The sequence below is a fragment of the Lissotriton vulgaris genome, chromosome 7, assembly GCF_964263255.1.
Source record: "Lissotriton vulgaris chromosome 7, aLisVul1.2, whole genome shotgun sequence".
Classification (NCBI taxonomy): Eukaryota; Metazoa; Chordata; class Amphibia; order Caudata; family Salamandridae; genus Lissotriton; species Lissotriton vulgaris.
In genome coordinates this window covers 1,481,509,189-1,481,581,277 of record NC_141695.1, presented here as the reverse complement: position 1 = coordinate 1,481,581,277, position 72,089 = coordinate 1,481,509,189, and positions in this window count along the sequence as shown.

Here is a 72,089-nt window from a genome sequence, read left to right as displayed (position 1 = left end):
ACATCCAATTAGGCATTCTGCAGGTGAGGAGGCAGCGTTTTACTTCAGGCGGCAACACAACGCAGCGGCCGAGTTCCGGTTAAAGACATTCAAATCCTTTCATTGTTACACCGCAAGTACAGCATTAATAATGTCTACTAATCTTGATGAAGAGAGGGAGGCAGCAGCGGCGATACTTTACAGCAATCTGCCCCGAGGCGCATTAAATAAACAAGCGCCCGCAACGGTCGCCAACTCAGTAAATCAAGACATAAAACAGTTACTGAAATGTTTGGAGAAAAAATCCAGGTCCGAAGTAAGAACGTGGTGGGAGCATAAGTCCCTGACGAAGTATGAAGAAGCAGGGAGAGTGCCCAGGGGCTTACGCATATTACTTGCCCCCAGTTTTGTGGACCCCAATCCTGTAATGTTAAGAGAGTGGGGAGAATGCAACCTCATTGCGTCTATGAACTTGATCAGAATTTTAATCAAGTATGCAATACTTGACAGAACAACTCTGTTGGATGAAATTAAAAAAATAAATGAGGATTTGGACAAACAGGACGATGCTCACATTAAAATATTGATCGACAAAGGTCGCAAAGAAATTGCGGAAAGACTCAAAAAACATGAAGAGAAAATAAAACTGCGCAAAATCAATAAATTTCAACGAGACCTTGAAGATTATGAAATGGGTCGCATCTACACTTTCTCTCGAAAATTCGATCAAGTGAGAAAACAGCGCCAACAAGTCAATCAAGCAAAATCTGCGCCACAACCCAGTACCAGCAATGAGCAAGGAGTCTCCAGTGTTTCAGACCCGGATACTATCTCTCTATCAAGCTCATGCAGCACTACGGGTTCAGTTGGAAGCTCTAATCAAGACAACGAGAGGCCTGCAGTTTTGGATCTAGGCGAGGAAATTGATTTTTTAGTCGAGGACCGCCTCAGGACACTACAACCCAGAATTCTCAACAATGGCGGAGAAAGCGGCGCAATCTCAGGCGCAAAGCAAGGAGGCAATGCGCCAAATCAGCCTCAAAACAAAAAGAAGCCTTGGTACAGAAAGAGAAACAACAACAAAAAGTAGTAGATATGGCGAGTACTATCACCAATTTGTCCAACCTCACTTTAAGAACGGCGGAAGAACAGCTGTTGTCTCTGGGCCTAAATTACTGCCCGGAGAGTTCTTTTAATTACACGGGGACGAGAGCTGATGTATTCCTCTTCATTAGGAAACTCAAGCTTAAAAAATTATTTGCAATTAAACCCAGTGTTCAAGAGCCAACTCGCACTGAACAGAATATTTTGCTAGGCGAGTCTCCACTGGCAACAGCAAGTGACGCAAGAACTCTTTTAACTCTATGCGACTTGGGATCTGGTTCTACCTCCAATACTGATGATGACAACATTGTACCCAACACCCAGGATCAGCTCCGTGCTATTAGCGTCACACAAAGGGGAGCTGGGGAAAGTCCCTTCAAAGCAAAAAGTAAATTTGTCCCAGTCATGCCTAAAGATGCAGTGGATATATTCCACGAATGTGTGGTGGAAGATCTAAAGACACTTAACAAACAAATACAAAGACAGAAATCTGCCAAGAAAAGAAATTTTCAATCTGTCCAATATAATAAACTGATGGAGAAACTCAGCAAAAATCAGGACATAGTGATTAACTCCTCGGACAAAGGAGAAAACATTGTGCTTTGACAAAGAAAAGAATATGTAACAGAGGCGCTAAGACAATGAAGTGATAACAACTGCTATTTTGCAAGTAGCGGCATGGAATATAAACGAGCCTGTGACACGTTAAAACGCATGTTATTGTCTTATAAAAGGGAACATCTAATCTCATGGGAAGAGTATACATTCCTACATGTGGAAAACCCGGTGATGCCTCATTTGTACTTAATCCCAAAAGTACATAAAATGCGCCACCCAACTCCAGGCAGACCAATCATCTCTGCAATCAAAAGTATGGGTGAGAATGTTTCTTGTTATATTGAATATTTTTTGCAGAGTCATGTCCGTAGTCTAGCCAGTTACATTAAAGACACCAGCGATTTTCTGTCCAAGCTCAACACAATACAAAGGCAAACCAACTGGTGCATGATTACATTGGACATTGAATCGTTGTACACGTGCATTGAACATTGCAAGGGCATTGAAGCCATTAAACATTATTTAAGACAGAGATCCTGTGAGTACTACGGTCATAATCAAATGTTGTGTGATCTGGTAAATTGGTGTCTCAACAACAATTTCTTTATGCAAGGCAAAGACATTTGGAAGCAGATCAGAGGTGTCGCCATGGGTTCCTGCTTCTCCCCCAGCTACGCGTGTTTACACGTGGGCTGGTGGGAGGAGCGGGATCTTATGGCGACACCAGGCTACAACAATGTCATATACTGGATGAGATTTATTGATGATGTCTTTTGTATCTATCAAGGTGACATTACAAGTGCACAAAGATTTGTCGAAGCTCTTAACACAAATAACAGCAATCTGTTTTTTACTTCCAACATAAGCAGACAATCGGCCCAGTTTTTAGATGTTCAAATTGACATTATTGGGAATAACATCATAACCTCTTTATATCGCAAACCCACTGCTGGAAACAGCATACTACACACCAGCAGTGGACACCCCCGACATGTGATTGAGAGTATTCCGTTGGGGGAACTTTTGAGGTTAAAACGTATCTGCAACAGTGAGGAGAAATTCAATGAGGGGGCAAAAGCTATGATGGAACGTTTAAGGGTCAGGGGCTACAGTGAAACTACCCTTTCCAGGGCATTAACAAAAACTCAGGAAAGATCTAGATCATCACTCTTGACTCCAAAATCTCCAGAGGTGGTAGATCTTGATCAGTCACCTAGGCTCATTATCACCTATAGCCGTCAGCAAAGGAAAATGAAGTCCATCATTAACAGGCATTGGCCCAGTTTAAAAACAGATGGTGTACTAAATTCAAGAGTATCAGACAGACCTATTGCCACCTTCAAAAAAGCCTATAGCATGCACAGCAAACTAGTTAAATCAAGCCCGGAGCTAGTCAGTGGCAGTGACTGGCTCGTCAGGAAAGGTTTTTTCAAATGTACTTCATGCCGCGCATGCAAGTTTGGGCAAAACACCACACATTATGATGATCCATTCTCTGGCACTAAAACAGCAATAAGGGGCAATTTCAATTGCCGCACGGAGTTTGCTGTATATGTCCTGACCTGCACCTGCGGCCTGAGCTATGTGGGTAGCTCCAGGTCGCAGGTGCCCGTGAGGATATTGCAGCATCTCCGTGCCATTGTGAATCATGATTCAGCATACCCCGTGGCACGGCATTTTGACACAGTACACGCCAGGGATCTGGCGTGTTTGAGTTATTTTGTTATCGATGCTGTGCCCCCATTGAGACGGGGAGGCAACAGGGACAAAATCCTTAGAAAATTGGAAACCCAGTATATTGTGGTACTTGACAGCAAACAGCCGTACGGGCTAAACGCCACAGAGGATTTACATATTTTCATATAAATATCTCCCCCAGTTTCGTTTTAGCGGGTGTGGCTGTTCCGGGTGTTGGATTTTGTAAGTCTTAACTACCTTGGTATTGGGTTTTGGATACAGGTTGTATTCCTATTCCAACATTAAACAACCCACTGAGTTAAAAACTCTATTCCACACGATTAAGATATATCAGTTTGAACACCTTTTGGTGTCATTCAGACTACAAGTGGGTTTATAGAGTTTGAAACTTCTCGCTCTTTTAGGATTGTACATATCGCTTTATTCCTACAAAATTAATTGTTTAATTAGTCTTACTCACATTTTCTTTTCACACTTATAAATAGGAGCACAAATCAGTGGTGGTTATTTTACACTAGATTGTTTTGTACATAGAAGAACATAGGTCTGGATATTTATGATATGTGTAAATTCATGAATTTTGAATTTTAAATAAATATTTTAGATATTAGCTCGTGGGTATCACAATGTGAGTTGACATTAGTATATTTACATTACATGACCAAGGAAATCAAGGCTTTATCGTGACATACTATTCTGGTGATCAGTTCATATGAATTTGCACTATGCACTTTACATCTCTCGGGACAACTGCATTTAAGCAGTAAGAACCAGGCACTAGTCACTTTAATAACCCCTAATTTGGGTATCTGCTTTCAAGCAGTCATGATATGTGTTTAAGCCAGGTATAAGATGTGTGCAATGCCTTAGGGCAGGAAATGATAATTTTATAAATGTCTTATATTCCATTTTTAAAATTGCGGACGCAATACAATTTACATGAACAAAATTGAATTGTTATATATATTGTATTATTTCTTGAGGAAAGTTGTAATTCAATAATTACACCAAGAAAAGTCGTCTGTTGTCGTTGGTCATGTGATGCACAACAGGAGGTGTGGCCCTTAGGAAGGGTCAGGGAAAAGCATATAAAAAACAGGTTGACTGTTCTAACGGTGTGTGAACAAGAGTACATCGTACTCGAAACGCGTCATTGAAAGGTCCAAATAAAATTTTACATCTTGCCTGAAACGTGGGGTCTGCTTCTTCTTTCGCCACGCTGTCGGCGTGGAGGTTCGAGGATTTGCTGCATATATATATATATATATATATATATATATATATATATATATATTATATATACCTGTGACTGCCAACCTTGTTGTGGTGTCAGGTAAGATGTAATGGTTAAACAGTAACTTTATTGGAAAAATGTGTATTATGAAGTGCAATTGTGACTATGAAAGTCACTTTAAGTTTGTGCAAATATTCATGGTGAATTCTAATCTCCCATGTTTCATTTTGGCTGTCACAATATAGGATCTGCTTTCATGGTTACCCCACAATTTGCTGGTGTCAGTATGTTTTTGACTAGCCTGACTGTTATCCCGCTAATCAGGATCCCAGTCACTGTGCTTTCTCCCTTAATTGACCATGGTAAGTACTTCTGTACATTCACAATTGACTACTGGTAGACCTTTGTAAGTCCCTAGTATATGGTACTAATGTACCCAGGGCATAGGTGCACCAAGGATCTCCCATGAGCTACAGAATGTATTAAGTCTCCCATGGAAGTCTATTTAAACTGTGACTACAGGCTGCCAGTACAGCCTTTGTGAGTTGGTGCTTGCACCTCTCACAACAGATATACATTTCCTTATATCTGGGATCACTACACTTAAAACCTCTACACCACCCCTATGGTGGGCTCTTCAGTCCTGAGGGCAGGGTGTTTGGTTATGAGTGTGATGTTGCCCTCTGCACTGAACGTGGTCATGTTTGGTATCAAACATGTTGGAATCAAACCCCAACACAGATTCCAGTGTTGGAAGTATGATCCCATGTACTGACCAGCAGTAAGCTGATTATAGACAGGTTCTGAATCAGATTCCCAACCTCTTTTATCTGGCTCCCAGTCACCCCACCTGATGTTCCCATGACGTGGACACAGGTGACAGTCTGCCTGTGACGAGTAAAATCTACAGACAGCTGGACCATGTCAGAGAATGCATCAGGACAGAAGTCCAAAAGAGGCTGGAGTTAGAGGTCATTAAGTCTTCGGATAGCATTTGGGCTAGTCCTGTAGTCCTTGTGCCAAAACCTCACACCCAAGACAGGAAGAGGGAGAAGAGGTTTTGTGTAAACTATAGAGGTCTCAATGCTGCCACTAGAACTGATGCCCAACCAATTCCAATGTGCACCATATACTAAGCCAGCCTCCTGCACATTACACGTCCCGAAATCTTAAGGACTGCAAATGTTAGCTTCCAATGTCTTCTTCAGAAACAGTTGACCATCTCTGATGGTCATTTCAGTGATGTTTTGTAACTTGCAACTAAAATTGTGCATGAATTTATAAAATCATAGTTGCATTGTAAAAGTAATTAATAGCTATAGTAGTACACAATCATAATTTTTTATATTGGTCTGTTAACTTCTTCATTTAATTTCCTCATGCAGCAGAGTAAATTCAGCCACTGAAGCAGAGGTTTCTGCACTTGCAGGAAGCGAACATCATGGGGCAGGCCAACCACTACCACCTGCACTAACTAGTACGTAAAATGCCCAGAATTGGGTTCCGTGTTCTACCTTATTATCAGATAACCTATAGATATTTTCTCTTAAACTCTATTATTTGTTTCACACATGTAATCTTAACTAGTAAATGTTGACTTTAACATGTGTCAACTAGAATGATAATGAAATTATAACCCTATCCTCTTAGGCCTTGTGACATTGGTCAGGACAACACATACTATATTGTCCTCTGCTCCACATACGGTGGCACAAATGGTCAGGTACCACACACTGGGCGGATGGTAGACCCTGGTAAGGTCACTTACATATATCTTTATATAACATTCATAGTGTAATATTCTAATTAGCAGTATGTGGTGTGAGTCAAATATCTCTGTTGTCACGCATATTTATGTGGTCAGATATGGTTCATAAGAGTTTAATACTACTTCCTAACATGTTCGCTAATGAAAGTATGACTCAACACTTAAATTGAAATAATAAAGTATGTACCTAATTGCTTATATTGTCTCATCTAAGGAGGAGTAGCACTAACTGTTGACAGTTTATTCTAATCACACATACATATAAAATAATACATATCATCTTTTGTATTGAAATATGTATATGTATGTTTCATTACATGTGCTGTCAGGAGTACCTCAGTAATAACATTTATTATCAAGACCTCATCTGGGGATTCTGGAGACCTTCTGTCAGCAGCATTCAGAACCACTAACATCCGTCCATCAGGTAAGTGTGCCATGTAGTGTTGCAAACTATTTTTTCCCGAAGTGGTCATAATTACCAATTCATTGTGAAAGTAATTATGCAGATATAACCACTTTTTCTAAGCATCTAAGGGTGATGTATGATATGTTACCAACATAATCAGTGAGGTCTGTGTTTATTTTGCTTGCTGTACAATAATTAAGGTGTCACTTTCTTCTAATGCTGCTGGATCGAGTATCATGTCTTTCACAATACACTCCATCAGTCCGGTTCAGAAGTTGACGTCACAGGGGATATGAATGCACAGAGATCTATGACTGGAGTTGGTGAGTGAGATTTTGCATTTCACATCTTCATTGAACACCTCCATGCTACAGTCTGAGCTGTTACATGTAGGTTTACACAAACCATATTCTGTGGAACTTCAAATAAATGCAAAGAAGAATTGTTCAAGCTGTTGTGTTGTAGCACATGATATACTATTGTAGAAATAGAAACCTTGTTTAACGGTTTACTGATACTCCTGGTCCTTAAACCAACAAAAGAAGAGATTGGCAAGGAAGCTGTAATATAAAAAAAAAATGCATTTATTAACTTCACATGAGGGAGACTGTGTCACACAGTACCCTCAGGCCACTGTATGAGACATCTAAGGAGTACAGAGAACAGGAGCCTTATATATGTATTTGTTACATAGTCAGCATAAAACCAAGGGGAGGTCCTGGCACATACAAGCATGGTTATTGACAAATATGGGTATACGAAATTTGCTTGCTCAACAAAGTGGGAAGGGAGACTAAACTGCTTACATCAGTAAGAATAGCCTGACAGTTCTACACTAGGAGCAGGTGCATTCTGGCAGCTACAGGTCTTATTGATCATGTGCAAGGCCCTGGAAGAAGGAGAAAGCACATGGTAAGAACATGGCTAACTAAAATGGCTGCCAGGAACAAAATGGCTTTTAGCTCATGCTAACAGCAATTCCTGCAATCTTTAACACTATGGCAAATACTTAGTATATTGCAACCTCTGTCTTTCAGGTGTTATGGACAATGAGTCACTTGATGAAGCTAAACCATCCACCAGCAGACGGAGATGGGCAATTTGAGGCGAGAACCTGTTCCTCCTAGCAGCATTGTCAGTGATCAGCACTGCTCAACAAGATGAGGAAATGGAGGAAGATGATGAGAGGTGCTGATCGCAGATGAGGACATGAATGAGGGGCAGGGTATTGTTGGCCCACTGGCCATAAGACTGAAGGTATATAACAGGTCTAGCCAGCATTGTAGCTCCTACGTCCCTTCTGAAAATTGCCCATTCCCAGCTGTTAGCCAACCAGTCACAGAGTCACACATCCCCATCACAATCATCACTTCCTCAGATCCCTCATGTTTGAGGTTGATATGTTAAATCTCCAACACACTTCTCAGATGACAGTGTATCACAGGCCTACTCTCAATCATTTGAAGGGCAGAACACCCATGGTGAGGAGCAGATATCCCCCATGTATGAAACTTCTCCCCACAGATGTCCACGTGCCACCCCTTTCCATGCTGTAGGACCTGACGGGTATATCAGACGGCATCCCAAGTGGAGAGGGATGGCAGACGCTCATATTGGCCAGTGAGAAGAAGATTCCTTCCAACATCAGTCAGGAAAACATTTGTGCAATAGGGGCTGCTCTGTCTGATATTTCAGACTCACTACAGGAAACCCCTCAGATGATTGGCAGGCTGACCCGTGCCTCGGACAGTATCATGAAATGTTGCTAAGACATGGCAAAGATGCACGTGACCAAATAATAATGTATAGGGAAGAGAGTGCAAGACACCATCCCTTGGCCATGAAGATGATGGAGGGCCTTTGAAAAGGTTTCAAAGTCTTCCTTCATGGTCAGTACATTGAGGGGAATTAACACACTAATTCACACTCCACTCAGCTCAGCCACCTGTACCCCTGCCTACATAGTCACACTCCACCTGTACAAGCACCCTTTTACCTATACTGGCACCCCTCAAACTGTACGGGCAACCCCCAACTGTATAGGCACACTCACTAACTGTACAGGCCCCACCCTTGTCAGCTGAGGAAACCTGAACAGGCAGATGGCAAACACTACCCACACATTTGCACCAAAAGAGAATGTGCATTATCTCATTTAGATCCTCACCAGATTCTTCTAGCAGAATGAGCAAGGGACCATTGAGAAGGTTGACCAATATAGCAAAATATGTCAGGAAGCATTGGGGGAACCAGTCTATGTACAAGGGTTAAATAATCCACATGAAGTTTTCCCACAAGTGTCCTGGTTTGGGGGGAAACAGTCGATGGCCATCCTCACTGTCCTCTTTGATGGCAATATTGAGATCATACCCACATATTGACTCACTGTGGCTGGTCGATGCATGACCTGCCTCACACAGGAGGATAATGCACAAGGGGCAGCAGGGGAAACAGAGTGGGAAGGCATATTTGGGACACAACAACAGTGGTCAAGGTGGGTCCTTGGGGCAATGCATACAATATGGCTGCACCCAAGGAAGTTATGGAGACATTTATGTTCGCAAAAAGCCTGGTCTGTGATTATTGGAACAAAGGGATCTAATCTCTGAAAGCCCGAGTCAACACCGTCAGGACATCATCTTCTGCCCCCATCTCCCCCTGGGGTGCAGTCATTGGAGCAAACCCACATGGAGGGGTTCAGGTTGAACATGAGGGGTGCGATGTGTCGGGGTAGATGTGTACCTCAGCTCCTCATGGCAGGAACTTGGAGGGGGAGAGGTGGCAGGGTGTGCAGCTGGAGGCCCAGATGGAATGGGGGCCTCAGGAGTTAGGGAGGGGTCTGTGGCCGGCCCAGATGACATTTTGGTCTGCTCAGGGGACACCATCTTCATTTCCAGTTCTTGTGGGCTAGGCGAAGACCCACATTCATCATACTCTTGGTTGATGCTGTCCCTCTCAATGTCCCGCCATTAAGCCTCTTCAGCTTCCAACTGGGATGTTAAAGTAAATGGTAATGTCTCTCTCAGGTGGGTGCAATACCCATGCCTGGTGCTTGGTCTCTCTTCTCGTCTTCCTCGCTGCTGATATCGAGAGGACTTGCCCGCTGACGAGCTGGGGATATCCTGGTCTGCCCCTGGTCCTGTCCACATGTTTCTTGGCCAGTCTGGTTCCCTAAAAATGAAAAATAATAATTATGTAGATGGTGTACACTTTCTAATAAAGGTAGAGATAACATAAACTAAGTGCTAACCTTGTAGTTCTTTGATCTCACTAACCAATAATATGTGGTTTGAATTAAAAAGTAGGTGTAATGTCGCTGTAATGGCAAGAAATATATTTGAAAACAAATACTCACATTTGGTCGGTATAATATCAGTATTTATTAACCTCACCTTCAGCTTTAGTGTGATGTGAAGTTTCTAATATTTTCACATAGTACTCTTCCAATGTTATTTTACAAGTGGAGATAGTGCACAGTCAGGATAGAGATCTCCACACCTAAAAGTGAATCAAGGTTTATCCTTTTATTTGTAGAGTTCTCAGCTCAAATTGTACAATTTCAACAGTCTTACTCTTACTATCAACCGTCATCTGTTGTGTAACATAACGGAACACATCATACATGCAAATGTTTTTGTACCCATGCAAACATGTCCATGGAGAGAACCTTTGCAAAGATGTGCTCAACATATTTTTGGGTATTCCTTGAAAACATTAGAAACTTTATATGGCAAGGGCCACATTTTGCAATAGAAGCTTGCTTCATTTGTGCTGTACTGTGCAAATCATATGGGCTTACTCAGTAAAGCTACATATGCACTGGACATGACATACATGCCACTTTGAGATTATGTGTGCATGTAGTACACATTGGATATTTATGCGTCAATTTGAGTGAAACAAGTGACCCAATGTCAGCCTTCACTTTGTTTTACAACAATTATCAGTAGTTATGACAAACAACACACAAAAAGCATGCATGATACAACATACAACACACAAATACTAACAAACCAACAATCTACATTGTCAAAGCCATTCACCCACAATAGTATACAACAATAATAAGGTCCTTAGGGGCACATGCATCAAACCATTTTGAGATCACAAACAGTGCGAATCACAAAATTCAGTTGTTTGCGTCCGCCAAATGGCCTTTTCAGATGCATGTACCCTTTTTGCAATTCGCAATTAAGGAAATCACAATTTTTTGACGATTCCCTTAATTGCAAATGCAGTTAGGAATCTCAAATTGCGATTCCCTAAATGCAATGCATCATGCATTTGCAAATTGTGTTTTCACAATTTAGAATTGCAAATTACCATCATCTTCAAATTGCTGGTAATTTGCAATTCCTTTAAAAAATGCAAAAAAAGCATTTTTTAAAGTGCACCCAAATGCCTTTAGGGCATGTGTGTGCACCACAAGTGCATACCTACCTTTTTTTGGAGGTATGGGTGCTGTACCCAGGGCCGGTGGCCACCATGAGTCATCCCAGGCAGAGGGGGATGATCCTAAGATGAGGAATTCCGTTTTGTCCGAGTTTAGTTTTAAACGGCTGTTCTTCATTCATTCGGCTACTTCTTTCATTCCTTTGTGTAGATTAGTTTTGGTGGTGTTTGGGTCTTTGGTGAGGGAGAGGTTCAGCTGGGTTTCGTCTGCGTAGGAGATGATGTTGAGGTTATGTTGTCGCGCGATGGATGCTAGGGGACTCATGTAAACGTTGAAGAGGGTGGGACTGAGTGATGATCCTTGGGGTACGCCGCAGATGATTTGAATGGGGGGAGGCGGACTCTCTGGGTTCTTCCGGCGAGGAACGAGATGATCCAGTCCAAAGCTTTTCCTTGTATTCCGACGTTGCTGAGGCGTTGTATGAGGGTGCTATGACAGACTGTGTTGAAGGCGGCGGAGAGGTCAAGTAGGATGAGGGCAACTGTTTCTCCGTTGTCCAGTAGCATTCGGATGTCGTCTGTAGCAGCGATGAGGGTGGTTTCAGTGCTGTGTTTGGCTCGGAAGCCGGACTGTGAGGGGTCGAGGAAATTGTTGGATTCAAGGAAGGCGGCGAGCTGACTAAATTGTAATTCTGTAAAAATCGCAATTTAGGAATCGCTATTCCTTAGTTTTATGCATGTGGCCCTTAGTTTACTAGTCCTAATTATGCAATTGTGTTTTATCTTAAAAATTAAATTGGAATGAGAATCTATCCATTTTTGTTCTAAAAACTACAAATTTCAGAGATCCTTCAGAAAACAGCATTCCAATTGCTCCACTAATGCATAGACCTTATATTTTTTGCAGTCATTACTCACTTACAGCTAAAATTGATAACCAACACATGTTGGTACATCTCTTTCACCAAACATATCATACTTCAAGACATATAATGCAGTTCATGCACTTACCAGCTGTCTGCTGCTCAAAGGACTCCAGATGAGCATGGAGGGCGGACCAGGCTGTCTTCAGAACCCTCTTGTACAGTGGTCTCATGTGGGACATTGTGAATGTGGCTGGCAGGACATGCCCACAATGTCCTGGGTTTTGATGTGGGCCCGGAGTAACAGGTCCTCCCAGCAATTGTGGCACATCTTGCCCCACCACAGGTGCACACCCACTGCACTGCAGCGCAAAGCAAAATCACACCAGATTTCTATATACACTGCATAAGATAAAATGGTTAAGTGCTATTTACAAGTAGGTTATAAAGGAAAAAAAAGAGTCCCTCAAAGATGATGTCTGGGAAAAGTTCATGAAAAACAGTGGTCTTAATGACAGCGCTACCTTCTAAAGAGTCCTTAACCCTCCTTTCCTAGTTGTTGAGGCTGCCCCATCCTTTGTCTCAGTGATAGTCGAAGTTAAGTGGCATGATTTCTTTCCCAAATTTATTCATCTATGGTTGGGACAGAGCCTGCAATTCAAGGCACTGGGAAAAAGTAACTGGGCAACTTCAGCCTTTATTTTTCAATTGTAGAAGTTAGGCGGGTCATTAGGTGCTTAGCTTGTAATAAGGCTACTGGTCCTGATGGTGTCCCGGCAGACCATTTTAGAAGTAATATGGTCATCTGGACCATATATTAAATGCTGCTGAGGTCCCATTCCATCACTGTACCAGTTTTTTAAAATGGTGACTGCGCTGACTCAAGATGTAATAGGTCCATATCTCTGATTGAAACTACTGTCAAATGTCTTTGCAGGGTGGACCACAGACTCACAGCATAGGTACAGGCCTTGCCGAGTACTATTAATCAGATTTCGAATCTGCATTTACTAACCCAGAAGTATATGGTAAGCAAAAAGGGTTCTCTTTTCTTGGGTTGTATGGACCTTACATCAGCATTTGACCATGTGGACCGTTACTAAGCTCTGGTAAATGTTACTGTCTCTAGATATTAAAGCAGCTCTGGAATCCTGTTTGGGGGACATTCACATTAAAATGTCGGCATCAGTAAGATTCAGGGAGGAGGGTTCATGCACCAAACGCTTTCCCATTACTCAAGGTGTTAGGAAGAGGTACATTCTGACCCCCTTTTTAGGTATCAATAATAATAATGGTCCGATCGACCAGCCTCGCCCTTGCCGCCGTCCCCCGTATCCGTAGAGCCACCACAGGGGGGCGGTCCTTCTCCTACCTCGCCGCCAAGACATGGAACTCCCTCCCCACCCACCTCCGCCTGACCCAGGACCACCTCGCCTTCAGGAAGCAACTCAGTACCTGGTTGTTCGAGCAGTAGCAGATCCCCCCCCCCCCCAGCGCCTTGAGACCCTCTGGGTAAGTAGTGCGCTATATAAATTCGATGATTGATTGATTTATTGGCTAGTAATAATGCTACGTTGGTAGATTTCCTGTTACTCCTCGAGATTTTGACCGTATAGCCCAATAAAAACAGAAGAGGCTCCAACTCTATTGCGTCCTCAATCATTAGCTTCAGTGCCTTGTGGACCTGACCCCAGTATAGCCTCACCTGCGGACACTCCCATGCTAAATGCATAAAACCAGCATCAGGTTGTTTACATCGTTCACAACAATCAGAGTCTGTGAGGTAAAACCGAAATTGTCGGGCCGGGGTGTAGTACATTCTATGTAAAAATTTATAGTGGATTATTTTAAAACGGCAACTTGACATCAATGTCCCGGCAAGCCCACAGCAGTACTCCCACTGTTCATCTGTCACCTCTCTACCGAGATCTTCAGCCCAGTGCACCCTGGCCGTACCCACAACCGCAGTTATATTGCCTCATATGTTGCTGTATATGCTGGAAACCAAATGAGTGCCATCTGCGCTATTCAGGACCACGTTAAGGGAAACTGTGCAAGGGGGTTAACTGGGGTAATCCGGGAGCACTTTTTTCAATCGTTCTCGAAGACTGATATAATAAAACACCTCCAAAGGGCTAGGGGGTGTTCACCAAAGAATTGCTCCCGGGAGCGGAAGACTCCTCCAGGGAATAGGTCGCCCCATGTACCTATATCGAGTCGACGACACATATTGCGGAAGCCCACTTCCTGAAATAACGCTATCTGAGGGTGGTAGGAAATAGGCATTTGGGGTGCGTATAGCATCTGTGCCCGCAGTCGCTGCCCTATTCTCCTCCACGCCTCTACTGCGCACGTCACTGTGGTTGGCGGGGTATCCAGAACACTAGCAGGACCGTACACAATACCAGTCAAAGGCAACGGGTGGGCAATCCAATCCTCCACCGCTATCTGCGGCATATAGCTGGTGGGTTTCATCCAGTGATACAAATAATGCGCCTGTGCACGCAGATAATAAATCTCAAAGTCAGGTATATCAAAACCTCCCATATCATAAGGCTGTGCCATAACAGCCCATTTGAGTCGTGCCTGTCTACCCCCCCCATACCAACCGAATCAATTCAGACTTCAATGTCTTAAAGAAAAAAGACCATGGATAGTATGGTATATTGAGAAAATAATAAAGAAATCAAGGTAAAATTACCATTTTAATCGGAGAGACCCTGGCAGCCATCGACAACGGAAGTCTGATCCAACGCGAGACCAAGTCTGACAGTTTGGTAATGGCCGTTCCATAGTTTGGCCGCAGTGTCTCATCCCTATCTCTGGATAGTTGGATACCTGAATATCATAGATCAGTATGGCACCATTCCAATGGGTAATCCAGTGGAAATTCCGACACAGCAGCAGTTAATGGGAACAGCTGTGACTTCCCCCAGTTTATTGTTACGCCAGACAGCCCACCAAAGGCAACAAATTCCCTCAATAGTGCATTTAGGTCATTTCGAGGGTCTTTGACATATAGTGTTACGTCGTCTGCGTATAGCGAAATCAAGAGCTGTCTCTGAAAACAACAAAAGGAGCTATCTTTGTGCAATTGTCGGACACGGCAGGCTAAGGGCTCAATTGCTATAGCGAACAAGATAGGGGATAGTGGGCATCCCTGGTGTGTGCCTTTAGTAATTGCGAAGGCCTCCGACAAGTGACGATTGGCTAGCACCTTGGCCGTGGGAGCAGTGTATAATAAACGTATCCACTCAACAAAGATCATAGGGAAGCCCATCTTATGCAGGACAGTAAACAGATATCGCCATTCCACAGAATCAAACGCCTTGGGAGCGTCTAGAAAGATCGCAGCCAAGGGAAGTTCCGGGGCCACTGTTTGTATGAGTGAAAAGACGGTTCATAGGTTATGGGAGGTCGCTCTTGTTGGAACAAATCCTGACTGATCGGGTAAGATAATGCTGGTCATGAGCAAGGAAAGTCTCGTAGCCAACACTTTTGCAAGTATCTTTGCATCACAATTAAGTAACGATAGGGGTTGATAAGAGTCACACTGTGTGGGGTCTTTACTTGGTTTGAGGAGAGAGGTAATCACGACTTCTCTCATGGATCGGATTAACACCCCAACCTCCAATGAGTCTTCAAACACTTCTTTCAACACTGGAGCCATTATATTGATATAGCATTTATAAAACTCAGCTGGGAGTTCGTCTAATCCAGGCGCTTTCCCATTACTGAGGGACATTATGGCCTCCCGGATCTCATCCAATTCAAGTGGGGCGCCAAGGAACATTCTATCAACGTCTCTCAGCCAGCAGAGCGCAAGTTCTCCCAGAAATCCCTCAACATCAATGTCATCGGAGGAGCGGGAGGTGTATAACCTCTTATAGTGTGTCTGGAGTGCGGCTAAAATACCATCATGTCCCTATAGGCCTCTCCCGAGTTATCCACTAGTACTAATATGGTGTTGGTATCCCGTGCATCCCGCACTGCCATTGAAAACGCTCTACCCTGCCTATCTCCCTCATTATATTGGCGAGCTTTCCAATATTTGTCCCTGAAATGTACTTCATGCTGCACCTCAGCCTCATATTCCGAAAGTTTGGTTAGAAAGTGTTGTTGCAATAGTCCCGTATTTTCTTCCAGCATCTGTCGCTCCAGCCCTCGTAACTCCCCTTCCAGTTTCCACATTGTGCGCTGTATGTCCCGTAGTACACCAAAGCTCTTAGCTATGCACCAGCCCCGGACCGTAACCTTAAAGGCCTCCCAGACAGTCTCCACACTATCCACAGTATCCTTATTGCGGGGAAAAAATTCCTCTATGTCTGTCTTCAGTTCTTCACGAAAGACAGTGTCCAACAGGGCAGTAAGCTGTAGCCGCCAAGGACGCCGGGGGCGAACATAACCTGGTATAGCTAGTGTAACCAACACCGGGCAGTGATCTGACTGAGTCCTGGCCAAATGCCTTGCAGCTATTATATAGGGAGCCAGTTCTCTGGACAGAAGGCAGTAGTCTATTCTTGCCCATGTTCCTGTATAGGAAGTAAAATGTGTCCCCTCTCTAAGTCCAGGGTGTGTATGTCTCCAGCTATCCACAAGTCCTCCCTCTTCCACAATGCCTCTCAGTGTCTTCCTTGCTCTGGGATGATATAGTGTCTGTCCATCTGCCCTATCCAATCCAGGAGTAATGGCTACATTGAAGTCCCCCCCCCATACGAGGTGGCGCGATCCAATATCTGATATCTCTCCCCACAGCACTGTAAAAAATTCAGGTTTGTCCACATTGGGGGCATAGCAATTAGCGAAGGTGATAGTGTCTCCACCCAATCTCCCCCATAGCACAACATATCTCCCCGCTTTATCTATCCGTTGACCAAGCAGTGGGAAGGGAACAGTGCGATGAATAAGGATAGCAGTGCCTCTGGCATATGACGAGTAGTTTGAAAACGCTCTGATTCCAGTCCACCTGCCAGCGAAAGTAGGGGTAACCTGAGGGGGGATATGTGTTTCCTGCAGCATCACCACTTCTATTTTCTGCCTATCAAAATAAGATAATATTTGTCTGCATTTACGAGCATCCTTTAGACCCGCACATTCCATGACAATATAGTACATGCATTTGAGTCTATATCACCCATTGAAGATGATTAGCATTTATCTAACAAGTGCCCATAACAGCCGCATTCATCACATCCCACCTTATCGGCCCGATCCACCACCTGTCTCTTTAACGCCGTCCTTTTGTATACCATTGTGTACATATCTCTGGTTGCTTTGTAGTCACCCAGCACTTCTCACCTGAAGGCCATGCAAGTAGTCCTGAAGCACACCCGTGCACTGTGTCCACATTCAAACTGTGCAAACGTTTCCCCCCACACCCCCCCACCCACTGAAGCAACCCCAACCTGCCAGTATCAATACCCCCCCATCCCACCCAAAAATCTCCAGATAACAGGGGCCAAAATATGCCCTAATCAGAAAGCAACAATAAGGGCATTTCCCATCAATGATACAGCCCAACATCAAACAGACGCCAAACATGACCATTGGGGTACACCCTATCGGGGTCATCTGGGGAACACACGTAGCCACCCCCTACACCTTGCCCTTCGCTCTGTATGGCCTATTGGGGGCATAGTCTAAGGGAAGGGGGTGGTGCCTGGAATACTTTACCACCAGCAGACCAATACCCGTCCATGGTATTCGCGACCAGCAACGGCGGTCCCATACGGTAGCGGCATCTCTGTAGACGTCTTTGGTGAACTCCATCAGGACACAACAACACCTCTATATTCAATACAAACTCCGGGTTAAATGTCTACGTTCATCTACTGCTCTTCCTCTAGTCCCTCTTCATCTTCATCTCGACGTCGACTCCCGGCCCTGTCCGTCGGAGAGTTTTCAAAAAATCCTCCACTTGCGGGTTTGTGAAATAGTGTTGTTTAGCTTGATGGGTCACTCTTAGTTTTGCAGGGTACAGGAGTGCATAGTCTATCTGTAGTGCCCGGAGTTTTTTCTTGACATCAAGGAACTTACGTCTCTGCTCCTGCACAATGGGCTTAAAGTCCGGATAGATGGAGAACTGGACACCATCGCATGCCAGTTTTTGGTTGGTACGTGCCGCCCAGAACGCCGTATCCCGGTCCCGGTAATTTAGGAGCCGTGCGAAGATAAGTCTTGGCAGAGCTCCGGGTTTAGGCCGCGGTCCTAGCGATCGGTGCGCCCGCTTGACTATAAATTGTTTGGAGAACGCATCAGGCCCAACCGCAGCGAGGAGAATCTTTTCCACGTACTCTTCCATACGTCCTGTATTTGTGGACTCCGGTACGCCTGTGACGCGGATGTTGTTGTGTCTGCTGCTAGCCTCCAACTCCTCATTTTTCGCTGCAATGACTCTAAGGATATTGTCCATTCTTGAAAGTTGAGTGGTATGTGAGGCCGTGGTGTCATCGTTAGCAGAAATTCGTCTTTCAGTCACGGTGATTCGCTCTTCATGTATATCTATTTTTGTACAATGGCATCCATCCTGGACGACATGCGGTCCACTTTATCCACTATCGTGGCAAAACCTTGCCTCATTTCCTGCATCATCTGTTGGATATCTGGCGTGGGTGAGCTAGGACTTGCACCAGCCGCAGATGGGCTTTGTGAACCCACTGCGTCAGGTGCGCCCCGCAGCCCTTTTTTGGTCCTTGTGGATTCAAATGTCAGCTTCGGCTGTTTATTGTCCTGTTTCCCTATTGTAATTCTCAGGTCAGAGCCTATATTCATTAGCACAGTGCAGCGTGCCCAGACAATTCCGCTATTTATGGAGGAGGCCCCTCAAGGCGACGCGCCCTCAGGTACCACTCTTGTGAAAGCAAGTTTCCAACACACCACCACCAGTAAAATGTCAGTCACCCGCCCTCGCCCTGCGGCAGCTAACCGTTGGTCCACAAACAAGGTAAGGACCTGTCGGGAGCTACTTGACTTATCACTGGTGCTCCTTGCCACTGCAGTTCAGCTGCCTCGGTATCTTCTGCCCACCCAGCGTCGCGGAACAGGCCTGTATGTGTGTTCCAGGCCCCGTGCGGCGATTATCCGCTATCCGTCCGCCATGCAGGCCGGGGGGTCTGCCGCCCTTCACGAGCCTTGGAGCGATATCAATAGCTTAGGTCTGAGCACAGCGACTCCGGACAGCACAGTTTAATATAGGCCGCGCAGCGCAACAGGCTAAACCGCTCAGGCGGGCCCAATAACATCAGCCATGTAAGTGTAGCGGGGAGGGGGGGTCCATGTCTCACTTCTGAGCTCCGGCCACAATCGCGGGTCTCCCCGGTGCCACGCTGCACACTATCAGGCTCCTCCATCCCCCGATACCCAGCACATCCAACCGCTATGCCCAGGCTATCTTCATCAAGCCTGTTATCTCATCACCTTCCGATATCCAGGAGCTCCGCTGGGCCGCCACAATAGTTCGGGTAGTGTCTACGATTGCTCCGGTGTTATATTCACCCCGATCCCGCCACAGCAGCGCAAGGCGGGCTTTCTCCTGTGGTCTATCTCTTGAGGCCTAACGCCACGTGTGCAGCCGCGGTGTAAAGTAGCCTCTTACGTCCCACAGCTCGATCCACCAGGCTCCAGCGCAGATCTCGGTCTGGCACTCCGTCGCATATAACCCGGGCCTGCAAGGTCCGATCGCTCCCAAATTTTCACCGGATCTGTAGTTCAATGTCCTCAACAACCTTGTTGGGATTGAGACGGGTTCGGTGCTGGTAAGTCAGGATAATTGAAGGATCTTCTGACCAGGCTGTAGGAGCCTCACTACAGTGCGGCCATACTGCGTGCGCGCCCTCTAGCGCCCCCCCTTCAACGTCAAAGTTCAGAGTTTTTTTGGCACTCTGTGCTCCACTTGGAGCATGGAGATCAACGAAATTCTACTGACCCCTAGCGGAGCATAGTTTACTAGGGCGCTCATCCACAAAATGAAATTATATGTGGTCTAGTATCTAAGTTAGCCAACAAAACTAGTAATTCATCAGCCGAAGTTCTCACCTTCTTAGCACTTCTGCATGAAGAGGCTATTGTATACTGTTTGCTGTGAGGGGGGAAAGGGGAGGAGGCAGAAGTGTGGGAAACAGAATTCCTTTCTGCTGAGAGGTGTTCTTCCAGAGAAAAACTTCACCTCTGTAGATAGCCGAGCTTGTCAAGGAGTCCAAGGATGGAGTCACAGCTGGAAATACAGCCGACTCAGGAGATGGGACAGCCAGCAGCCCGCGGTATGGTGGTGGGGAATGGGACTGGATGAAACTTTCAAGTATGGGGTGATATTGTGGAAGGCACGAAGGCAGTCCCATGATGGCCGGAAGTCAGGCTCTGCATGCAGTTCAGGGATGATTGCCTCACTTTGTCTAGCCACATTGGGCTCCTAAGAGTTGCAGGAATATTGCTTCACTGCTGCCTGGGCCAATTATGGAGGTGCTGGTGCACCACTTCATAGTCTCAATTGGCTGCTACTGAGCGGGTAACACCCACATGTACTGCTCAGTAGCGTATCAGGCATCCAGATGCAAGGGTGTTTCATGAGAGGGGTCCTTAGTAGTGCTGACCTTGTTAGAGACCGGACAGAAGCATGCAGTTCCCCGAACCATCAGCCTGGACAGAGCCCCAGAGGCTAGCTACATCTTGGCATGAGTCTCAGCATCAAAAACTGAACTTAAGGTGATAACCGAACACTGATGGAGGAAAGGTCAGGCTGTTCAAGAAGGGGTGTTGCTTTCAGTCACAGCAGCAGGCTGTTATTATCTGCACCTCTGAGGCTAGGATCGGGCATCTCTTCTGCCTCCAGTGACAAAGCACAGAGCACAGCAATGCCTTAAAAATAGATGCATCTGAAATAAACCACGAGAAAGGTTTGTAACTCAGATTGGAAAGCTTTATTTGTTTTCTAGGTAGAATGGCATGTTTGAAAATGTTTATTGCACTGTGGTTATGCACTTTGTCCCTTTTTCTTTGCTAAACAACCTAAAATATTGATGTCATGCATTGATTGTTTTATTTGTTTTTTAAATATCTTCTATAGTTATATCTAATTTTACCAAATGAAGAATTATGCTACTAGTTACAAAATTACTTTTGTGCAAATGCATAGCAAACTCTTTCTGGAGGCTCTGAAAATTAAGAAGAGGCGTTCTTCTACCTTAATTAAGGCTGGTGTTTTAATAGAAGAATTAATAAAAAGTATTCATTTTTATATATTGTTTAAAACTTTCATTTTTGATCATTTATAATTATATTGCAAATTCTTTAATGGTTCACTTATGAGTGTATATATTGTTTTTGACTTTTAGTAAATTTAATTTGCAAAGATGCCAAGTTGGACAAAATGAAGATATAGAAAGAAATTAGCCATATAAATGGGGGAGAGGCTCTGGCAAACCTGACTGAAGAATATCAGTCAAGCTAACATTCCTGATTCAGGATCAATTGATTTCCATAAGAGGGCAGTTGATACTCATGATACAGCTGAGCTACTCCAAAACTCTAGAATAGTAAATCTTGTGGCCGCCGAGCAGAGATGGAGTTTGGGGTAATTGATTACAGCATTGCCAGCTAAAATCACCTTTCCACAAATAGAGATAGACATTTTCAACAGAGTCAGATCCCAGGCAATGTACATTAAATTGTTCCCTCATCCAGATCATATGATGATCCTTAAACTTTTAGCAAATGTCCATGAGACACTGGAAATTGCCTATATGTAGCTGGAGATCCTAAACTTGGTTGCTCAGAACAGCTGTGCTGTTAGTGATCACATTTAAGGCCTAGAAAATTATTAACATGTAATTTACACATCCTTGGTTTGGTTTGCTTTGGTTTGAGGAATAGTGCATTGGGTCCTTTGTCTGCAATGATGGACAAATCATCAGACCATCATGACATTGTGTTGTGAAAATAGGGGACAAGCCAACACATGCTTCCCATACTCTACTCTATTCACTTTAGTGATAAGAGCCAGGGTGTCTCAAATGAAAAAGGACCTCATTAACAAGTGCCTCAAATTAAAATGTTTTACGAGCATCTCTTATTTATCCCTAGTTTTTATTTATTTGTATTTGAGTATATATATGGCATTAACTACTTCTAACAGGAAGGGAATCACTTTACACAGAACTCCCAAGTTTCCCGCGTTCAGGACTCAGTAGCTCAGTCAGTCCATGTTATTGCTTTGCGTTGTGGGACTTGCAGCCGTATTATTATCCCATTAATATATTGGGAGGACTAGATACCCATAACGTTGGGCACAAACCTGCCCATGACCTACTGTTGTATGGACCTGGAAAACCTGAAAGGCTTTTGTACATATAAAAATAGATAAATAAAACATACCCAGGAGACACACATGACTGAAATCAGCAGCAACGAAAGCACTACAGAAAAGGTAAAAGTGTTAAGTAGGTACTTAATTCATACGGACAACAGAGTCACCAGTTTCCTAGGACAAAGTTCTCATTATCCACACCAGTAGTGCTGTATTTGCTAGACATACAGACCACGTGTAAATATTTCTGATGAATAAGTTTGCACTTTGTATTTAAATCAACTCAGTTATTTACTTTCATATCTGCAAAATAACTGGTTTGTACTTAAGCAATCAAGGTCACTATTCTTCTATATCATTCCTTATCATATTTGCTTACTTAAGAAAACCTGTAGAACAATTTATCCACCAGCAGTACCAGTAAGTGTGTTTTATTTTACTTTGTGTATATATTTCAACCTGATAAAAGCTACTTTTCTTGCTGGGGACATTAAGCAGGAGGCAACTGTGGATTGCGACGGCCCGATTGTTATCGATTTGCATGAAAATTGGCTTGAGTTGAAGCACAACACCTGACTAGTGTGAGTGACGACGACAGTGGACCCCCTCCCTTTCTGACATTTATCACAGCAGTCACTGTATCAGTGCAATAACACATTCTAGATATAATTATTCCTTTATATTTGCAGAATTACATATAATCAGCGTCCTGAAGAATTACCTGAGCCTCTTTCTAGGAATATAAGTTTGGCAGAAACATGATGACCTTTCTTATATTGGGTTGAGGTTTTTCATTGCCCTCTTAGTATTTATTCTATCCTGTGGAGGCAGTAGAATAAAGTTTTTCTGTTGACTTAGCAGTCAAAGAGGTAGTTTTAACTAACTAAATACACACCCTAGATTCAACATTTCTCACTCACACCATTATCTCACTGTGGACAATACCTTCAAGAAAACACATCAATAGCTCCTCCCTTATAATGGGGGTTCTGGCCCACACCAGATACCTTTGGTCTGATGGGAGAAGGGACTCAATGAGGAAGCTTGCCACCCGTGTGTGGGTGAAGGTTACCAGCCCAAGTATTATAATTGCTCACAGTCCAATGGCACGTCTTCAGTTTCTCAGAAGTGCCCCATTTTGTTTATTAGTATACTAGGGTGTGGTATGGTTTGGGCCGTTGAATGCTCCCCTTGGACCCTCTTTCTGTGATTACTACTTGAATATCTCACCTACTGACCTCCCTCAGCTCCTTTAACTCCAAGTAATTTTAGATGTTTACCTACATACTATGGACAGTTGGAAGAGAATGCTAAGACTTTCAATGATTCCAACAAAGACAGGAATATTAAACATGATAACAATCACCTTCATAGCCTCATCTTTTACATAAATCCTCCTCAGATATTTACTTCTCCCTTCTTCAATCTCTTTTTTCATTCTATGATTTTCCATCTTCAGCTCCATATTTGTCTCTCTGGTGTTTCACCTTTGGATTAATTTATCACTATCTCCATAATTGTCCTTCTTGCAGTACTCCAGTACCTCTACCCGTTTCTCATCCTCATCTCCTTTTAACACCATCCAAGTATCTATCTGCAGCCCTCTAATATTCTCACTTCTACTTGAAACCAGGAACGCCTGACTAAAGGTGGGGAAGGAAAGGATTACTTTTCTTTATATAATCCTCCCACACTCTAATGAAGTCATGCTTCATCAATCGGGTTCACCCTGACTCCTAAAGGTCCCTCCAGGCACCTCTCTACCCTCTTGACTTGAGAAAGGGTTCACCTCCCCTTTTCCAGGCCCTATATATATCACTGTAAGTGCCGCCTGCAGCTGTAGGGTTTATTATAAGAACATTTCTTTCCAACTTTCAAGATGCATACAGTTCACGTTTGATAGCTCTAACAATCATCCAAGATGACTGAATTACTCGGACTAGCATATACTGATGAAATGGCATCCACATTTCTGGAGGCACCATCCCTTCTTCCAGAAACTAATATCACACAGTGCCTAAACCAATCATAAAATTGGGATGAGCTGAAGGAACTGAAGCAAAACCAAATGAAACCAAATGAAAGTTCTCCTCCACGGCGCAATGATTGAATCAATGATGATCATGAGTTGAATAGGTAACAAGAGTCCCCATGTCAAGATAATATGAGCATGCACTGGTGGACGTATGCCCCCATATAGAATCTCGCTCTGGGGTTCTGAATGATGCATTGACCTGTCACAAAATTTGAAACTGGCAAACCCAGATACAGTCACCAATATGGCCATTTTTAATTGCAGGTTGGACCTAAAAAAAAGAGCAAAAAAACTACAAAATCAAGGGCAAGTATTCACTTGGCCCACGGATGCAGTCAGGTAGTTGCATCTAATTTGTATAATTTTGAAAGTTTCCTGAGCATACATACCAGGGAGGTGAGATTGATCACCCTGATGAAAGCCATGGACCCATAGGGGCCATAGAGTAGGACGGAAGCATGTTGCTTTAGGGTCATAGGACCATTATATCCGCAATAACTGACTTCTCTATTTTAACTTTTAATATAACCAACAACTCCATCAATAAAGGGATATATTGGAGGAATTTTAATCTTCATGCCCCCTAGTCTACTTCTTTTAAGTGCTCCCTGAAAGACCTTTAGGAGTCAGGATGAGCCCGATGTTGAAGCTTGACACTATTAGAGTGTGTGAGATTTATACAAAAAAAAGGAATCCCTTCCTTTCCTGCCTTTAGAGACTAATGCCCTGCTTGTTAGATATATACAAGGTATGATACTCTTTGTTTATATGTAATAATTTGGGAGGACATATCCCTCCGGTACCCCTTCCATAAGGAGGAAGAACCTCTCTACCCTCTTGACTTGAGAAAGGGTTCACCTCCCTTTCGCAGGTCCTATATATAACTGTGAAACCAGGAAACCTGAGCTTAAATCCCAATTTTCCCCACTTGTTCAAATTGTGACGTTAGGAAAATGAATATACCAACCTGTGCCACATTTCCCTGAAGTGATAAAACTGGGAGAATTTTTCAGAATGTACACTGCACTCAAATTGCCACTCTTTTGTGATCCAATTGACAAATATGTTGCGCTAAGATATCCCTAGGTAGAATGTGTCATATATAGCATAGGGCCACTTGGCACCTACCTCTTTGAGAGGGACACACCCGCCATGAGCACCCCATTTCACTGCTACCTATTTTTGAGTCCTAGGAAGGATGTATAGCCACAACATGCAAGTTTAACATGTAACTGACTCTAGCACAGATCTACAGAAGTGAAGTTCCAGTCATGAAATTGCCAAGCATATTCTTCAACTACTTATTCTCTCACCTTCCAAATAATAAAACATTATGTCACCCATGCCCCCATTCGAAATTTAGTTTTCAGGTTACACACAGATTATTTTAACAGGCACATTAAGACATCCTGATATCTAAATGCTGAGTTTAATGGACTCTCTTGTCTGTATCCTTAAAATTTACTAATTCTTTTTTTAGTCTCAATCAAGACTTATCCTACCCTTAACCTTTCTCCCTCCCTTTCTCTATGTCAATTATTTTTGGAAAAAGTTTTCCCTAAGAATCCCTGTCACTAAGTCAAAACCTCATGAAAACTCCTGAATTATCCCAAGACATCACTGAATCCTCATGATCTTTCTTGTGATTCATGATTCAGTAGGAGCATTAGACAGCAAACAAGTTTGTAGGGATCTACAATTAGTCATGGATTTATCTATGGAGTTTAGGAATAGATTTATGAAACAATTTGTTAAAAACTTGCTAAAACCTACTTTGACATGGAGCCACTGAGCAGATGTGTATTGTAACAAACGGAACAAACACCACATTTGAAATTGCCATGCTAGTTGAACTTGTTATAGTTGGGACCTATGAACAAACCAGTTGCTGTTTGCTGTGGTCTGGCCCCAGATGAGATTTGGCCCACTTCTAACTCATTTTCAAAAGCCATGAAGCAAATTGTAAACAACAAATCAATTGCGGCTCAGTCCTTGACAAACATTTAAAGGCTCCAAAGCGCTCAAGTTTCTTGAAATCATGTTCAAATACCTCATATATTCTAGGTTTTTTCCATTGCATTCTACTAAAAGTGGCCTGTTTATTTCATGAGTGACAGGCTGGTAATTTAGTTAATTTACCTAAAGCTTGGGAGTCAAACTGCAGCGTTGAGATTCTTTCGTATTGGTGTTACTTAAGGTAAACATGTTTCTGAAGCTGCATTGCACTTTCTATCTTATGTGTTGCAGCTCCTTCTTCCATTTCTCCATAGGCAGTAATTTCTGAGTACCTTATGTGCTTTGGGTGCAGGATGGACATTCTGCACCATATGCATGATGCACCCTGCAATAGCTGAGGTGCTCCAGTTTGCTCCTGTTATAAAAACTGTAGCACTACAAACACCCTAAAGAGCCAGAGGAGAAGCTCATGGATTGAAATTGAAAACCTGCGAGTTACAGCAGCTTCATTGGCTCATATGCTTTGTAAATTTACATAGTGAAAACTCTATCCAAAATAAACAGCTTCAAGGACAGACTCACAAAGTTATTAGCCACCTAATAATCCACCTCTACAGTCAGGTGACGGCACAGATTCTGGTCAGAGTCCCTTGTAAAAGGCAGTTTGGCCACTAACCCATTAACCTAAGAGAACTAATGACAGTGGGTTCACTGCATTGAAGGCATTAGGGCCAGCCCCCAAATATTTGTTTACATTATTATTATTATTAGTTGTAATTTTGTATAGTGCAATCAGACCCACAGGAATATAGAGTACTACACACTGATTTGGATACCAAAATGAAGATATAATAAACAATGTGCAAATTATAGTAGTTTGAAATATATAGATATATATACACATATACAAGTGTAGGGAGGGTATGGAGTTCCAGATTCTAGGGCTGCTCCCAGAGAAGTATTGCAGCAAGTTTTTTTCTTCTTGCAAACTATTCAAAAGTTGGAGTTTCCAGGAGGCGGGTAACAGTGCTTCTAAGCAAGCGAGATCCCATAGAGATGATCAGGTTCTTTTGGAGATAGCTGGGGGGTACTGTGTGAATGGAATTGGGTACCCCATGTAAGTTTAAATACCCTTTTCACATCATTGGGAAGCTAGTTAAGCTCCTATGACATTGGAGTGATGGGAATGATTTTCTTGCCCTGGAGATATGGCAAGCCATGGAGTTGATGGCCATTTCTAGTGGGGAAAGAAGTTTTTGGGAGTGTGTGACAGGAGGGAGAGTTAACAGCTCTGGAGAGGACTAGGGATTGAACCACAGTTTTGAATTCATCTGGGGGAATGAAGGATTTCATTTGTCTAAGGAGACTAGTGTGGTAATGTCTACTCCTGGGTAGGTTATGGATATGGGATTGTAGGTTTAGTGTTTTGTCAAGAATGATGCCGAAGAATTTGACACTGCTGCAGAGAGTTAGTTTGGCATTTAGCTGGATTGTTATTAGCACCACTAAAAGTAAATATGTGTCCAAAGCAGTGCTATGCTCTACATTTTGTTTTACATCTCCTTCTTTTCAATGATCATGTAAAAAAATAGTGCTCACTCTCAGTCTCTTATGCACCGCTCATGTTCAGAGTGTTCAGGCTGCACATGCAGAACAATTACATTATATTGATGAAATCAATATTGATTTGCACAAATATCAGAAATTAAATATTGTTTACTAAAACATCGCCTTCCTCTATTTAACAAATAAATATATATATCGATAACCAAAACATTGCAGTTAAAATGATCTATTTCTATGCACATCGATAACCTGAATATCAGAATCAAAAATATAATTACCTATAAATAACAATATTAAATGTTTCAAATATCAAAAGCCGCCATATGGTCCGCATTAATATTGCAAAACAAATCAAATATTATAAAACAATATAAAAACACCATTTCAATTTAAATACAAAATAAAAGAAAGCCTAAAAATATTAATATTCTAACAACATTAACACAACAAATAAGCATACACATCAAATAATGAAGAAACTAGAAATACTTAGTGCTACTAATGTAATATAAAAATTAAAATACAATAAATTAAATTCTAAACATAAATCATACCCCTAAAATAACACAAAAAATATAAACATGTATTTAAAATTAAAATAGAAACACTAGTTATTGGCCTCTATAAATGACAATAACGGCAACGGAATTCTCACTAAATGAACACTATTCCCAAAAAATAACCATTAAGCAAACTAACCAATAAACATCCAAATAATTAAAATATGATATATGAAAGGGCACAAAATGTGAACTCTTACCACGTAAAAAAAGACTAGGGTCTTAGCCATGGTGGCGGTGTGGGCACTGGGGTTTGCGGTAGTCTTGAGGCCACAATATGCTTGGTGGGCCGCTGGAGCCCTGCCAAGCATATTACAAGGTTTCTCCCCGCCACGGTTTTCATGGTGGTGAACCAGGGGATGCATGCATAGTGTGCCCCCTGTCTGCATGCATAACCAGTTCCTGCAGGGCATGGCCCGCTCCTGCACCTACCAAGTCATAATAGGCTGCAAAATATTGAGACTTTGCCGGATCGCCAACAGAAAACCACAAAAGAAAATTGGATGAAAACATACAAGTTCCTTCTAAAGTAAGTTAAACATTTATTTACTCATACTTGAAAATAACTTACTTAAAAACGGATATATACAAATAAGTAACGAATCATTTAATTTATATTTATATCCCAAACTTTAGGAACTACAGAAACATTATAGCACCGTTGACAAACTACAGTACCACTTATAAAATCCACTAACCGAAGTTCCTGAAGAAAAGCACATTTAAAGTAGGTACATTTAAAGCAGTTCTAAATATCAATTAAACCTTAAACTTAAAAAATAACTAAAAGTAAAGGCCATCAATCTCTACAATCTACCAATCATTTAACATAAACCTAAAACAACTTTTTCCTACAACAAAAAAGAAGCTACGTAGTCCCCACTTAACCACGTTCAAGGAAAAACAGAAAGAAAATAACTAGAATTAACATCAAAAACACATATGTAGGTATAAAATGCTGAAAGATGCTCATAAATTTTTATGGACATGTCAAATATACAGTAACATTATTACACTGTATATAACTATATTATTAGAATTTTTTTACAGACAGAATGACTGAAAGAACAAGATATATCACATCACAGAAAGGCAAACAGTTACTTTCACACATGCAGTGGCGGCTGGTGACATTTGAAACTGGTGCAGCGTAAAACAATTGTCGTACTTCACTGTGGTAAGCAAGCATAAGGAGCGAGCCTGAACCACCTATGGGGGGTTTGGGGGTTCTCCCCCCGCGAAAATTTTGAAAAAAGAGTAGGCAAATGGTGCATTTTCAAGCAAATTTGAGAGCGAGACACTATCCCGGAAGTGCTGCACGTTTTCAGCCTCTGGCCTTTCAAAATATCTATCTATCGACCTATATATATATATATCATTTAAAAAACCTTAAAAATTCTTAGGTTTTCAGGGTTGTTATAGTTAGCTGGTCATTTCACTCATACAAAACCATTGAAATTCCTCCGTTAAAATTTGTTGTACTAACTAACTCTCGCGCCCGCAATACAATGGTGATGATGTCACATATTACATCATTCATGACATGGTCAGTGACATCATGACGACATCTCAAATGACATCACTGATGACATCACTGATGACATCATCCAGTGATTGTGGTTTGGTTCCATATTTAAACATGTATTATATATATAGCAATCTGCATTGAAGAATGAGTGGATATATAAAAAAATCTGGATATTGGATTTAGTAGCAGTGTGATTGATGATTGATTGTTTACTGGAGTAATTTATAGTGTCTCACTAAATATATTGGATAGTGACTAAACTGTGTGAATATCGGTATTACTTGGTCAGTTGTTGTGTAAACTGCTGCACCAGTTGGTTACTAGCTACGTGAAACTCTATATTAGTTATTGATTAGTTAACTGATTATTTACAATGAAGAGTGAATGTGTGTGTGCTTCGGTGGGGGGTCTCTGACTTTCCAAAGATATGTGAATAGTTCATTCAGTACGTATATAAGGTTAAAACTGTGTATTATAATACTTGTTTGGGTGAGTGAATATCTTTATGGGTGTGGTGATGAGCAAAAACATTTCTCAATTGTACATGTCCAACAAAGTAGAAAAAATAAAAGACAGTGTATGTGACAGTTGTAATAATTGATTCCATGAGTGACTGTATAGATAATTCTATACTTGTAATAGTGATTTCATAACACACTAAGTTACTATTTATATGAATAAATTAAGTGATATTTGTATAAGTGTGTAGCTGAGTAAATGTAAATAAAGTACATTGTTTGCAAAAGTGAGTAGGATGACTGCATAATTGAATAGGATGTGTGCTGGTGTGTAATGTTAATATAAGCATATAAGTATATTTGATAGTGTTCTATTGATCATTGACAACATGTATGAGTGAATCTATAGGTAAGTGATTAGATGTGTGTGTAGATCTACAAATTACTGAGTGGGTTTTTAGATACTTGTATTGCTGTGTCAATTGATTCAAATAGGGTACTCTGTATTTTTCAGTGAGTGATGAAAGGTTATAGTAGTGTATGATGAGGTGTTTCTGATTGTCACATGGATGATGTCAACAGTGATGTCATCAGTGATGTCATTTGAGATGACATCAGTGATGTCATCAGTGATGTCACTGACCATGTCATGAATGATGTAATATGTGACATCATCACCAGTGGATTGCGGGCACAAGAGTTACAGTTAGTACAACTAACTATAACGGAGGAATTTCAATGATTTTGTATGAGTGAAATGTCCAGCTAACTATAACAGCCCTGAAACCTATGGTTTTTTCAATTAATTTCTAAGGTTTTTAAATGATAATTCCTAACTATAACCTGCTTGAAACCTATAGTTTTTTCAGTGAATTTCTAAGGATTTTTAAATGAACATTCCTAATTATAATGTTGACCACTTCCCCATACCTTCAACAAGAATCCAAATCTGCAATGCTACCTAAAAAAACAGCCAATAGCTCCACTTACCACTAACAAATTAACATCAACATTTAACTAGTGTAAGGACGTTGACTATGTACTGCGTGAATTACATCCAACTAACACCCATATTTAAAGAGTAATATGTGATAGAGGTACTAATTTTACACTTCCGACACCCAACAAAATCACAATACCCAGCTCCACTACAACCACCCCTCCTGACCCCTCCCCCTCTACTACCTCAGAGGCAGCGCAAAACAAACCTTCTCAAAATAATATATCCCCTCAACAGCACACTAGCTCAATGTTCAGAGATGTGGCAACGAACTATGAATAATGGAAGGAATTCGCACATCAACAATAATGTACACAATGCTAACACTACCAGTGATATGCTATACACAACTCACTATACAAACCAAAAACTTTTCAGTGTGTAGCTATACCATGTAGTGTACTGCACAGTGGACGCAACCATATTATCTCAGACTCCGGGGACTATCTCGGTCATGTTACTGTGTTGTCTCGCCCCCTTCAAGCAGAACTGAAGTGGGCTGATCCAATGTACATAATGTCAGCGTAAGAGTATACTTATTTAGCCTACACCTTGGGCGTGGTTCACTTCTGCAAAGAGAAAAGACTCTGCCATAGCGAAGGTCCTCACCCTGCTACCTGGCTGCCGCCATGACCACATGCCTCCTCGATACAGGCCGATTGCGAACTCAGCCCCACAGCACCACAGACTTATGTCTGTATCGACTACTGCCTTTCATCTACACTGCGGACAGCAGGGTTCACAACTTGAATTTAGCTTTGGATCTATACTACGCACAGCATTGAAGTTATCCTTCATTTATGTAAGGCAGAGCCAATTTTCTTAAAGTTTGAACAGTAGGAAATTCAGCCTTCATTTATTTAATGCAGAGACAATTCTACTATATGTCTTCAGATTTTGTTTACATAAGTGACAAAAAGCATTCGTCCATGTCTGTCTCAACAACTGACTTCAATCTACACTGCGTACAACAGGGTTCACAACTTGAATTCAGCTTTCCATCTACACTAAAGACAGCATTCAAGTTAGCCTTGATTTATGTAAGGCAGAGACAATTTTGTTAATGGATGCCACAAAAACATTCCTCAATGTCTGTACAAAGTACTGCCTTCAAATGTATACTGCGATCAACAGAGTTCACTATTTGATACCAGAAGCACTACAAACAACATTTAATTCAGTCTTGATTCATTTAAGGCAGAGACAATTGCACAGTGTCCTCAGATTCTGTTAACTGTGACAAAATAGCATTCATTGATGTTTGTGTCGACTACTGCCTTCGATCTACACTGCGGACAGCAGGGTTCACAACATCAATTCAGCTTTCCATGTACACTACAGACAGCATTCAAGTTATCCTTGATTTATGTAAGGCAAAGACTATTTTGTTAAAGGATGCCACAAAAACATTCCTCAATGACTGTACTGAGTTCTGTTTTCAAATGTACACTGCGATCAAAAGAGTTTACCACTTGATACCAGTGGCGCATAAGCACTACAGACAACATAAAATTCAGTCTCGATTGATTTAAGGCAGAAAAATAGTATTGTGTCGTCAGATTTTGTTAAAGTATGTGACAAAAAAAAGCATTCCTAGATGTCTGTGTTTTCTACAGCCTTCGATGTTCTCTGCGGACAGCAGGGTTCACAACTTAAAGTCACCTTTGCATGTATACTACGGACAGTAAGGAATTCAACCTTGATTAATTTAATGCAGAGACAGTTGTAATGTATGTGCTCAGATTTTTTCAGATAGAATGACGATTGTACATGACGCATTCCAGTAGACAAGAGACATTATACCACTGCGACCCCCCCCCCGAACGACGAATTATCACGGGGGACGCACATGCTGAGTTATTTCGCTACCACTAACTCACTACACCATAAGTCATTTCCCTGTAGCCTTTTTAAAGCAGAATTCACTAGGCAAAAAACTTTGCTCCCAGGACACCCCCCCTGCATTACGCATTATCGCATGGTACATACAAGCTTAGCGCCAAAGATACTACTAACTCAGTGCACAATAAATCATCAGAAGAGGGAACAGTTTTATGTCAGTAATGAGGCATACTATCACTTTTAAGTGGAATTCATGCAGAATCCAATTGACAAAAGACATTACTCCAATTACTGCGCCCCCCCAGACCACGCATCATCGCAGAATATGTACACGCTAAGCACCAAAGGTACTAGTAACTCAGTGCACCAAAAATGATTATCACGTGGCCTTACTAAGGCACTATTCACAACAAAAAAAACATAACTATCAGTACGGCCTGTCAGGACCACGCATCATCGCAGGGTCCACAGACCCTTGTTGTTTTAGATACCACTAACTCAGTGCTAACCAAACTAAGTATGACACCTATAAACCCTACACAATATCCCTTTATTATGCTTCCTTGAAAAACTTTTTTTATATCACTTATAGATTTAGTTGAATAATAAAATTTACGCTGCATATATGTTCTACCTTCTACTTCAATCATGATTGCAGATGATGCAGTCCACCCTAAGATCTACACTGAGGACAACAGGGTTTACAACTTCAATTCAGCTTTGTATCTACACTACAGACAGTAGAGAATTTAGCCTTGATTTATTTAAGGCACATACAAAAAATACTCCTCTGGCACTGCTAGTATGCACAAGCACCTTTCAACCCTACATCCAGTGAACTATGTTTACAAAGAAAGTACAACACAGTGCCAAAATGAACCTCCATCACCGGTATTACCAAGTACCTCTGGGGTACCACCTTTAACATAGCAACCAGACAAACTGCCCCATTTTGAGAAAGTTAGAATGCACTGCGTGAAATGCAATTGTTTAATTTCTTATGGAGAGCAATCAGTACACATAGTTTGCAGAGCAATTGATAAAAAAAATTTTAACCTCAAAATTCATGCCGACCAGTATGCAACACTCAATATTTTGAGTACAGACCGCTCGAACCACGCATCATCGCAGGCTGAGCACACGCTGAGCACCACACGTACCACTAACTCAGTACACCATAAATAATTGCTACGTGGCCTTATTAGGGCAACATTCAGTTGCCAAAAGACATTCTTACCAGTTCGTTCTGTTTGAACCACGTATCGTCCCAGGCTCTACATAAACCGCCCCTACCTCAGTGTACCACAACTGAGGTACACTTCACAATAGAATCTTCTGTGTAATATTTCACATGCAATGCTCCTACCTTTGTACAGCAGAAGTCATAAACCGTTTATGATTAAATATCTGGATATGATATAATGATTACTATTCTACTTATTGCCAACAACTTAATAAATTGGAGTCGAGCACACGTGCCCGTACCCACTTCAACTTTCTATCTGTGTTTGTGTATTTATTGTGTTTGTAAAATGCTGCTTCTCTGCCCTACCACATTATATTGTGCTTTAACCCCTTCCACGCTGATGACGAGCTGCGCTCGTCATGGCGTAGCCTCCTCGCACGCTGATGACGAGCCCAGCTCGTCACATAACATGCGTTTTAAAAAATCTCAGCGTACGAGCGGAATTCCGCTAGCGCGCATGAGGATAAATACCGTATGCAACCATCTTACCTGTGACAGTAAGTGTGGGCTATTCCTTCTTTTTTCTTTTTTTTTGCATATTTATATCGCGCAAAATCAACCCAAAACTATATCAGCAATTTACATGAGCACCGTATTTACAATACATTTTCAGGTATGCGTACATTACGTCATTACTCTACAATAACAGGATGTGGATGCAACTCCGAGTATTCGAACACTGATTTCCAGCACCAAGTTCTACAGTACCTGAATAACCACATACGTAAATATATTAGCTGCCCTTCATGTGCCAAAAGCTGCAACTGAAACCTTTCACAGCCCTGTATTACTACAGCTACAACACTCCACTGAATGTACAGCAAACATTCATAATCCCAGAAATGCGTCATGTCCACCATCTTTTATGTGTGCGATTATGAACGAATATAGTCAGTGATACCCCGTACCTTCCATGGTGGCCAAGTTGTGGAACTTTACAGATATAATGACACATTTGCTTTTAAGACCCGGGTGACATCAGCACTACAAAACAGACTCCCGAATCACTTAATTTTTCATATAGCTCACAACAGGACCATGCGCATAGCTCCAGAATCGTGGTTTAGAGCATCGCGCAGCACTGGCATACGTCAGGCCAGCCCACTCCACTTATGCTACCAGGAAAAAACAATAATGAAACATTGCACAGATTTCCATTGCAGTGATTTCTTAGTTCCAGGTCTAGTTGTCAGAATGGCACACACACTCCCTCATGGCTGGTATACACCCACACCCATCCAGCGCATGCGTCACTACACACGTGACCCTACCAATTTAAAAGACGGGGCGCACGTGCTGTACACCATTTTAGAGTCGCTCCCATCGCAAGCGCTCTGATGGCCCGTTCTAGTGGTTCGGACGCCTCATGTAGGCCCGAACCACTACATGCGTGGTCTCTTTGGTCACTGAATTAGTGGTACCGGAAGGACTGAGCGGGTGAGGAACCTGCGATGATGATGGGAGCACGAGTATGTCGTTAACCATACCGATATCAAGACTTGGCACCATATATCGTATTTCTTGGTGACAGAGCGGAACTGCATGATGTAGAAGGCGGTACGTCCATGAAAAGGTGAGCAGTGAGGCCTGGTTGCGCATCAAAGGGAGTCGATGGGCTGCAGCAGACTGGATACAAAAAACCGACGCAGCGATTTAGATGAACGCAGTCCTATAGTCCTATATACCGAATCTTATTCCATTAATATATATTTTTTTCCAATAGCATAAACGTTTATATAATCGGTCAAACGTCCGAAATATAAACTGTACAAATAATTATTTTTAAATGCGGGAGGGAAGGTGTGTGAAAGGGCAATGTTATTGTAATCCACATTAAGATAGTAACAAATATCAATCATAACATCTTTCTTTTACTATCTTTTAGATGTAGAGCTTCAGGGTGCATTATGTCCCGACACGTGGTGAAAAACACACCGATGACAGAAAGGTGAGCTAAGAATATTCTTTTCAGTCACTCTCTCACTTCCTCTCTCCTTTCATAAAGAAATGACACACAATGTTAACTTCCTTTTTATCTCACAGGTTGTGTTTCGCAAATTGGCGTCACCCCCCCAAAAACCTACAAAGCCCTACGTTTGTGTATGCTGCGATGATGCGTGGCCATCGTAACAACGTCTGGGAAGCCTGCTTCAACACTTTATGCACCCTCTTTGAATCACACCAATGGCACAAGGTGAGCAAAGAAACTCGTTTCCGAAACAGCGACAAGTTTTCTGCGAAAGGAGAAAGTGGGTAGTGTGCAGCAGCTTCACTGGGTAGGAATGTACAATTACCTCCGAGCAGTGAGGATAGGTTACAACAGTCTGAGGGGCAGATCTACAAGCCCCTTGCGCCACTTTTGTGTCACTTATAACATGAAAAAAGTGGCGCAAGGAGCTTCTAAATCTGGTTATGAGCGGGTGAGCGGTTCCCAAGAAAAACACTCACCTCTGGACTCTGCGAGTCAATAGGGTGCAACAGTCTAGGTACGCAATATTGAGAACTCACCGCTATGCAGTGGGAGTGCATTGGATACACTACTTTAGAAGAAAAACAGCGCAAAGACAGTGGAACTTGATGAAATACATTATCCTGAGTGTACAAATAAATAAAGCAACGATATACGTGTGCAGTTGTATGTACTATGCTATTACTAACTCTATATACTATCTTTCAGATCACTAAACTGGAGGGTACACTATGAAACAGCACGTGCTTGGACACACAACGGAGGCAAAAGGTGAGCTATGAGTATTTTCTCCAGTATTAACTGCTCCATCTATAACTTTCTCTCTCTCACAGTTTTCTCTCTTTCTTTCTATCACTCTCTCTCAAATTGTTTCTCTTTCTCTTTTAAAGTCATTGACGCTGCTGTCCACTCTGCTGTGTACAACCAAAGCAGAGTTCAAGTTGTGAACTTGTTGGTCACAGTGTTTACACAAGATAAGCAGAGCGGGATAGATATACAATGCCTTCGATTAAATTAAACGCATTATAAATAAAAGAGCTTATTTACAAGCCCCTTGCGCCACTTTTGCGTCACTTTCAACTTGGGAAAAGTAACACGAAAGTGGCGCAAGAGTCTTGTAAATAAGCCCTAAAGAATTTTATCCTGCATAATGACTTGATTTCTCACCTAGTTCTGACTCATCTCTGAATCATTTTAAAGACCTGTTGGTCCATAGTGTAAATCTGACGCAGTAGGCACTTCCATACAGACACCTCTTGAAGACAGGCCTATAAGACAGGGGAAATGTATCAGGCACACTGCAGACGTGCAAATAACCAAATTTCGCCAAGTGTTACCTTAACTTGTAATGTTTGACCTCATTTAGTCACATTGATCTAATTTTGAACTCTTATTTTCATTTTTGTTTTGCAGATTATCTACCCTAATTGTTTTTTTAAAGTTATGTGTCTAGTTATTTATTTCATTGTTATCTTTAAGTTACATTTCCAGTTATTTATTATTGTTTTAATAAAAGGTAATAAAAAAAAGTATCTACGTCTTCTTTTTCTGACAACATTTCACTATGATATTTATAACTTGAAGAGTAATACTGAGGTTAACTCTTTACCAGATCTTTACCAGAGTCTATAGCTACGACTAACGGTTCCTATGGAAAAGTTTTTAAACTTCAGAACAGTAATTGTTTCGATTAGCAACATAGTGTTGTGAACTTCTAACCTCTGTGCTCATTTAAGTGTTCCATGAACTGTTACTATGGTCACAGGCAGAAAACCGTTTGGGGGTAGGGTTGAAAGGTACTGGCTGTCCAGAAACCGTTATATTTACCCAGGGTCCTCTACATTACAGAAAGGAAAGCAAAGTAAAACAGAACACTGTGTACCACATTTACAACCCCCTTGCGCCACTTTCGCGTCACTTTTTTTCATTTTAAAAGTGATGCAATAGTAACGCAATGAACTTGTAAATCTTTCCCTATGCACATTATGAGCAAAACAAGTACACAACACATTGAATTCTTTATCGATCACAATTAGACAGTGTTGCTTCATGATTCACAATGAACTTCAATAAATACTTCGTGCCTATTTAAATGGAAGACGAGATTGTCGACATTACAAAACTTAGTGGCATATTTACAAAGACTGAGTTAAAATTGTCGTCGCTTTAACACCTGCAAACTACAACAAAAACGCTGAAAATGGACTTCAAAATCCTTTGTTATCTTACCGGAAGGTTTTCTCAAGATTGCTGTTTCCTATACAAGACTTTGAGCCACCCCTCGGGGCTATAAAATAAAAGTTGTGGGGGGCTCCAAGGACCCCCCCCCTGCAAAATTAGAAGTGTGGGGACCTCAGCGACCCCCCTCAAGCCCCGGGAACCACCTCCCCCGGGGATTTGTGTGTTGTGGGAGGCAGATTGCGTGCTTCTCTGCCTAGATTCCTCGAGGGCCCTGGGGACACCCCAGGGCCGTCTCCTGCAGTGTCCCGGGGTGCCTACCCCCGGGACACTGCTGTTTGCTATGAGAAGGTGGGAGTCTCGTGGCTCCCGTCCTCCCATAGCAAACCTAGTTTGCATTTTGAAACACACAGCAGTGAAATCTGTTCTCACTTTCAAAATGCAAACCAGATTGCTTTTCCACATGCAAGTTAACATCTCCCCATGTGGAAAAGCAATGCCGGCTCCCGAAGGGTGCAGGGAGCCGGCGGGACCGTGGGGGCATTGTGGCTCCCCCCACGGTCCCCAACATTCTTTATAAGACCCGGGGATAGGGTCCCGGGAATATTAGAAATTACTGATAGGGGCTAATTTTTTACGGTAAAATTAAAAGTTGCGCACCCAGTGCAGCGCTCAGTGAGGCCACCTGGTGTGCATGCGCTGGATGCACGACTCATAATCTGTACTGTGCGCAACTCCAGCGCCTTTGATGCACAACTTCTACGCGTTTGGGAGCCGGCATTGCTTTTCCACATGGGGAGCTACTAACATGCAGCTCCCCATGTGGAAAAGCAATCTGATTTAGATTTTTTTGAAAGAGAGAACAGATTTCCTTGCTATGGGAGGGTGGGATGGACACCCCAGAACACTACAGGAGCCGGCCCTCCCACAATACATAAAGCCCCGGTGGAGGTGGTCCCCGCAGCTTTATGGACCTTGGACCCCTCCCCCCAACATTTTTATTTTTTTAGCCCGGGGGGGGGGGGGGTGATGATCCCAGGGCTGAGGGGCCCCCCCATTAATATTTAATAATTTTGCTCCCAGTATTTAGCCCCCCTGGGGCTAATTACAGAAAAACTCAGTTTTATTTATTTTATGGCACAGTCCGCGCACCCTACGTGCACCTGCCCAGTCTTTTTAAAAAAAAAGAATGTGGGCCCCTGGGGTCCTTCTGGGACCCCCTAAGCAGGTCTAGATGGTAAAATTATTTCTACTCTGCCCCCTTTCTATGTTTTGCACACATATTCCACTGACTTCCACAGCCTCGCTTCTACTGAGGCACAAAATGGCTGCCAACAGTTCCCGGTTTCGAATGTTGGCAACCACTTGACAGCCAATTAGCATTCAGCCTGAGATCGGAAGGGTGCGCTTATGGTACGATGACAATGCTCGCAGAATCCACGGATCTACCGCGCCCATAGATATATAAATTTTAACTGTAATTAGGAACTACTGAACAGATTGACATCATTTAAGAAAAAGGCACAAGTCTGAACTGAGGGCCACCTCTTTGCCGAATTTGGTGTCATTCCGTTCAGCAGTCTATTTTGAAAATAACAACCTCCTCCACCCTTCTCAAATGGGCTTTCGCCCAGGTCAGGGCGCGGAGACAACCATAATGGCTGTCGTGGAAGAAACGCGCAAAATCTTGGACTCAGGAGGATCAGTGGCAGTGATCCTCCTGGATCTAAGCGTGGCGTGCGACACCGTGAACCATCACATCCTGATCCATAGGCTAAGGGCATTAGGTATTTCAGGGCCGGCTTTAGCCTGGTTGGAATCCTTCCTCCATAACCGATCCTTCCAAATTTGGGAGGGACCCTCTAAATCTCATTCCACCTCCTTATCCTGCGGCGTTCCCCAGGGCTCCTCTTTGAGCCCTACCCTTTTTAACGCCTACATGTCACCCCTACAGGAAATTGTGTCCCCCTATGGACTCAAGCTAGTGAAGTACGCGGACGACACGCAGCTTGTCGTATCCCTCAACCATCCTGACCGCTCCCCCGACAATCTCCACTCATGCCTTTGCAACATCTCACGCAGGATGGATCGATCCCACCTTAGGCATAACGGCGAGAAAACGGGGATCATGGTACTAGGTAACCCAGTCCACTTTAATCCAAACTCTCTGCAGCCTCCCTGCATGGGCCCAGCCCGACCCCTAAATCTTCCATTAAAAGTCTGGGCTTATGGCTAGACCAGGACCTCTCGTTCACAACCCAAGCTAGGAAATCTGCCGGCGCATGCTACGGTATCCTTAGGACCACACGTAAAATTCTGCCTCTGCTTCCTCAAAACACTAGGAAACTCATCATCCAGAGTCTTTTAATATCCAGACTCGACTACAGGAATGCCCTGTATCTCGGTGCCCCAAAAAAAGTAATTGCCAAACTTCAGGGCGTACAGAACTCTGCAACTAGGCTGCTAACAGGCACTACCCGTAGGACCTCGGCAAAACCAGCCTTAAAGCTACTCCACTGGCTCCCGGTGTAGGAGCAGGTCAACTTTAAAGCACTCTGTCTGACCCATAAAATCCTCCATAACACCGGCCCACCCCTTCTCAAACACCTTATCGGACATCATGATACTAAAAGTACCTGCGCTCCGCCCATCTCCTTCTGGCACATGTACCTAGGATCAAAAAGGCCCGCTCAGGAGGTCGTCTTTTCTCCTTTATCGCTCCCAAACTGTGGAACTCTCTCCCTCTCACCCTACGAGCAGAACCCAACCATCTCACATTCGGCAAGGGTCTGAAAACTTGTCTCTTTCCCTGATTTTCCTCTTCTGCCACTACCTTGTCATTAGCGCTGGGACGCTCAAGGGCAGCCATGCGCTTTATAAATCTCTATTTCATTTAATTTCATTATTTCATTTCGATGGCCCTAGGGACCGCCACCCCCCAGGGCCAGCTCCTGCAGTGTCCCGGGGTGCCCACCCCTGGGACACTGCTGTTTGCTTTGCTAGGGTGGGAGCCTCGCGGCTCCCACCCTACCACAGCAAACTGCTTTGATTTTTGAAAGAGAGAGCAGGAAACCTGCTCTCTCTTTCAAAAATCAAAGTCGATTGCTTTTTCATACAGAAAAGCAATGCCGGCTCCCGCAGGATGCGGGGAGCCGGCAGGGACTGTGGGGGGCTTGGGGACCCCCCCACGGCTCCCAACGAGGAAGTGCAGGCCCCGGGGGATGGGGTCCCTGGGGCCAGATGTGGCCCGGGAGGTATGCCACGTGGCCCCCTCCCAAAAAAAAAAGAATTTAAAAAAAAGGCCGGCCCCTGGGAGATGAGGTCCCCGGGCCTTAAGGGGGGCAAAGGAAGGGGGCTATGCCCCCCCTCCACAAAAATGTAAAAAAGAAAGTTGGCCATGCCCCAGGGGATGGAGTCCCCAGGGACGGAATTGGCTATGGGAGGGGGGCCACGCAGCCCCCTTCCTGATTTAAAAAATAATAAAATTGGGGGCAAGCCCTGAGGGATGGGGTCTCCAGGGCCAAAAAAAAGAAAAAGAAGGGGGGCTACACAGCCCCACTTCTTTTTTTTTTAAACGGGATCGGAAGGAGGCCACGCCCCCTCCCTGCACCTCTCTGCAAACGTGCCCCGTGGCGCGTTTGCAGAGGTGGAAGTACTTCCACTTGCATACTGGGGTCCCTGGAGGCCAACTAGCCCACCAGGAACCTCCAGTATGGGCTAGGGGGCTCCATTGCAGAGAGATGTAATGAGGCCACGCCCCTTTTTACACCTCTCCGCAACGCAGCCCCCTGGAGGTTCCTGGTGGGCTAGTTGGCCCCCAGGGACACCCAGTATGCAAGGGGAATTAGTTCCCCCTCTGAAAAAGCGCCAGGGGGCTGCATTGCAGAGAGGTATACAAAGGGGCATGGTCTCTTCACACCTCTCTGTAATGCAGCCCCCTGGCACACACTGGAGGTTCCTGGTGGGCTAGTTGGCCCCCAGGGACCCCCAGTATGCAAGGGGAATTAGTTCCCCCTCTGAAAAAGCGCCAGGGGGCTGCGTTGCAGAGAGGTGTAAAAAGGGGCGTGGCCTCCTTACACCTCTCTGCAACGCAGCCCCCTGGCGCACACTGGAGGTTCCTGGTGGGCTAGTTGGCCCCCAGGGACCCCCAGTATACAAGGGGAATTTGTTCCCACTCTGCGAACACGTCAGGGGGCTGTGTTGCAGAGAGGTGTATTGAGGCCACGCCCCTTTTTACACCTTTCTGCAACGTAGCCTCCCTGGCACTTACTGGAGGTTCCTGGTGTGCTAGTTGTCACTAGGAACCCCCAGTATGCAAGGGGACTTAACCCCCCAACTTAAAACGCGTTACGGGCCATGTTTGCACAGTGGTAAAGATAGGGGGCAGGTATTGAGGTGATATGTGTGCAAACACGCCCTGTGGCGCGTTTTAGTTTGGGGATTATATTCCTCTTCAATCCAGAGGTCCCCTAGAGGCCATCTAGACCAACGGGTACCTCTAGTGAGTGCCACAGAGCTGCGTTACAGAGTGTTGTAAAAAGGGGGTGTGCCCTCTTAACACCTTTCTGCAACGCAGCTCCCTGGTGCAAACTGGAGGTATCTGATGGGCTAGTTGGCTCATAGGTGACTTCAGGATTGAAGAGGAATATATTCCCCTACCTAAAACGCACCACAGAGCGTGTTTGCACACGTCTCCTCAGGCCGAGGCCCTTTCCTTCACTATTGAGCGAAATATTCCTCTAAAATCAGCTGAAGTACGAATTCTGATTTAGTCACATGTTATCACAAGAGACGTCAGTGCTGCATCTTTGAGCCCAGGACCAACCCTGAAAAGTAAATGTAACCATGCTTACAGTAAGTTGAATTTCCTTCCATAGGCAAACATTGACCTGTTTCACATGGAAATTCTTCTGTGTGGAGTTTTGGAACTTTCAAAAATTCCTCTAAAGTCAGCCGAACTAGGAATTCACATTTACTCACCTGTTATCAGGAGAGACCTCAGTGCTGCATTTTTCAGCCCACTACTGATCCTGAAAAAAAATTCTAATGTAATTACAGTAATTTGAATTTCCTTCCATAGGCTAACATTGACTGGTATCACATGGATATTTTTTTAAGTGTAGAGTTTTGGAAGACTAAATAAATCCTGTAAAATCAGCCGAACTACGAATTTCCATTTACTCACCTGTTATCATGAGAGACGTCAGTGCTGCATCTTTGAGCCCAGGACGGACCCTGAAAAGTAAATGTAACCATACTTACAGTAACTTGAATTTCCTTCCATATGCTAACATTGACATGTTTTACTTGGAAATTCTTCCAAGTGTGGAGTTTTGGAAATTTAAAAAATTCCTCAAAAATCAGCCGAACTACGAATTCCGATTCACTCACCTGTTTTCAAGAGAGACCTCAGTGCTGCATCTATCAGCTCACTACTGTTCCTGAAAAGTAAATTTAACTGTACTTACCAGTAACTTGAATTTTCTTCCATGGATATCATTGCCTGCTATATAAAATATATATATAAATTGAAAAAATATTACAATTTCAATATTTTAAAAAACATTTATTTTTCAATTTATATAAAAAATATGTAATGTAATATAAAAAATAAAATATCAAAAAATAAATAATTTAAAATAATGTAGTAAATCAGTATAAAAAAATATAACAATTAATACATTTAAAAATTATCATTTACAAGACCTTTGAAATTCACTGAAAAAACCATAGGTTTCAGCAACGTTATTTGAGATGTCATCAGTGATGTCATGAGCGATGTCACTGACCATGTCATGAGTGATGTAATATGTGACGTCATCAGCAGTGCATTGCGGGCGTGCGAGTTATAGTTAACTATAACGGGGGAATTTCAATGGATTTGTATGAGTGAAATGTCCAGCTAACTATAACATGTTTGAAACCTATGGTTTTTCAGTGAATTTCTAAGGTTTTTTAAATGTAAATTTTTAACTACAACGTGTGTTGTGAAACCTATGTTTTTTTCAGTGAATATAAATATATATATATATATATATATATATATATATATATATATTACCTACTGGCGGTCGCCAGTAGGTATATATAGTTAGGATTTTTTCTCTATGGGATTTTTGAAAATTCTATGTCTAATAACTTTGGCGTTTGTGGACGGAATTGGCTGAAATTTTCAGGAAAATGGAACATTTTGTTTCTGAGCAGCCCCTGACAATTTGGGGGGGGTTTCATCAAGGGGGGGCCGAGAAAAAAGGGGGGTCCCAAAACGCGTTTTTCCCATGTTAATTTCCATAGGGCGGTTGGCCTCACTTTTAGCTCGAACGGCTGAATGGATTTGCACGAAACTTGGCAAAATTGTAGGGACTGTTAGCCCGATGTGCCTTTGCTAGGTCTCAATATATGTGCTCCAGTGGATTTTGAGTAATTTAGGTTAAAAAAAAGATATATATCTGGGCGGAGCCTAACCACACATCTGATCTGATTGGCTGTCAGCACTTCATCCAAGAAGTGTTGGCAGCCATCTTGGGACCAATATACATGATAGCACCTCATTAAAAAGCATTGTAGTTAATAGAGGGTTTTAGGACTTTAGTTACATTATAAATCATTTGTTGATGGTACCATACTCGTTTTAGGAATTGTGGTGGGTTCTAAGGTGATTTTACCATGTGAAAAAACCTTCTGCTGTGATATCATGAATATTGTTTGAAAGAAAACTAATATCTCATGATTTTCCCACAGTGGTTTGGAAGGGGATCTATAAGCTAAACTGAAAGCATATTTTCTGTAAATTCACATTATCTTTCTCAGTCATGTGAAAATGAAGTCTGACATTCTCAGTAAAACATGTACATCCAACAAGGACAGAGACTGTCAGTTGATTCCTTTGTGTTCTACTGCAGCCTCCTAGAGTGTTCTAAAGAACAACTTAAGCGCTAACAGTCCTACTTATTACAAAGGTATGGCACACCTGAAGCCATCTTGATTGGAATAAAGTGGTAACTCTTAAAACATTTAATTTAAAAAGAAACAACATGAGGGGGTATATTTTGCCATAGAAAGTATGATTAGTGCTGCAGAATGAAAAATTAGGGCACATTTTGAGTGACTTCTCAAATCCTTTTCTATTTCATTAAAACATTCTGACATGCAGTCTCCCAAAATGGCCACCAGAGACAAAAGAGCCCAAATGTAGCCCAAATATCACCCAGATGTAGCCCAAGTATAGCCCAATGACAGAATGTCCCAGAGTGTTCTAAAGAACAACTAGAGCGCTAACAGTCCTACTTATTACAAAGGTATGGCACACCTGAAGCCATCTTGATTGGAATAAAGTGGTAACTCTTAAAACATTTAATTTAAAAAGAAACAACATGAGGGGGTATATTTTGCCATAGAAAGTATGATTAGTGCTGCAGAATGAAAAATTAGGGCACATTTTGAGTGACTTCTCAAATCCTTTTCTATTTCATTAAAACATTCTGACATGCAGTCTCCCAAAATGGCCACCAGAGACAAAAGAGCCCAAATGTAGCCCAAATATCACCCAGATGTAGCCCAAGTATAGCCCAATGACAGAATGTCCCAGAGTGTTCTAAAGAACAACTAGAGCGCTAACAGTCCTACTTATTACAAAGGTATAGCACACCTGGAGCCATCGTGATGGGAATAAAGTGGTAACTCTTAAAACATTTAATTTAAAAAGGAACAAAATGAGGGGGTATATTATGCAATAGAAGGTATTATTAGTGCTGCAGAAAGAAAAATTAGGGCACATTTTGAGTGACTTTTCAAATCCTCTTCTATTTCATTACAAAATTCTGACATGCAGTCTCCCAAAATGGCCACCAGAGACAAAAGAGCCCAAATGTAGCCCAAATATCACCCAGATGTAGCCCAAGTATAGCCCAATGACAGAATGTCCCAGAGTGTTCTAAAGAACAACTAGAGCGCTAACAGTCCTACTTATTACAAAGGTATGGCACACCTGAAGCCATCTTGATTGGAATAAAGTGGTAACTCTTAAAACATTTAATTTAAAAAGGAACAAAATGAGGGGGTATATTTTGCCATATGAATTATGATTAGTGCTGCAGAAAGAAAAATTAGGGCACATTTTGAGTGACTTCTCAAACCCTCTTCAATTTCATTAAAAAATTCTGACATACAGTCTCCCAAGATGGCCACCAGAGACAAAAGAGCCTAAATGTAGCCCAAATATCACCCAGATGTACCCCAAGTATAGCCCAATGACAGAATGTCCCAGAGTGTTCTAAAGAACAACTAGAGCGCTAACAGTCTTACTTATGACAAAAGTATGGCACACCAGAAGCCATCTTGATTGGAATGAAGTGGTAAGTCTGAAAACACTCAATTTAAAAAGGAACAACATGAGGGGGTTAATTTTGCCATAGAAAGTATGATTAGTGCTTCAGAAAGAAAAATTAGGGATCATTTTGAGTGACTTCTCAAATCCTCTTCTATTTCATTAAAAAAATTCTGACATGCAGACTGAAACATGCACTTTGAATACCAGCAGCAGACGTCCCTGGTGAGCAGTAGCTTTACTACAGTGATCTAATGTGCAACTAGAGTGCTAACATTCAGAATTTATGGCAAATGTGTGACACATCTGAATGCCTTCTTGATGGAACCAAAGTAAACAAGCATTGAAAATGCAATAGATCTCGCCCTCGTTTAAGTTAAAGCCATTCTGTTTGTAATGAGGTGGCTTTTTAGCTTTGCTTTTATTAGTGTTTTTTCAACTTTCATGTAAATAACATGCATCTGTATGCATATACAGAGTTCCACGAGCCTGGCCGGAGTTAGCGGTCCAGTGCTCGGGTGGGACGGGGTACATAAGGCAATGTGCTTCCGGGAGCGCAGCGGACGGGCGCAGCGGGCGCGCCGGCGGCGCGCCGAAGGGGCGCCAAAGGAAAGCCCGTCTGTGCCCGTCCGTGACCGCACGGGACCCGGGCCCTGCCACTGTGCCCGCCCATCCATTGGATATTCATCTAGGTACCTCTCATCCTTGTGTAAAATCTACCCCATTGACACTGATACCGCCTCTCACATTTCGGCCCTTGGTATTGCTCGCACCTCCCCGACACCAGAGGTATCCAACCCCTCACCCCCATTCCCTAGCAGTCCCACGCACCCAGGCACCTCCGTCACCCTGCTAAATACTAGGTCAGCAGTCGCACACCAGCAGGAGATTTTCAACCTCCTTGATACGGACACCCCCGACATATTATGCCTAACTGAGACATGGTATCGTCTTGACTCCCAACCGAGTGTCCTGGCGGCACTTCCCCCCTCGTATTCCATCTTACGAGCTGACCGACCAGAGGGTAAAACCGGCGGTGGGGTTGCCTTAATTTTCCGCAATGACCTTAGGTTTCAAACACTAGCATCTCCCTCCCTATCTGTAACGGACTGCCTGATCGCACGCTCCACTGTACCTAAGTCCCCTGTGACCTGCGTGCTGGTATATCGACCCCCACATACCCCCTCCCAGTTCATTCCTGCTTTTTTGGAATTATTAGCCCCGCTTGTAGTCAACAATGCTTCTGTTATTGTGCTCGGAGATTTTAATTTCTGGCCCAATGACCCCTCAGAAGACCCTACATCCAAGGACTTCACCTCCTCATTACTCAGCCTGAACTTTGTCCAGCACGTCCGCTCCCCAACGCATGTTCGGGGCCATATATTAGACCAAATATGGACTCTCAATCTTCCCACTACCAACTTGTCTATCGCCCCTTGCGCGTGGTCTGATCATCACCAATTATCCTTTTCCTTGGATCTCCACGCACAAAATGTCCCAAGTGGCTCTAAGACCCTGTGGGTTCGTAGCTGGAATCGTGTGGATACCCCTGCTTTTTGTGAGTCCTTAGCTGCCACCTGTCCAGACTTTAACGACATTCCCCCTGAACAACAGCTGGCCACTCTGGACAACTGGATAATCCCCCTCCGAGATAATAAGGCCCCTTTAAAAAAGATTACTATAAATCACCACCACCATGCTAACAAGTGGTTCACTCCTGCCCTTAAAACACTCAAGCTAACTGTTCGTCAGGCTGAACGGGCGTGGAGGTTGAAATACTGTCCTACTAGCAAAAGTTATTATACCACCCTGCTAGCAGAATATAAAAAAGCCATTCTAGCAGCTAAGAAGGACTACTTTTCCCAACGCATTCTGACTGCTGAATGCCAGTCACGTGAAATTTTTGCTACAGTACACGAGTTAGCCCTATCAGACAGGCCTTCACCTACGATTACACCCTCCCAGGCACTGTGCAACTCTCTAAATGATTTTTTTATTGACAAAGTTGCGCAAATAAAAGCTCGTATTCCCCCTCCATCTAACTCTTTATTAGACTGCTCCCCGCCACAGAACACCCAGTGCCTGACTTCCATCCCGGCACTAACCAGCGAGTCCCTTTCTCCGCTCCTTAAGCGTGTAAAATCTGGATCTCCCTCTGACACGTGTCCAGCCCGTATTCTGGCCCAGGTGTTCTTGGCTTGTCCTGTCCCCGCTCTCACTGTTCTAAATAATACTTTCTCTTCAGGTTTAGTTCCCACCGCATTTAAATCGGCCACCATCATCCCTATTTTAAAAAAGCCGGGGGCTGACCCTGCCTCCCTAGCCAATTACCGCCCCATATCCTTGCTCCCCTACTTAGGCAAGATAGCGGAGACGCATGTATCTCAAATTCTGAGCACTTTCATTGAGGACAGTAACTATCTGGCCCCCTGTCAAGCTGGCTTCCGACCCCGACATTCTACCGAGAAGGTGGTGATTTCGGTCATGGACCAACTTAGGGAGGGACTCGATGCTAACGCCCCCAAGATCCTGGTCCTTTTGGATCTATCTGCCGCCTTCGACACCGTGGACCATAACATCTTGTTGTCACGGGTCAGGGCGGCGGGGATTGGGGGATTTGCACTCGCCTGGGTCGAGTCCTTCCTGCAAGACCGGAATCAGACAGTCCATCTCGGCACCTTCTCGGCCTCCCCACTCACTGTCAACTGTGGTGTACCTCAGGGTTCTGCCCTTTCCCCTCTACTTTTCAACCTCTACATCTTCCCGCTGGTTTATGCTTTACAGAATATGGAGGTCACTGTATATAATTATGCAGATGATCTCCAACTTATCTTTGACCTTTCCTCCCCCTCAGGGGTTGGCAGTTTCCAGTCCATCATGCTATTTATCCGAGACTGGATGAATATCAACCAGTTAAAACTTAATCCGGATAAAACTGAACTTGTGGCGACGGGCGGTGCTGCCAATCCCTGGTCCTCTTCTTTTTGGCCCTCCTCACTTGGTCCCCCCCCCCTTCCTTCCCGTTCAGTTAAAACTCTTGGGATCACGCTTAACAACCAATTAACCCTCCATTCACATATTAATTCGGTGGTCTCTTCTTGCTTTTTCACACTTCGAGTTATTCGGAAAATCGCCAGATTTTTCTCTACCTCTGCCTTAAAGCTAATTCTGATGGCCATGGTCCTGTCAAAGATGGACTACGGTAATATCATTTATAATGGAGCTCCTGCATATGCCTTGCAGCGCCTACAACTAGTACAAAACCAGGCTGCCCGCCTGGTCTTTGGCCTGTCTAAGTCCCATCACTCGACCCCTCTACTCAAGAGCTTACATTGGCTCCCGATAAAAGAGCGAGCTAAGTTCAAGCTAGGGTGCTTGACTTTTCAAGCTAGGGCGGGCACAGCCCCGGCCTTCATTAATTCGGCAATTTCTGCCTATGTTCCCTCTAGGCACCTTCGTTCCTCCAGCCTAGCTCTACTAACTACGCCCCGGTTTAAAAAGAAGCGGGCAGGGGGACAGAAGTTTGCCGTACTCGCTCCCACCTTCTGGAATGACCTCCCCCTATCTTTAAGACTCTCTCCCTCTTATTTGGAGTTTCGGAGGTCACTAAAAACATTACTATTCCAGCAGGCTTTTTGCACCTAGCTCTCTAATCCTCATTAGCTCTTTTATCTCACTCTGTTAGGGACCTCATCAGCGCCATGAAACTGACTCAGTGTACGTGCGCTTTATAAGTTCTTTTAAATTCAAATTCAAATTCAAATATAAGTATATGTATGCATGCATTTATGTTTGTATTTATATAGATATACAGATGATATATGTTTATATATGTATATATATATATATATTCACTGAAAAAACCATAGGCTATAGACCATATATAGTTAGGAATTAGCATTTACAAAACCTTGAAAATTCACTGAAAAAACCATAGGTTATAGACCATATATAGTTAGGAATTAGCATTTACAAAACCTTGAAAATTCACTGAAAAAACCATAGGTTATAGACCATATATAGTTAGGAATTCGCATTTACAAAACCTTATTTTACTCACACAAAACCATTGAAATTCCATATATAGTTAGTTGCACTAACTATATATCGCGCACCCGCAATCCACTGCTGATGATGTCACATATTACATCATTCATGACATGGTCAGTGACATCACTGATGACATCACTGATGACATCTCAAATGACATCACTGATGACATCTCAAATGACATCACTGATGACATCTCATTTGACATTACTGATCACATCACTGATGATATCATTCATGTGATAATACGATGAACCTCTTCAGACTCTAATATAACCTTAGATACAATCAGTGTAAACAGACACTCACAGACTGTCACTCATCCATGGAGTTACTCACACACCTAGTCAGTCATGCAAAGAATCAATCACACCTCCATCTCCTCAACTATACAGTTATACAAATTTTACTTATTCAAACATATACTAACACATATTTACTCTCTTATACAATCCCTGATACAAGTTCACAATGATCCATACAGCCACTCACACATTCACTGGCTCTTATGCACAGTTATTTATATATGTCAACTCTCACATGTACTGTGTTTTACATATGTACTTACTTTGACATGTAGCACTGAGATATCCATTCACTCACCAATCCACTCATGCACACAGTCAACCGCCCATACAGCTGTTTCCATATGCACTTTTGAAACCATACATCTAGTGAATCAACTGCTCACACATCTATGCACAGAGTCATACACCTCCCAGCCACCCACACACACACTTAGTCTCCCATACAAATACTTGGGCAACCAATCAATAACCCATATAGTTACTCATATAGCTACTTATCAACACATGCAACAGTTTACAGAACAACAGACATAATGATGCACAAATTAAGACAGTTTAGTCACTAACCCATGCACTCAGTGAGACACATTTAATCACTCACTCATACAGTCACTCATGCACCTACTAAATCCTTCATCCAGACACTTATACATCCACTCATTCTTCAATATGTAAGACATATTTTAACTTTACAGAAACATACAGTCACTGGATGTTGTCGTCAGTGATGTCATCAGTGATGTCATTTGAGATGTCATCAGTGATGTCACTGACCATGTCATGAATGATGTAATATGTGACATCATCAGCAGTGGATTGCGGGTGCGCGATATATAGTTAGTGCAACTAACTATATATGGAATTTCAATGGTTTTGTGTGAGTAAAATAAGGTTTTGTAAATGCGAATTCCTAACTATATATGGTCTATAACCTATGGTTTTTTCAGTGAATATATATATATATATATATATTCTCTCACTCACAAGTCTTGGAAGCCCGCTCTCAGGACACAAACGAGGTAAACACCGACATCAAAAAGAAGTGCTGTTTATTCCACAACGCGTTTCGCCGAGAAGACGGCTTGATCACGTGGAAGTATGTTGGAAAGGCATTGGTTTAAATCTATTGAGGACATAGACCATATACTAGCCCAGGTACTCCACATCAGCTGCAGCCTGGTTTCAGCCAGTGACCCCCACCATGCAGGCCTGTACCCAGAAATCATCCCCACATGTGTCTGGAGCCAATACACCCCCACCCCTTCTTTCCCTCTCTGCATCCAGTGAGTTACTCCCTTGGCAACTTGTTGCTCTCCTCTTGCCAAGTTCCTGAGCTGCAGGAATGACAACAAACACAGCAGAGGAGCTAGACAGCCTTGTTCTGAGCTGCAGCAGACACTGCAAGCTTCTAGCAATATCCCTAACCGTCTTGCTCTTTTGTCCAGCAGGGGCTTGGATTTAGGGATATTCTCCATGCTCATTTACGAACTGCTGTTAAAGTTCCGTCTTTTTGATCACCCAAACCTCACAGAGAGAAGCAGTGCGCTGCTGGCTATACATAATTCTGGGAAACTAACCATATGTCTCTGCTCTATGAAAAAATTGTACTTGAGAGCAGTAATGGCTACAGTGTGACCACAGAAATCGACTTATATCCCTCAGATGTGGAAAGGTCTGCCGAAGCTGAATAGGCAATTCAGGGGGAGAGATAGGGCACGCTACCAGCATTTCAAGATTTCAACCTCTGGCACTAGAGCAGCATGTGCCAGTAGAGCTATGGATACCTGAAGATGGATCATCCCCCAGCAGTACCCTTGGTCACCTCTTCTCCTACGGCTCCAGCATACTACTAGAGCTCTGAGAACCTGCGGTTCCCAGCCCCTCCGGCTCCACAGTGGCAACAACCCCCACAAAGCTCTCAAGTTTCTCCCTATCCACGCATGAGTGTGTGATGTAGGCCAATGTTTTTACTGTGCAATTTACAACTTGAAATCCAGTTTATATGAGGTATACAGGATAAATACAGAATTGTGTACTGCATTCGCTAATCACTCGTGGACCTGGGAAACGTGCCATTTCTGTGTACCCGCAGTCCCCTCAGCCAGCAAAGCAAACATCCAGTCTAACTCCGGCCCTCCCACCACCATCAATGCCATCGCTTTTCGCATGCTTACGATTACATGCTCAATCACGCTCGCTGCAGAGAAATTTGGCTGCCACATTAACCTGTAGCAGCTGCTCCAATCCGGTTCACAGGTACCAGAATGCACAGCGATGGTATCTTGAAAGTTAGAACCTACAAAGCATCCAACTCTCCTAGCCGAGGTCACATCAAATCCCCGCATACTCACAAGCACTCTGGGACAGCCTTCTGCTTTGCTGGATCTTTCAGTGGGCAAATGTACTTGCCTTGGTGGAGGAAGTAACTGATGGAGTCTGACATGAGTGAGCAATTGTACTTGCCTACTAGAGGCACGTGCCACAAAGGAGTTTGGGCTGAGTGGGCGCCGGCATGTTTAGGCAGAAACATATGTGGCACTGAGGTGAAGGAATGCACACGTCTAAGGTGGAAGGCATGATTTTTACTTCTTTTTGTGTATTAGATTTAAGGAATAACAAGACCACAACGGAAAAAAGGCAAACCATCCCATTTAAAAATTAGGCACAGATTACGTCCGGCGTATCACATACCAAAACACATGGTTACCACCACGGCATTACATCTGGGCAAAGATGTAGCGTAGCCATACCAACTTTCCGCAGTGCCTACAGTATTTTACAGCTTCCACATCTCAACATTATACCTCACAAAAAGAACAGTAACAAGGGCATAGGCATGTTTCCTCTCTCAATTCTCAAGCAGGTGGGAGGCATAGTAAATGGGGTACATTGGCAAGCGCCTGGTCGGGGGGGGGGGTGACGCGCAGGGAGTGGGGAGGCATTTAATTTAATGATTAAATAAACTTACCAGGCATCTCCCGCCCCAGTCCCTCATCACATCACGTCTCCTCTCACAAGATGTCAGTGGAACTAACTCCTCCCCGCTCTTTTGTTTGAAGTTGACTGGCAAATCAGAAGAATGGATGCGATTGGGGGCGGCTACTCGGCTGTATCCTGGCATATGATAGGGCATAGAGCGAATGTACGTCACCGCCCGAGCAGGATCCCATCTTCAGACTCCTGCACTACACTAGGCATGCACGGCATACCTAATTTATTATGAATGTAGTGCTATCGCCTGCGTGCGCTGTGCATTTGTTGACTCATGCATACTTTCACCTGTGAAGCAGCTGCCAGAACAGGCCAGAAATGTAATCAGATGAATTGGCAAAGCTGTCAATTCATCTGCTTACATTCTTGCTTTGCTGCCCGATTCAGTGAGCAGTTTCTTTTCGTGATTGCCTAGTGGGGCACTGCCCTGGCGCCCCTATGGACCAGACGCCACTGCATACATGGGCTACACCTACAGCCAAGAAAGCACAAGCACCAAAGATTTCAATTGTAAATGTACAAGCTACTGACTAATGCTTTTTATGGAGAGCTACTATAAGAAATGATGTTGTTATTAATGTGAGAGAACACAACCACTCCCCAAATTCCAGCGAAATCATTGTAAGGCATGTTCTGCAAGATATAAAAAAAGCAGGCACTAGTTCCCATTTGTTTTTATTAATGCACACGAAGGGAGAAGCTCCAAAGAGAGAGCACGTATTACTCCCTATCTGTATATAAACTCACTGGAAGTACGTTCTCAAAACGTATTCTAATTATGAAAAAATGGGGGACCTCCGTAGGGAGGTCTCCAAGTGTAATGTAACAATGCAAGGGCAAAACTGTTGTGTGCCCTATTTGTGGCAGGGTGAGGCAGAAAGAGATCTTTCCAAGGACAAGAACCATTACTCACCCGAGGGTGACATGCTTCATTATAGGGTTCCCTCCTCACACCAGGGCTGCAAGGTCCCCGTTGTGTCCCCGTTGTGGGCTTTAAGTCTTCTGGGCTGGACGAGGAGCAAGGATGTTTCATACATCTGGCCCAATGTTTTTTCAAACATATTCATTTTTCCAAGATAGGTTTTATGTAATCCATTGTATATACTTTTTTGAGTATATCTTAAATAACATTATATAATTATTACAATTGTTGCTTTCATTGTAATATTTATTGCATACTTTACATAACCTTTTATATTTTGATTAAACAATTTATATTTTGATATTTTTCAGACCATGTTTAAATTTTTTTTCGCAGCATTTGATTAAAGTCTCCTTGTTTCCTTTTGGAGAGAGTCCTTTTTAAAAGTTTCATTTAGCACAAATTTTTCCATTAGGGGCTCAATTATGAGTCTGGCAGTCCACTAACTGCCAGAATCTTAGGGGCGCTGCATAATCAGGGTGGTCGGACCACCATTGCCCCACTGCAGCTGCCAGCAAACCGCCATTCCTTGGTGGTGTTGCAGTGGTCCGGAGGTCAGCAGTCAGGAGCTTTTCAGCTCACAAACATCCCGATTTTCAGAATCAGGCCATTGCGTCCAGAAAAAAAAAGCATTTTTAAATGTACAAAGCCCTATTTGTGATTCAGTAAGCTATTACCAATTTGCGAGCTTCTACTAGGAAGGGCCATGCCAAGGGTGTCCCTTCCTGATAGCGAGTTGCACTGGTATTGCGGTTGCAAAACATTCATAGTTACCACCAACTTTAAGCTGGTGGTAAGTTGGTAACCCATTAGCAAATGCGAAGGGGGTCCCCAAGGGACCCCTTCCCCTTTCCTAATGTGTGTGCCAACATTTTTTTAAGACCAATAACCAAAGGAAATGCCAATGCTGCTACTTATTTTACATACATTTTGAAAAAGATGTGCAATACACTCCTACAATGTGAACCAAAACAGAGATGCTTTTTCAATTTACATTTGCTAGAAATGCTTGATTGTACAGTTTTTTTCAGACACTGTTTATATTTAATAAGCTGAAATAAGTTGGAAAGGAATCCTGTTTAATACAAGTATCTCTAAAGCCCACTGTTTGGTTCCTCCAATGGTCTACGCGTTTCAAACCCCTTTAATTCAAGGGTTCTCATCAGGACCAACCTCACTCTGAGTGAGTTCTAATCGAGTGGTGACCATAAATCGTAACATCAGCAATGAATCATGATAACTAGTAAGATAATTGAATTCTGTCTTGCAGAGCTGCAGATTGTGACCTGGATGGCGGAAGTGTGGGTGCCTCCGAAAGATTCCGCAGTGTTTGGAAAAAATCTGGCCCGTTGCAACGCTGGAATCGGGGCCTTCGTGCGCTTCCTGCAGCGACTTCTTGCTTGATTTCTCGTTTGTGAATCAATTCCTGGTGTTCCAGAAATTCTGACCAATGGATGTGCCCGGACAACTGTAATGTTTTCATTGTAAGGAAAATATTGTTAACAATAATATATGTGAAAAATGAAAAACTCAAATATTTATATCTCATAGTTACACTTTAATTAAAAAAGATATAAAATAGAATTACCACTTCTATTGACACCATTTTAGTCGTTATTTTCTATACTAAAAATTATTACTATCCTCCTCACTTCAGTCTAAGCCATCAAGTGGCAGGTATTGGAGACTCAAGGGGTGACGTTTACTATTCCCACTCCAATCTAAGCCATTTTGGGGAGGGCGTTGGACACCAAAAAGGTTACATTTACTATTCCCACTCCAAACTAACCAATTTTGGGGAAGGAGTTGTACACCAAAGGGGTGACATGTTTTTTTCCGACTCCAATCTATGGGCCTGATTCTGTGTTTGGCAATATGAATCACTGAATCGCACCCCCAGCTGCCCACCTGATTACTAATTTGCTCATTGTCTAGTGCTTGGTACATTGCCCTTCCCACGGCAGTGCCTTTGAAATTGCCAATGCAACGGGAATACCAAAGCATGTTCTGGCTCTGCAGTCCATGCCGTGCAGGAAAGAGGGTGCATGCACACAAGGGGGCGCAACATACACCCACTGATCCATCAGTACACCTAGGTGTGTATATATTTAACACTCATAAACTTTTTAGAAGCACTCGTAGTCACCAGATGATGTCATCAGTGATGTCATTTGAAATGTCATCAGTGATGTCATCAGTGATGTCACTGACCATGTCATGAGTGATGTAATATGTGAGATCATAAGCAGTGCATTGCGGGGATCGGCTAACTATAACTGCTGAATTTCTCTGGTTTTGTACAAGTGAAATGTCAGCCTAACTATAATGTCCCTGTAACCTTTGTTTTTTTCAGTGAATATCTAATGTTTTTAATCTTATTTCCTAACTATAACAGCCCTGTAACCTTTGTTTATTTCAGTGATTTTCTATGGTTTTTGTTATGCTAATTCATAACTATAACTTACTTGTAGCCTTTGATTTCTTCAGTGAATTTCCGTGTTTTTGTAAGTAGCAATGGTCTTTGCAGAACTGTCTCTGGAAAGGGGAGTAGGTAGGTATAGGGGGGTTGTACCCAGATAAGTCACTGGGGACCTGGGTGCTATGTAGTATACAAAAAGGAGGTCCCAGTGAACCATTAAACATTAATCACATTTATTCACAATAACAATAAATACAGACACTAATCAGAGCACATTGCCAATTAATCACAATGGGCTAAAACTACAATGCATTAGACAGAAATAATAATGATACATTCATCATAGTGCTCCAAGAGGAGAAAAAGGGGTGGAGGGTTAAGCGTGATGCTGTGAGGAAAGATGGAGGATGTGTAAGCAAGGATAGTTAATGTGACCACAGATTATTTCTAAATTAACATAGATTATTTCAAAATTAACATGCGAAACTAAATTGGCTTCAGATCCCTGAACCAAGAAATGGAATCACTGATTTCCAAATGTTCATCAAGAATCATGTGCATGACGCTGGTATCCAATATCCAAAAATAGGGGAGGCGTCAACTGAGGTATAAGAGAGTAGCCGTCGACGTTTCGACCCCAAAACTACAACTGTAGGCGTAGTTGAAACCTTACACCGGGGTCTTCATCAGGACAAAGAACGTGAAACCCAAGGGTACACTATGAATTCTATAAAGGTAAATTAAGTGATATATTAGTGATGCTCTCGCAATCAAATTCAAAGAGAGTATAATGACAACCTGTCAAATCGTCAGGAACACAGAAGAATTTAAATTATTTATTACCATGGTGGGTGGAGTAAATACTTTCCACGCGATAGTAAGTCAATCACTCGAGTAACTTCGTTGTCATATAGACACTGCCAAGGTCGTCAAATTTCTGCAAAAATGAAGTTCCAAACAGGCTAAATTAATTGCCACTTGATCATTATCAATAATTAACAAAAAATAATTAACAGAAATGAAGTTCCAAACAGGCTAAATTAATTGCCACTTGGTCATTATCAATAATTAACAAAAACCAGCATGAGTGTACCTTCTACGACATTCATCAGAATGTTTTTTTTAAAAAAGGGACAACACCAATACAGGCCAAAGGTAGACCAATCCTCTACCAACACAATTTGATGTAAAGTAAAAAACATGTCACTCCTGACATAGCAATATATTTGGAAAATTAGCATGCAAGAGACATTTTGTGGCTGTGCATGGCATTTTAGAAAATCAAAATGAGTCCTGCACACACGGTAAAACAAGACCCAAATGCGACTAATCCAGACATAAACAAACTAGTGTACTTCCTTATAGGCGATAACATACACTGTATTCAGTATTCATGTTCCAAAAGGTCACAACTGCATATCCCATTTACAAGCCCCCAAGGATCATGACATATTGCGGTAAAGTTCCTACCTTCAAATAGGTAGACATATAAGCCTGTTCATGCGACCAATAAGGAACAATCAATCGGGACTGGAGACAACCTCGGGACCCTGGAGTAAAAGTGCGAGGGGTTGCGAGTCAATAACGTGACTTCGGCTAGTGTGCACCCAGTGTCAAACGCATGCTAAAACACATACCTAATCACAATGTGATTTCTCTTTAGTGAAATACAGCGCCGTTTTCACTGACGTTCCAAATGAGACAATTTCCTACACAAGGAAATCCGTGTTAGCCAAGTACTTTATTACACGACAGCAAAATCAGTAAAAAGTGTCCTATGTGTTGTCCTACCAGATAGGGGGATTCACTCCAAGACGTACTCTGGTCAAATCCACGGGATCAATATCCGTAGTAGTGCGGTGAAGAATTAGCGCTACTAATATAGAAGAAGGACTACTGCCTGACCACTGCATTAATCACTTCCGGGGCGTCCCCCGGGACAGCACTGCTGTGATACGAGGAAAACCACCACAGAAAGAGGACTGACCCGACTGTGTAAACTTAGTCAAAAGTACACGGAATAACAAAGAGGGCAAAACAGTGTATTGTACCTCCTTCGATTGAAAAATTAACAATTTGTGGAATACGATCATGGAGATTTAGACTAAGTGATACACAATCTGGCAGTAGCTATGATACGGACAATAGTCAAATGCATCCCATGCACAATCAGTAGACTCGTAACATCTCAGTAGATGGGGCAATTATTGCAAGGTCTCTGGAGTAGATGGGAGACAATAATAAACAGTGCTAGAAACGTATCGGAAATTTGTATGAAGTAATGTCTTAGTGTGTTGATCCCTATAGTATTTCCAATAGAGACGTATCACCTAAATATAATCTATATATACATTATTATACCGATAAAGTTAGATTGGGCAACATTCACTATCTACAATTTAAAATTCAGCCACATTGTTAATTTTTCAATCGAAGAAGGTACAATACACTGTTTTGCCCTTTTGTTATTCCGTGTACTTCTGACTAAGTTTACACAGTCGGGTCAGTCCTCTTTCTGTGGTGGTTTTCCTCGTATCACAGCAGTGATTAATGCAGGGGTCAGGCAGTAGTCCTTCTTCTATATTAGTAGCGCTAATTCTTCACCGCACGTCTTGGAGTGAATCCCCCTATCAGGTAGGACAGCACATACAACTCTTTTTACCGATTTTGCGGTCGTGTCATAAAGTACTTGGTTAACACGGATTTCCTTGTGTAGGAAATTGTCTCATTTGGAACGTCAGCGAAAACTGCGCTGTATTTCACTAAAGAGAAATCACATCGTGATTAGGTACGTGTTTTAGCATGCGTTTGACACTGGGTGCACACTAGCCGAAGTCACGTTATTGACTCGTAACCCCTCGCACTTTTACTCCAGGGTCCCGAGGTTGTCTCCAGTCCTGATTGATTGTTCCTTATTGGTCGCATGAACAGGCTTATGTACTATCTACCTATCTGAAGGTAGGAACTTTACCGCAATATGTCATGATCCTTGGGGGCTTGTAAATGGGATATGCAGTTGTGACCTCTTGGAACATGAATACTGAATACAGTGTATGTTATAGCCTATAAGGAAGATACACTAGTTTGTTTATGTCTGGATTGGTCGCATTTGGGTCTTGTTTTACCGTGTGTGCAGGACTCGTTTTGATTTTCTAAAATGCCATACACAACCACAAAATGTCTCTAGCATGCTAGTTTTCCAAATATATTGCTATGTCAGGAGTGACATGTTTTTTACTTTACATCAAATTGTGTTGGTAGAGGATTGGTCTACCTTTGGCCTGTATTGGTGTTGTCCCTTTTTTTAAAAAAACATTCTGATGAATGTCGTAGAAGGTACACTCATGCTGGTTTTTGGTAATTATTAATTATGACCAAGTGGCAATTAATTTAGCCTGTTTGGAACTTCATTTCTGTTAATTGTTTGTTGTTAATTATTGATAATGACCAAGTGGCAATTAATTTAGCCTGTTTGGAACTTCATTTTTGCAGAAATTTGACGACCTTGGCAGTGTCTATATGGCAACGAAGTTACTCGAGTGATTGACTTACTATCGCGTGGAAATTATTTACTCCACACACCATGGTAATAAATAATTTAAATTCTTCTGTGTTCCTGACAATTTGACAGGTTGTCATTATACTCTCTTTGAATTTGATTGTGAGAGCATCACTAATATATCACTTAATTTACCTTTATAGAATTCATAGTGTACCCTTGGGTTTCACGTTCTTTGTCCTGATGAAGACCCCAGTGTAAGGTTTCAACTACGCCTACAGTTGTAGTTTTGGGGTCCAAACTTCGATGGCTACTCTCTTTTACCTCAGTTGATGCCTTCCCTATTTTTGGATATTGGATACCAGCATCATACACATGATTCTTGATGAACTTTTGGAAATCAGTGATTCCATTTCTTGGCTCAGGGATCTGAAGCCAATTTAGTTTTGCATGTTAATTTTGAAATAATCTATGTTAATTTTGAAATAATCTGTGGTCACATTAACTATCCTTGCTTACACATCCTCCCTCTTTCCTCACAGCATCACGCTAAACCCTCCCCCCCTTTTTCTCCTCTTGGGGCACTATGATGAATGTATCATTATTATTTCTGTCTAATGTATTGTAGTTTTAGCCCATTGTGATTAATTGGCAATGTGCTCTGATTAGTGTCTGTATTTATTGTTATTGTGAATAAATGTGATTAATGTTTAATGGTTCACTGGGACTGGAAAGGGGGGTGGGGGGCGGCCTCTGACCAGCTCTCACAAATCCCATAGAGTAGGACTTAAAGAAAGTACCAGGTGGGCTTCTTGGTCCCCAATGCCCTTTACCATCCAAGAAAACTTTATTCCTCAACCACTAGTGTGCCAGGAGACGTGTTTGCAGAGTGGTGCAGACAGGGGTGTGGCCTCAGAGCACCTCTTAGACAACTGACTATGTGGAACTTGCTGGAGGTAACAAGAGGGATACTTGCCCACCTAATACCCTCAATAGCTAGGGCGACTTCATTCCCCAAATAGTACTATGCCAGCAGGCTTGTTTGCAGAGTGATGAGGAAAGAACGTCCTTGATGATTGCACAGCTGGAGCCTGTATGGTTCTATGACTGCCATTGCCAAGGACATACTGCAAATACTGGGTGTTTTTGACAAAGTGTAAAACACAAATATAGACATATTTGACAAAGTTTCAGTGTAGCTATTTAGTAAGATACTAATGTAACTTTTCTTTTTGTATTCATTTGTTGACATAACTACATAAAAAAGCATTTTCCTTCTTCACAGCAACACCGGTGGTCGCAATGACATCAGTAGTCATAAATACAAATGTAAAAGTGTGAAACAGATATATAGACATATTTTACACACAGTTTCAGTCTAGCTGTTTAGTAAAATATTAGTATCCACTTTATTTTAACAACATATTGGTAAAAAAACAACAGTTTCAAAAAATATCTTTCAACATCCGAGCTCACAAACACAACATAACTTTCAAACAAACATCAAACTAGCCATTGATACCCAAACTAATGGGGAATCAAAAACTGGAGTAAAACTAGTGCAATGCACAATGTGTGACAGAACTCTATCTAGAGGCTTGAACAAAAAATATTCATGTGGGACGACGTCCATCTCATATTATCTTAAAGCCTATCACAGAAAATGTCCCCATCTGGCGAACCACAAGAGAGAAGCTGGAGGACCATCTATATCAGTGGCAGCAGCAACAACACCCTGCAAGAAAGTCCCTTTAGATGTACAGACTACTACCATAGATATGGTTCCACAGATTTCAAGAATGTCCAGGTATTGCATAGACTGTAGTGTTGCTCTAACAACTGGTGAGCAGTGTGTTACAGCTATTCACAATGCTGCCAAAAAACATACATGGTATTTTTCCCCCTTTTATATTTTTTGCACATTTCAGAAGAGGAGGTCATAGTGAGCAGCAAGAAGGCAATTCAAAAGTTCAATCGCAACGTTATGATTTGGCTCCACAGTTTTACCCAATGGCATCCTACTGCATGAATTGTGGAGTTGTAGTCAGTGCTGGAGGGCATTCCATAACGGCCCTTCGCAATGCTGGAAAGAATAATGAATGTTGATGATTTTTTTATTTTTGCCCTTCGTTGTTTTTCTACATTAGCAGGCGTTTTCTTATCTTACAAAGAGGGCATTAAATATACATGTGTTGTTCAGTTTATTATCTCCCACGTTTGTGTAACACTACTTACATATAGACAAGTCAAACCATCCCTCTACAAATATATACACAGGTAACTTTTGCCAGTTATCATAATTTACTTTTTCAGTTTTTATATAGAAGTCAACAGTCTGTGTTTAAATCTTCTAATAAGTACATGAACAACATATACAAACATACTCTGTGTTTTTTACAGAAGACTGTTGTATTTTGTAATCACTTTTTAAAACTATCAACTGTAATATATGGGTCTTGTTCTGTAATTCCTCCTCTTAACAAATCTTCAATTTCCCTAGAATCATGCTCCGGACCAAGGAAACTAAACTGTACATCACCACAAACCTTTTCTACGTCTGCCACAATACCATGCAAAAGTGCTCTACTTATTTCTCCTAAAAATAAAGCAGCAGTGTTCACACAATACAGCTTCCTACCTAAAGTTCGCATTGTTGAGTGGTATAACATATTCTGTTTTTTGAACTTCACCTTTGAAATATCCTTAGGAATTTTCCTAATACATCAATGGATTGCTGTCCAATACTAGAAACACAACTACAAATCCATTTGTATATGGTACCCGGACTACACCTTCCTTGTAACTGTTCTGCAATAACTTCTTCTACATTTCTAGCCACCATCACCTCTTTCGCTATAGGTCTACCATTGTTCATTTCATAGCATAGGGCTTTTTGATCAATAGATTGAACTAATTTGTTATCCTGAAGTTGGCTTTCTTCATTAAAGAAAGCCTCTGTACAAGAAGTATGTATACATTGTCCACTAAAAACTGTACAACAGTTACTTCTATTAACTAATCTTTTCTTCTGGTTTTGTCTCCTCATGCAAAACACTATTTTGACAAAAGTCTTCATTTTATTTAGAATCAAAATGAAAAGCTCCCTTTTTAACCCCTTCCATGCTGATGACGGCCCCCATCCGTCATGCATCACGGTGCTCGTGTGCTCATGACGGCTGGGGGCCGTCATAAAGCAATTGATTCTTTAAAAGCCTAGCACACGAGCAGAATCGGCCCAGCATGGAAGGGGTTAAAGCAAAGGCCTTATCAACCACTCTATCAACTCATTCTTTCTGTTTCACTGCATCTCTTCTTCATCTACACTTTTTTAAATTTAAGCCCACATTTACAAGGCTGTAACTATGCAATCATTATAACATTTGTGGAGAACCTATGCAGCTATCTAAACACCCACTTACAACCCATACAGTCATTGAAATACTCCCCACTATCTTGCAGATTTGTTTGGAATTGCTTGAGAAATTAAGGATTAGCCTTACTTTGCCATCTATCTTGGTTTCCCTACTTTTTCTTTGCTTGGACAACAGCAAATCCATCCTTTCTTTCTCGTGGACTTTTCTGCTAGCCTCTTTTTATATTGTACCAGAATATACCCTCTTCTTGAATCTGTAAAGGGCTTCCCTCTTTGCTACATGGTAGTCTGTGTCTAATTTTGTTCAATTTAAACAACATGAATTTTCATTTTGAAGTATTCACTTAAAGAAGGAAACAATGTTGACCATATTGTTTAATGGACCGGCTGAGACCTTTTTTAATGTTGCAAGAGATGTGCTGCTGACCAATATTATGGAGATTTATAAGCTGGTAATTTACTTTGACAAACTGACATGGACGAAAGCCAGGAGGCCAAAATGCATCTGTCAGTTTATTTTCAGCATGGGTTACTCGTGAAATAAATAATCAAGAAATCTACTTGCCTGGAGTGCTCAGTGTCTCTTTTTTGGTACATTGCATGCAACGCGAGTTCGCACCGCGTGCTGAGGCACCCGCTGTGAGGAGCGAAAGCAAGCAAGGGAATTTTTATATATATATATATATATATATATATATTCACTGAAAAAACATAGGTTTCACACCAGTTATAGTTAGGTGAAAATTTTACTCGCATAAAACCATTGAAATTCCCACGTTATAGTTAGTTGGACTCACTATAACTTGCGCGTGCAATGCACTGCTGATGACGTCACATATTACAACACTCATGACATGGTCAGTGACATCACTCATGACATCACTGATGACATCTCAAATGACATCACTGATGACATCATCCAGTGAATGTGTATCTTTCTGAAAAATAAATATTTTTTATATATGTATATGTATATGAACTGGGCCGCAAACTGGTAGCGAAACGGGAATTCGCCATTTTGTGCTTCGTTAATTAAATTACTAGGTATAAGGGGGTGCGGGAGACGTATCCTAATCCCCTATGTTTCCTGAGGGTGGCTGAGGAGGCTGATATATGTTGATACATCTCTTCCAGCGGCTGTGCGTGAGCTTTTTTTTTTTTTGCTGCGTGACAGTCCGGAGCGGCCGCCATCTTGTCTCTCGGTAGGATCGAGAGAGAAGAAGAGGTGAAAAACGAAGGGGGAATTTAATGAAAGGGGGCAAGGTATCCCCTTCTTGACCACCTAGGAATGTTGTTGGGGTTATTAAAGGGTCCCGTGGGGAAAAGAAAAAAAAAATGATTTTTCACGGTAGAAGCGCTTCACGGGCCGCGAACTGGGCCGCAAACTGGTAGCGAAACGTGAATTCGCCATTTTGTGCTTCGTTAATTAAATTACTAGGTATAAGGGGGTGCGGGAGACGTATCCTAATCCTCTATGTTTCCTGAGGGTGGCTGAGGAGGCTGATATATGTTGATACATGTCTTCCAGCGGCTGCGCCATCTTGCCTTTTTTCCAATGCCACAATTTTGTCGTGCACGGCAGCCATTTTAGATGCCAGGCTGGTCCCAGGCTATCACCTACCCCTGCGGATGTAGTTTATGGCCCCAGCTGTAGAGAATTCAGACATGCCAACCCTCCCGATTCAGGCGTGAGACTACTGATTTCAGTGCTAGTCTCCTGCCTCCCGATTTCTGCAAGCAAAAACCCGGGGGCATATTACGAACAACTAGCGATAATTTTTGTCTCTAACTTGTTTAGAGACAAAAATTATCGCCGCACATCGGCGATTTTTATCGCAGATAAACCTTGCTATTATCGCAGAAAAGTCAGCGATATTCATGTATTATCGAGAAAATGCTCTTAGCCATGTTATCCACCTCCCATTGGATAACATGGCTAAGAACTGCTCAGGGCAGGTGTTAGATTTTGGAGATATTCGCGCTTAGCGCGAATATCTCCAAAAGTTGGTAATAGGAGATAGCGATGTTAGGGACTGTTTCCAGTCGCTAACATCTTGGCACGCCACTTTGCATGTCATTAGTGATAAGTATCACTGACATGCAAAGCGGGGCCCAAGATGGTCGCTATCTCCTTTTAGCTCTCACTAACTGGTGTTAGCGACAGCTTGGTAATAGGGAGATAATTTTATCTCCGCTTTCATGGCTTTTAAAGCCAAAAAAGCGGAGATAAACCCCCTTGATAATATGCCCCGCGATTCCTTGGGGGTTTCAGCTGACAGGGCTTGGTATTGTGTTACATGGTAATTTTTCCAGGAAACGTCAGAGGGTCGATGCAGGGGTTCTAGAAGAGGTGATAAACCATTTAAGCCTCATGAACAAGCGCATGGTCTTTTAAAGATTTGTGAAGTACTCGGGGCGGCGGTGTGTGTGTGCTCTCTTTCAGGAGCGGGCGGGGGGGCACTGCCAGCAACTTGCCAGGTCAGGTAGTGTTCAACACGTGCATCACCCTTTCTCTGCCTGCTATTGCGCTCCATGCTTCGGAAAGGTAAGAAAAAGAACGTGCATTTGAGTTTGAAATCTCCGATCCTGCAGCAGCACACTTCCAAAGCCCACACATGACAATAACCCGATTCAAGGCCCCATTCACCCGTTTTTAAAAAAATAGATAACACTCCAACAAAGTAAGATTATAAAACTTTATTAACTTTTAACTATAATGAACGGAACAAAAACTAAAAACATTTAAACATTTTTCAACCCAAAAAGCAACAATGGTTAGAAGCTGTCTTTTGTGCGAATAGTCTCAAGGCAGCACAACGTGCAGAGTTCTGGACGGCACCCAGGTGATGTCGCCTGGGTACCGCACTGGTTTTGGGATCCTATAATGCAGCACAGAAAAACAGCGTGGGGCGTCCCGGGTGGTGCGGGGGGAGGCCTCGTCAGTAGCGGTCTGTTGTGCGAATAGTCCCAAGGCAGCAGAACGCGTTGAGATGTTGATGGCACTGTGTCCAGTGTCCCATGGCTGACACAACATGTACGACAGGCACCCAGGTGATGTCCAGTAAACTGCCGCACTGGTTTTGGTATCCTACAATGCTGCTCCGAAAATTGGCGTGCGGCGGCCCGGGGGGGGGGGGGGGGCATGGGGGAGGCGGCGTGAACGGGCCTCCCCAGGTGGCGGCCATCCAGCTGAGTTGCGCCCGCTCTTGCGGCTACAGCGTCTCGCTCACCATGTTGTTCAGTTGCTCCCACTCTTGCAGTGCAGCGATAGGCGGCTGCCACATGACTCTTAAAATGGCGGACGGCTCCTCGGTTTTGGGCCTGGTCCACTGAAATGGCCCTGGGACACCTTGGAACTCGGACGCTTGCCTGCTAGGGCTTGGGCTCCATTCTCGAAAAGCGTCCCCTCAGCCGTGAAGATTCTACAAAAGTCTTGGGGGCCCCCGACTCCCGCAGGCTTCCGGTGGGGAGCGGCTGCCATGATTGCTCGCGGAATGACCACGACGGAGCCACGAGATGGTGGTGCTCTCATGCTGACGCCAGCTTCAGTCTGAATGATCCAGAAACAAGGTGGGGCTTTCATCGTTTGGGAAAAAAAAATGTTCTAAACCAATGAAAAGTGTTATTTTTAGGTCATATGACCAAGCCTTCCATCTTTAGGAAACCAAAAGTAAAATGAACCAATGAAAAGTTTTATAAACAAGTCACATGACCTGTTATGCGGCATAGGGCTACAAAAAGCGTAGAAAATCCGTTGGCACGTGAGGCGGCGTCAGTAGCGGAACGATGTGCGAATAGGCCGAAGGCAGCACAACGCGCTGAGATCCGGATGGCACCGAGGTGGTGTCAAGCAAATTGCCGCACTGGTGTGGCCATCCTACAATGCTGCGCCGAAAGACGGCGTGTCCAGCTGAGTTCCGGTCACTCTTGCGGTACAGTGAGTCGAACGTGCCGAGATCCGGATGGCACCGAGGTGGTGTCCAGCAAATTGCCGCACTGGTGTGGCCATCCTACAATGCTGCGCCGAAAGTCGGCGTGGGGTGCCCCGTTGGCTTATGAGGTGATGTCAGTAGTGGACCGATGTGTGAATAGGTCGGAACCAGCACAAGGCGCCAAGATCCGAATGGCAAGTCCTGGATGTTGAGTGCCTCAGTTGAGAGTTCTGAGCAGTGCTTGTAAGATTGTCTGAAGCTTATTTGCACCTGCTGCAGCTTCACTATTGCCCTGGTGTGGCCAAAGGTCGCACATGACATAGGCGGTCGGCTCCCGAGGTCCGGCGGAACTTTTTTCCTTTTCCTTTCTGCTTCTTTTCCTACAATCCGTTTCATCTGAAGACACGACCAGGTCCCTGAATGTGTGCAGGGGGACGCTATTGATTGAATGAAAATGGCGGCTTGACACAAAGCTGACTCAAGCGTTACTGTTGATGCTATACAGACAAAAATTGGTTTTCAGTTTGTACATTCTTCAGGTTTTTTTTTCCATCCAAGTCTGATTGAGAGTTTGTAGAAAAATGGCTTCAGATTTTCCACATACTACTCTTCAACATTCTTCCTAAATGTAACAATGTGAAACTCACTAGGAGAACGGCTGTTTCTGTTTCCTTTCAAAATGCTGCCAACAATATTTTCTGAATGGAAGACACCATCTTGTAGCATAAAGGGCCGAAAGGGGTTCTGGTCTGGCTGATGGTTGGTGGAGACATTTTGACTATATATTGGACCTGCCCGGTCTCGCCCAAAATGGCGCCGGTATAAATGGGACTCGTAACTCCTTGCCCGCAAATGTATATCTAGAAAATGTTATTGTAAGTGGCCCTGTTTTATTTTAATTACAAAATGTACGTCCACCGATTCCGCAACTGTTAGACACCTTTGTTCTTGCAACCTAATGGCCCGCTCGTTACGTTCTTCTACAGTGTAAATGTCTCCTCATCATATACGATTTCAGTTTGCTCCGTGGCCGGCCCACGTGGTTATAGGCCCGTATTTGTATACTGACATTTTCACAATAAAGGTTTTTAAAACAAAACACGGTAGTAGTATTTATATTGGTAAAGTTTTTACTTTTAGTCACTGTTTTCGAATCAGTAAAAGGCAAGTGAAATAAAGCAGTCCAATTACATGACGGATAAAAGGTATAATATGTAGGAACGCAGTAAAGATAAATGGTCAAGGGCAGTTGTGTTTTTCATGTCTGCAACATAAAGTGATCGATAAGAATCTGATAATCAGGCGTATCGGCGACTAAGACAGCAGGCGGAATCTCTTTTACTCAACGGCTCCGTCATGGAAGGAAGAAACGCCCTTTTTCTCGAAAAAGGAATATATTTTACTTGCAAGACAGTTGTAAATTTTCCGGGAAAGTACATTAGCCTGGAATATTATAACATATGTTTGAAAAAAAAATATTGTTCGAAAACAATAAAAAGCGTAATTTTTAGGTCATATGACCTAGCTTTTCATCATTAAATTAACAAAAGTAAAATGAACCAATGAAAAGTTTTATTAACAAGTCACATGACCTGTTATGCTTACGTTACGCGCTGCGCGCCGCGCCTCGGATCACTTCCGGGTGCGCTAACGCGGCGTGTCATATAACGCATTACGCGACAACGTAGGTCAAGAATATAGTTAAAATGTCTCCACCAACCAGCGTTCGGAACACAACCCCTTTCAGCAGTCCAAAAAGTTCTGTTAAATGACAATAGAGGGGACAGGCAACAAGAACCATCAGTCAAAGAGGGGAGGGCAAGTTCTTCTCTTCCGGGTCATGTTGGGGCGCTACCGGAACTGATCGAATTGGTAGTCTACAGTGTTTCTGGATGTTTCAGACTAAAGCTGGCGTCAGCATGAGACCACTACCATCTCGTAGCTCCGTCGTGGCCATTCCACGAGCAATCATGGCAGCCGCTCCCCACCAGAAGCCTGCGGGTGTCGGGGGGCCCCCAAGACTTTTGTAGAATCTTCACGGCTGAGGGGACGCTTTTCGAGAATGGGACCCAAGCCCTATCAGGGAAGCGTCCGAGTTCAAAGGTGTCCCAGGGCCATTTTAGTGGACCAGGCCCAAAACCGAAGAGCTGGCCGCCATTTTGAGAGTCCTGTGGCAGCCGCCTATCGCTGCACCGCAAGAGCGGGAGCAACTCAACTACATGATGAGCGAGACGCTGTAGTCGCAAGAGCGGGCGGTAAACAGCTGAATGGCGGAAGAGGCACAGTGTAGCAAAAGCGGGCGGAATGGCAACTGAAACGGTAAAGGGGCGCCCCACTACAGCGTGTCTTCAGGTCAAACGGATTGTGGGACAAGGTTCAGAATTGAAGAGTCATCAAAAGGCAAAAAGTTCCGCCGGACCCCGGGAGCCGGTCGCCTATGTCGGGGGCGATCTCAGGCTACACCAGTGCTATAAGACTTGGGGAGGGTGTCGGAGCCAAGCGTCTTCTCCGAGTCCATGGCCATCACACCGCCCCTCAGGGGCCTCCGTCAAGCTGTTTAGGAAGGTAACATATCACATTGTTTTCTAATGCAGTCAGGTCCACAAACGACACTCACTTACTTTGAGAATAGTGAAGCTGCAGTAGGTGGAAATAAGCTTCAGACAGTGTTACAAGCACTGCTCAGAACTCTTAACTATGGCACCCAACATCCAGAACTTATGCCACTTGAGAATGGCAGTGACATCGAAGCAACTCAGGGACCAAAACCATTAACGTACTTTCACGTATGAAAATCTTACTTGGGGAGGGGGCAGGAGCGAAGCGCCCCCTCCCAGTCACGGCCACCACACCGTATGTTGAAAATTTGAAGCCATCGTTCTACAAAGTCAACCAAACTTGGATTGAAAAATCTAGAAAAATGTACAAACTGAAAACCAGTTTTGGTCTGCATAGCATCAGTAGCAACGCTTGAGTCAGCTTTGTGTCAAGCCGCCATTTTGATTCAACAAAGCACAGGCATTGAAAAAGGCTCAAACTCAGAACTCTGAACTATGGCACCCAACATCCAGGAGCTTGCCATCCGGATCTTGGAGCCTTGTGCTGCTTTCGACCTATTCACACATCGGTCCACTACTGACATCATCTTATAAACCAACGTTATGTAAATAGTTTTTTAATAAAATGTTTTACCCTGTTTCTTTGCTGGTGTGTTGTCTATATTTTTAATATTTGCATAGGGTTTGTCGTTATTTTGTGCGGGATGGGTGATGGAGCCGAGCTGTCTTGCAGCCCTCATGGTGTGGAGCTCAGTTCATCTCACTATTTTCGTATTTCTCATGAAGGGTTGTTCCTAATATTTCTATTTTAGCGAGGTCAAAAAGAGATCCAATTAGTGGCCTACTGATTTCGCTCGATTACTTTTATTTTTTTACACGATTTTTCACTATCTGCAAAGACTAAACAGAGTATTGCGACTTTGTGCTTGTTTGTAAATAGAGAATGATCCAAAGAGAACCAATTCTAAAACAGTAAATGCTTGGACAACAATCAATCAAATGGAGAGACAAGCAGGCACGACGGATTACAACGGGGGCAAAGGCTTGCGTTAACTACCGTTCACTATC